Here is a 60,948-nt window from a genome sequence, read left to right as displayed (position 1 = left end):
TTTCAATACTTTGTTGTTGCACACATATTTTTGTTCTAATGAAATGTGTTAAAATATAGGTAGTATTGGAGTGTATTGTGGTACGGAACATCTCAGTAAGGTTTGATTTGTAAAATAAGATAACATCTATCAAAACGACTTCATTCACTGCTGTTTTTTTCCATTTCCCGACCAAAAGCTTTGGATAACGGGGAGTACTTGAAAGTAACATATGAAAAAATTGTGTCTTTATATTCGTCCAGTAGGCGGCGGTAGATAACCGCACACAGACAGCAGGACAGTGCTCAAAAAGAAAACGGGAGGTGATGTGAACCAAACATTAACACACGCCTCGGCTCTTCATATTTCGCCCAGAGGAGCGCATGGATCCGGGTCTAGGCACACTGCCCGTCGCTGTCCTGGATGCTGCACAGATTCAGACAGGAGGCTGCCGCATCCCTCGGTTTCAACATATCGTACTTAACAGTGATAGCTGCCACTGTGACAGCTTGAACTGAGGAGGCAGAGCTGCCGCACAGGAGCTGTTGTTTCGTGCACAGTGCCGGTGTAGAGAGCACGGGGGAGATGGAGCGGTGGAAAGGCAGAGTGGCCCTGGTGACCGGAGCCTCGGTGGGGATTGGAGCGGCGGTTGCCCGGGCACTGGTCCAGCAAGGCATGAGGGTTGTCGGCTGCGCCAGGAATGTCGACAAAATAGAGGTGGGCAATTTAATTTATTGTCATTAACAGCAGCAAAATAAATCGGTCCGACTCGTAGCAGAGGCTACTAGCTACAAACAAACTAGCTAACTAACGTTAACTGCTAGCTAACATTAGCTTTACAACTTCAGCTAGAAACCTTTAGCCTCAACGTTAATGGACACTGAAATGTAGGTAACGTTACCGCAGCATGTGCAGCTTTCTTTCTCGAAACTAACAAATTAGGCATGATGCTACGATAGGTAACCAATTCCACCAAAGAGTAGACACCCCACTAATCGTAGTAGTATTACAAGAATAACGTGTTTTCTAATATTAAATCCAAAACAATTATAGGCTATAAGGAACAGTGGCATCATAAATTGTAAACCACAGCTAAATCTCGACTAGCTATTGTTATCAATTTCCCATATAAATAACGTTAATACATGGATTTGGACTGCCCACTGAGAAAGCATTTCATGGTTTACAGTATCACCCACCATATGAGGCAAATGTGATGCTCCTAAACCAGCATTATTCTGCCACCAGACCCCTAATCTGTAATAATCCCTGTTATTAATCCACTTCACTTTTCTTTGTCTGGCCCTCTGCAGTGAGGTCAGAGGTCAGGGTCAACAGCAGCGGGCGGCATTTACAGAGCTGCCAGGTGTTCAGCATGTCTTTCCAAATCACACCTCAGCAAGGGAGATGCCTGCCAACACCGTTGGCACCATTGTGTGGGACAGTTGTTGTTGGGTCACCCTGTCATCCTTCATCCACTGCCAGTGTTACAGTAATAAACGGTCAGACCAGGACCACGCTTTCCAAAGAGGTGTCACCGGGTGCCCATGGGTGCGTCAGGAGTGCCAGGGTGTCCCCAGTCTCGTGAGACGCTGTACGTGAAGCGTTGTCTGGAGTGTATAAGAAAGTCTTTCTTCATCACAGGTTTCAGGGTCTCTAGTGACTCAACCAGTTGTCTTACCGAAACAAAAAGAGATGACCCGCGTTTCTGGCTTTACACAACCATGAGTTTTTTTTTATTAAAACAACCCAAGTCATCTGAATGAGCATTTCCATTGACAGACTCCCTTATTTCATTTTTCCCGCCCAGTCTTTGCACAGCAGTATTCATTTTGGAAGTAGTTTGGGGCAAACATGATCCAGTACACACATCGCGATTTTTTTAGGTCGACGTTCAATTAGCTGTTTAAACAGAGATCTTAAATCACAACCACTTTGAGACTAAAAGACAAGGCCAACCATGATTTAATTCCTGGTCTCATCATAACTATGAAATTAATTAGTGCCAGTGGTGATTATGCTTGAACTGCATGTGAATCTTATTGAACCGGTGAATCTGTGGCTGTAATTAAAAAAAAGTCATTAATTCTTAAGGTTGATTCAATTTAAATGCCGTGGTCGCAACGTCTGTGACACACATTGTGGCACAGAGACTTTGGCGGAGTGTTGTCTGGAAGGCAGATGCTTCCTTTCAGGGCAGGTGTCAGCGGCCCCTCCCCACTAACTCTCATCTAACCACCAGCCATAAGGCACTGCACCTTGCTTATCTTCTCAGCCAATAATTAAGCCTCACTCTCCTCACCCTACACATGTCCTGGCTCACAGCGCTGGGCTGCAGGAGGCCTACTAGACCTACATTCAGCCACCTTTTTGATAGCTGCTGCAAAGTGTTTTTTTAAAGCAGAGGACTTTAGTTTGGCTGTTAACAACACTGTCATGTTTGAATATTTAGCTGTTGCTCTGGCAGCAGTCACAGAAATTATTACTTTTTCCAAACATTTAGTTGCCCACTAGTATAGTTAGCAAATATTCATTAAATCTATAAGTTCCCATGGTTTTAGGCAATGATCCATTATAGCTAATTCAATAAATATGACATTTATTAAAGCAATATGTAGTGAATTGCAACTCTTTCCTCAAGTTGGGAGAGTGGTTGGTGGATGAGATGATTAAAGGGTCATCCATGCGTAACTTAATGACCAGCGGCGTCCCAGTATCAGGTTGTTTCGTAAAGACACAAGCATGAGATGTGGTTCGGTTAGATAAGTTCCTCATCTCAAGTTGACCTTTTCTCACCGAGCGGCCCTGTAGTGCACCATACAGTGCTGCGTTCATTACATACGTTTGCGCTGCTGCACTGTTTGCAGTAATGTAGTTTGGCAAAGCCCGGCGAGAGCATTGGAGCAACACCAGTTTGAGGAACTCCGCTGCTGAAGGTGTTATGAAAGCGTGGATTACAAGCATGTTTGTCATTTCAGAGTTTAGTTTTCTTTCTGGTGATTTTAAAAAAAACATTCCATAGTTCAGTCAGGTCTTGTTTTTTTACATGCAAACATTTTCCAACTTTTACCACCCACACCCACACCCATGCCCATACATGCATACAGTGAGCGTGAGTTGCGCAATAGATAGCCTCCCTCCATTCATATTCTGGTCACATGGCCTCTCCTGTCAATAGTTAACTGCAGCAGCTTGTTTCAGCCCCTGTCTGTGACTTTTGCAAGACTAAAACAAGGTCACAACATTTAAAGTCTTTGCAGTACTTTTATATAATACAAAGTCCGTCAGCATTAAGACATCACAGCCAGCGCAATCTGAACAATTCTGTATTAAAAATCACAATACATGAAATCCAAAGCTTAGATTCAGCTAACTACATATTTGGCCAGACTAGAGAGAGGTATCAGGTTATGTAGAGGGACGGGTTTCCATCTCTGCCATTCAATGACAGATTTCATCACTTGTACAAGACCGTGGAGAGTTATCTGTGTGAGTTGAGGGACAAAGCCAGTATTGTACCCTCTCTGCTGTGTAAACTGGGTTCTTGCTGTAGTTGTGCCAAACCTGGCATGCTGCTAGTGGGGGATGCAAGTGTCCATCACTAAGCAATTGTTCTTGACTTCCCGTTTGGTGTTTATTTCTTTACTTGGGGGGAAATAAAGCTTTTGTGGTCAGTGCAATATTCCCACTCATGGCAGACCCGATAAAACGATTATTAAAGGGAGAAATGTATTCAGATATGATCGGCTTCTGTTTTTCTACGTAAACAAAGCATGGAGAAAGTGGAGTGGAGAGTTGTGGCTGCAGTATTGTTTTATTGTCTGTGTGGCTTTAGAGTAGTGAGTGGGGGAGCGGCGAGCTGGAGGGAGACGTGTGGTCACCATGGGCTCTTTGCAGGAATGGAGACGGCAGGGCCGCATCCAAGCAGCAGCAACACAGCTTCTCATTAACCCTGTAAGAGCAGTGGAAGAAGCTTTTGTTTCTCTGGAAGAAAAATCTCCTCAGTGCATACAGTGTATTGTTTGAGGTGCCAAAATGTTCAAAAGTGGCCTCTGTGCATAGGACAGTGCAGTCCAAAAGTGTGCCATTGAGAGCCATACGTATTTTCATTTTAAGCAGGCACTGCAGAATTAGATTCCAGTGGCGAGATCACCATTAAACAGTGGGAGGAAACTCTCAGGGAATTAAATAAATCTATATGCACGTTTGTGAGATTGCTGCCCTATTGCAACCCTGATTCCCAAAAAGTTGGGACGTTGTGTAAAACATCAATAAAACAGAATTCAATCATTTGCAATCTAACTGTGTTTACTGACAACAGTTTCACAAAGTGTTCCTGAGTCCATGTAGTAACATCCTTTATCCAATCATGTGTTCACAAAGAGGTGAACCTCCTCCATCCTTGCTTGTGAACCACTGAGTCTTTCCAGGATGCTCCTTTCATACCCAATCATGATACTATCACCTGTTACCAATCAACCTGTTTACCTGTGGAATGATCCAAACAGGTGTTTTTGGAGCGTTCCACACTTTTCCCAGTCTTTAGTTGCTCCTGTCCCAACTTGTCTGAAACATGTTGCTGCATCAGATTCAGAATAAGCAGATATTTACAAAAATCAATGAAGCTGATGAGCTCAAACATGAAATCTATTGTCTTTCTTTTGTTTTCAGTTTTATGTCAAAAAGGATCAGCAAGTTATCACATTCTGTTTGAGTTAGCAGCGTCCCAACTTTTTAGGAATCAGGCTTGTAGAAGGATTTTAAGTCTGAGCTCACATCTGACTCAGAAGAAGACGAGCACACACAGCTGCTGATTGAAAAGGGCTTTTTTTCTTAGATCTCTAAAGCACTCTGGCCCACATAGCCCATATGATACATTATATCTGCTTACCTAGCACAATAAAACACAGTTATGGGAATATGAACCCCAGTTGCTGATCACCACATCTCAAATAATCCTTCATTTAAAACAGACATATTAGATTTAGGACTTCTATTTTTTATTTATTTTTTGTTTAACTCACGCTGAATGGATTGATTTTATGTATTTGCTAAACTTGATTTCACAAATTAAACTTTGTTGAGTTGTAATGAAATGTAGAAAAACATGTACTATCTGAATCTCCCATAACCTGCTTGCTAATATTGGTGTCATGAAGTGTATGCCAACACCTGAAAACATACAGGAACCATAAATCATATTTTTATGTTTTGCACTATCTGCAGGTCAGAGCTGGTGTACAGGAGATCTGTGTCAATGCTGCTGTCGCTTTAGGGGAGGAGAGGCAGGGGTTGGGATGGGGTGGGGTCTGTCACATAATCAATCGAATTGAATGGTTGCCTATGCACCTAATGATCCCTGGAAAGTATAGTATGTGTGTGCATGTCGACAAGAAACACCAAAACCTAATTCTTTGAGCTTGTGTAAAATAAGTCATCACAAATAGATGAAGGACCCAGGAGGAAGAGCCACAATCTCAGTTGTGTCCCTTTCACTGGTCATTAAAATCATATATCTGCCGTCTATATACAGCATCATGTCTCTGAATGATTCAGTGTTATAAACAGGCATTATTTAAAATGAATTTCTTTTCTATCCCTGCAGCATGTAGTCTCATTTCAGCAAAGGCAAAATGAGAAACAACACCTGCTTCTAGATAACAAATCCACTTATTTGTATTGTGACTCTTTTTAAAACTGCTAAAGTGAAACTGACAGTCCCTGGCTGCTTTGAGGCTGCCCAGAAAAGAGACATCTGTCAAAATTCAAAGCTTGGCTGCTGCAATTTTAGATCAGATCATGAATTTAGAAAAGATCATTTGTGGGTTTTTAGCTCTAGGCAGATTTGTAGCCGGCATAACGAGAGCCTGTGTTAGCAGAGATCGGACAGAGATTCTGGATAAAGTGTGTCCAAAGAAGGTAATCTTTGTCAAATTATTGTGCAGAACAACTAGAGAAAAACAGTGTGGGACAGGAAAACTCACACCAGGAGCATAAGTGTCGGTGCTGGTGGCCTTTTGGAATAGACATTTGAATACATTGTTCAGATTGAGCTTCTGGTCTTTGCTGACCAGCACACTTATTTTGTATCAAACAGGCTCCTGATTAGCTGCCTGTTCATGCAGCTCTGCACAAAGCAGTAGCCTCTGCAGTCTTTCAGTTAGCCAAAGCATCTTTTACCTGACTGAGTAAATGCTAAATTCAAACTCAGAGCCCTCGACAGGTGAGCCAGCAGGTTAATTGAAGGCCTTGGCCGGCCAGCTTGGGTTTGGTGCCCGTTCTGAAGGAGGTAAAAGGTGCTCAGTCATGCTTCAAATGCTGAGGTGACACAATAAAAGTCAATCAGTGTCTCTCTGTGTGCAAATCTAAAGCAGCTGTAACCACCTCCTGTAGGTTTAGCGTGGACAGCCCGTCCTGTGATTTCACAGTGAATAGATTTGAAGTGGGTCAGGTCAGACAGCTTTACTCTTCGTCTCACACCCTCTGCCTTCCTTTGTGTTTTCTCTTTCAGTCTGTGCCCTGATTATTCTTTATATGCATTTCTGTCTTGGTCTTCATCTTTTGTAATTTTAGTAATATGTATGATGTTCAAAATGTAGAGTTAGATGGTTGTTGAAACATTTCCCAACCCCACTTTAATATTTTAAAACTTGATTTAGCTTATGGACATTGAACACAGAGCCTATGAATAGACCAATCATTATGCATTAGCGTTGTGCTTTTTCCTGTTTCGCTTGTCATCGGCTGTGAGAGGAATCACAGCGCCGCTGTCTTCACCTGAACAGCTGCTATTTGATTTCCTGTGTCAGATTTCCCCCGAGCTCGTCGAGTTACCTCACGGCTTCTTCGCCTCACAGGCTTTTGCTGCCTTTGCAGAAAGCTTTTCCACTGACTGCACGTTTTCCACTGGCACTGTGAGCTGACACAGACTTTATACCTAACTAATAATCCATCATGTTTCCATGGATTCTGCCCTCAAAGAGAAGCGCTGTTCTCACCAACACAGCTAATAACAGCGTTTGCTCATATATGAATCCTCCCAAAGCAGCGCTCCAGGTTGTTTTGAGGATCCGAATGACGTCTGGGTTTATAGACACAGAGTTATGAAATAAAGGCAGGTGATAAGAAATCATAAGAAATCTATCTCATCTCTATAATGGTCCCTCCCTACTAACTTAGCGTAGAAATAGCCACGGTCACTCACTCATAGCCACGGTCACTTTTCTAAGAACCTGTATTACTGTAATACAAGTAGTATTATGGCATATTAATGAAAAATCAGTTGCATTTCTTCTCAGTGCTCTCTATGAATTATTTAAAGCTCTTATGTCGGGAGTGTTTTTAATGGCTTATTATGCAAGATCACTGGGGTCTCATACACTGAACAGTCTGATTGGTCTAGACAGCTCAGTGACCCCTATGAGCCATTCTCCCCGCACCACCACTGTGCTGTTCTGTCTGTGCTTATCATCTTTCAAGGTGTAAGGTTTACCGGCATTGACGTTCCCTCCCCAGGCCTCCTGCCATGATAGGTGGGGCGCTTCCCATCCTGTCCCGTCCTGTTGGGAGCCTTGCTGGAAAGCTCCTCGCTACGCGCACGGCCTTTAGGATCGCGTGAGGGTTTGTGTGCTTGTTACGAGGACGACGTCATGTGAGCGCTAAGTGCAACTGCAGGAGCAGGCCAGCACTTGTAATTGAATGTATATCCGTAGCAGAGAGAGCAGAGTGTGAAAGAAGGCACTTTGTGGCGAGGGGTTTTCTGAATGTACAACACTAACACAGAGACGACGTGAGTTCACCAAGTTCAGTATGTCCAGAGATGGGGAGGGGTCGACGAGGAAGAATGCAAATTGGATTGTTTTCGCTTCGAAAGCGGCCAAATTGGATTTGTTGCTGGGTGTTTGTTTGATATCAGAAACATTTTATGGCTACTCTAAGCTCAGATGCTGAATAGACCTGGCTCAGCCTGGCTCACTTTGAAAGGTTTTCATTCTGGACGCGTCAGAGCAACGCCGTCTCCATGAGACTCTCCCATGTCTGTGTTTGTTGTGCGCCCTGGGCTCCAGTTATCATAAACTTAGCATGCATAATGTTGTGGCTCGTAGCTGCACATCGGGGCCGCCCTCAGGCCTGTGGTGAGAGCGAAGTCGAGGCACCGATGGCCGGCATCAGGTGCAGGAATAACCCGTGACATGAGATAGAGGAGCAACGTGACGCATGCTGGTTCACTAGAAGGAAGCTTCACCCCTCAGCATGTTTCAACTCCAAACAAGAGAACTGGAGAGCAGTTTATATCATATGATAGCAGTGTGAATAAGCGAATAAAGGCTGCTCTCTGTAGTTAAACTAGGATTGAAGTGTTGCTGACAGAAACACCATACCCTCCTCCTCCACTGTTTTCTTTCTTATGTAGAATAAAGATCTGCTGCTGCCTGTTTTTTTTTTTATTACTTTGTGAAAATAAAATGTCACCACACTGGTTGCACCAGTCTGTTACACAACACCTGGCTGCTTGCTCAGTTTTTAGTCTATCAGGGTTATAAAAGCCTTTTTCATTTACTCATAACAAACAACAGTTGTCGTGCACTTGCAATCAAAGAGATTTTTTGACTCACTCATCAACAGGCACTGTGTTAAGATTTAAAGGTATTTCCACTCAGGACTAATACTGATACTTGTGGCATTGTTTCAGAGGTTGCTAAGTTGCCCCCTGGTTGTTCCTATGCAGGAACTCGTCAGGAAAGCCTGCCTGTCAATGAGTGTAGTCATTAACAAAGAGTGCAATTATTTTTCTTATCTCCTCGCCTTGATGAGAGTGTCCTGAAGGAAGTGCTGTAAAACCACCCTGTTCAACCTTTAGACCTTTTGGTGGCAGTCCTTCAGTCTGCGGAGAAGAGATAATTGCGGAGCCATCTCTTCTACCCTGCTGCAATCCTGTTATACAGCCCACTGTCACCTTTGACCCCACACTCACTACGATTGTGCTCAGGCTTAACTTGAAACAGTCGATTTTTATGTCACACAGTGTTAGTTCAGCTGGATAATAAGTGACAGGGTGTTCCTCAGAGGCCTCGCTTGTTTTCAGTAAAGAAATCAAGAATTCACTCTCATAGCTCCTATTGAAATTTCCTAACATCTCCAAACATGGTTTTGGCTCCTTGGTTCTTGGCTTTAGGGACAAGTGTTGCTTATATTTCAGTGATAAGACTTGTGGATGTAATGGCACTAAATTAGTCCTATGCAAATTCATCTGTCGTGCTCGTGCTGTGCTGCTGCTCTCCTGCCTTCCTATAGAGTAAAACATCCTGGCGTCTGAATGCATCTCGATCAGCTTCAGTGCATCATTTTTCATATTTTGCTCTCTCTCGCTCGCTCTCCTTCTGATTCACTTCCTGGCCGCCAGCCCTCCCTCCTTCTGAGCACGTTTTTGTGACCACTGGACAACAGCCTCAGTAATGAGGATGAAAATGCATGATGACAGGCAAAATTGTTTTGTGTGTCGCAGGTACTTAAGAGACAGGACAGAAAGGATTAAAAGGGGAGGAGTTACCGTCTGAATCACGGCTGCATGACATTGTTTGGTTTTTTAACCGCCTGGCAGTCTTTTCAGAGAATAAGAGGAGGCCCAATGGCCTATAACACAATCCCTCTTTTGTCTGGGAGACCTCCTGAGTCAACCTGAGACAAATCTAATTTTTCAGCTCTCTCTGCTTACGGCTGCTACCTTGTGCTATTGATCTGGCTCCCCACTTAAAGCTTGTCTGCCTTCAGGGCTCTGGCATTTCTATTTTTTGATCTCTTTCCTGTTCTCCAGCTCGCTGTTTTGCTGGTCCATTAACACCAGTTCCACGTGGGTGGGTGAATGATTGATGAACATGACGTGGAAGTGATGTCCCTTGCATTGTAGACTTTATATAACAGCCCCCCGCAGGGGTTACAGGCCTGAATGTGCCTATGTAGCCATGTTCACACACATGTGTCTGAGAGTGCTGCGTGGGTGTATTTGCACTCATGATCTGACATGTAAAGGCTTTATGACCTGTTGTAACATTATTTGTCTTTTGAATTGTGAGAATTTTTATGTGTCAGTGCTGGTCTTATCAAGGCTGTGTGGGTAATAGCAAACAGTGATTTTATTTGAGTTACAGAGCTCTGTGTTTGCATGTGCACTCTTCCATAGCAGCCCAGGAACAAAACCATATGAAAGTAACTGATAATACAGGCGGTATGAAAATACATTTGTACGTGTAAAATGTTTTGAGTATGTAAATATTGCCCAAAGAAAAATCAACAAAACAGACAAATGAAATTAGCTCGCTGGGCAGTTCAGAACATGAGCGCGGCTCTGAGAGAAAAACAACTGCAGAATTTCTGGATCGTTGACATTTTGGTTTACGTGCCTGACTCCTAAAAAGTTGGGACGCTGTAAGACATAAATCAAACAGAATGTGATAACTTGCTAATCCTTTTTGACATATACTCAACTGAAAACAGTACAAAGACGATATATTTAATGTTTGACCTCATCAGCTTCATTGATTTCAGTAAATATCTGCTTATTCTGAATTTGATGCATCAACACGTTTCAAACAAGTTGGGACAGGAGCAACTAAAGACTGGGAAAGGTGTGGAACGCTCCAAAAACACCTGTTTGGATCATTCCACAGGTAAACAGGTTGATTGGTAACAGGTGATAGTATCATGAGTGGGTATGAAAGGAGCATCCTGGAAAGGCTCAGTGGTTCACAAGCATTGATGGAGAGAGTTTCACCACTTTGTGTGAACATGATTGTATAAAGGATGTTACTGCATGGGCTCAGGATCACTGTGTAGAACTGCTGTCGGTAAACACAATTGGTTTGCGAATGATTGCATTCTGTTTTTATTTTTTGGAATCGGGGTTTTATTCTGACCCGGCATTTGATTGATTTGACTGACTCCAGTACACTTTGCCCACAAACATACTCGCTTCCGTTTGAATTTGCGTTTCCCCGAGGCTCATGTGGCAGTGCTGTGTGTGTAAGTCTGTCATTAAAATATTTTTAGTGGCTTTCTCACTCTCCTTTTTTTCGTTCCTGTCTTCTAAGGTGTGATGCCAACCATGCTTAACCTGCAGATATCCAGTTTCAGTTTGGCCTGTGATGAATGAATCATCTGCAGGGTGCATTTGTAGACTATGTGGCTGCTGCATTTTCTCGCCTTGTAGCCTATCTGTGGGGCAGTGTGCTGTAGGTGTGGCCAGTATGAGGGCTGCTACCGGCCATGGCGGTGCAGCTGGTGCCAGAACTCACCCACACAAACATTGAGTTTCACAGCCTGAGACTTCCTGTTGTTGGACCATGATCGCAGCCTATTTGCTCTGCTGCTCCCACTTAAACCTCAGTAACTCAACTAATTCTCCCCGTCTAACAAACGACCGCCACGGCTTCCCCTTTACCTTAACCTCTTTTCTCAATAAAGACGAGCCTCTCTACCAGTCCGCCTGCTGCTTTCTGCCTGAGAGCCCGTCCCTCCAGGAATTCAGGCGAGTTTGATGTGAAGATCTCTGATCTAGTTTCACATTTAAGGCGATGGACAAAAGGTCGCGGTTCACCTGTCTACAGCACAGGCAAAGAGTCGTTTGACAGATGAGACACGTTTTCAGTGTTTTAGCGTTTTGACAGCTTTATTCGGGTAATGCCTTCTCTCTGGATAATCCGAGTTAAACTGCTTAGAGGAAGAGCAGGGGAAGCTGCACACTCCATGTGTGAGATAGGCTGTATTCACTTTATTATGCGTTTTGTTAGTGAAAACCAAAATTATCCCTCAATCCAATTTGATCCTGATTAGAAAAAGCAGGCTTCACAGCTATACTCCTCCAGGAGCGGCTGCTCTGGCTGCCTCGATCAGCAGATATACTGTAGAACGTATGGCCAGGTGTCAGGCTTTCAACAAAAAAGCCCACAGCATTGTCACATTGATCCAAACTATTACATATGGTGATTACCAACATGCTGCTGCTGCTGCTTTCTTCATGTATGTGCTGGCTGTAAGGTGTCAGGAAGTTTCTGCTGCCTATGAAGCATCAGGTCATGCTGCCTCTTCTCTAGGATTAGCTACATCGAATATGTACTTGCATCTTTACTGCTCCGGAACCGGAAAAAACAGAAGTGTTACGTCAGCAGTTTTCTGTTGTGGATGTGAAGGAAATAGTTAGAAAGTTGTGGGGTGTGTGCCACCCTCATCACTGTGTGACTGGCCAGGACCGAGAGGACCAATCAACCCTCTCCTACTCCTGCCCAGGTAGATATCATCAGTGTCGATTTGAGTCAAGCTTTATCTCCTTCAGTTCGTGATTTCCCACATTACTCAGTGCTCTTTTTGGGGTGATTGTGTTGCTTTCATCCACAGATATTCACAGGTACATATAAATCCTGACCTGTTCATATTTAGCTACCTTGAGTACTGTGGTGTTTATACACTCATGGTCACACCCTCAACATGTCACATGGCCGCTCTGTATTCTGCTCTGTTATCATTACACATTGTGCAGGAGTTGGCATCTCTGCCAGTGGTTTGATGGATCAGTGACTCCCAACCAGGAATACTTGTAACCCAAAGGGTACTTTTGCAGTTGCCAGGGGGTTAAGTGGGCAGCTTCACTAATTCACTCGACTAAACTAAACTCAACTACAAAATCTTATAACTGATTTGATTTGAAAAACATATCCACAAATTTGTGCTAAGGAGGAAAATATACAACCAAGTAGGGTTACCAGTTGGAGTGATTGGGTAGATTTACAATGGCCAGTAACATGCCCATCAGTCAGTCAGAGTCAGTATTACACAACGGCACCTTTCATTTTCAAATGTATTTCTTAGGATTGAGATGTACCATCTCATTGTCAAGTTTTTGCACATGAAAGTGCGTGAAAACTAGCCGGCAAGCGAGCAGTCGAAGTGGTTAGCTCGTGTTTAAAGTAATCAATGCTCAGCTGAAATATTGAGCTAAAAGTAATAATTTAAAGAGTTGAAATGAAAACAAAGTGTTATCAGACCCCATTGAAGCTGTGCTGGAAATATCTGAATGCAGCTTACTTTATGTTCATGTATGGAATAAGACAAACCAACCAGAGTATGTCATCACAGCCTGCACTCGTTCTGGCTGGGCACTGTAACTTTTGTCGGGTGTTAAAGGTTCAGTGGGTCAACTTTTCCTTCAGTGCGTCTACTTGGTGGATTTTGTAAACGTTTAATCCTGTTGGCGGCACAGACGCTCACACAGGCAGTACACGGTGGTGTGCATCATCTCTGTCTACCACCAGCCCCACCCTTACCGCCCACGCCCCCCTCCAGTCTGACTGGCACCCAGAGCGAGACATCAGGTGACTGGTGCAGCTGTGCCTGGCTGGAGGATCTGTGTCAGTTTGTATCAAACCCCACAGTGGTGGACAGCCAGCTGACCTGGTTGGAGTGTAGCCTGCTCAGCCTGCAGCAGGCTCGGCCCAGCTGTATCCTGAAGGAAGAGGCATCCCATCGGGGCACAGCTTTCTTTCGCTCATCCAGGGTCATGATTTGGATTTTGGTAGAAAGTGGAATTACGATGAATGTGCTTCGTATTATCAGTAAACAAGCATGGACAGGAGTGCTTTTGGCTAAACTGGTGCTGTCAGGTTGCCTCTGGCCCTCAACTGATGTGGTGTTGATTTTACGGTTGCGCGTTCTCACTGCTTTCTCAGTGTCTGAGTGGGTAGGGTGTTTATCATGGGACGCTACCTTAATTACGGTGCCCCTGCAGGTTAATCATTTCTAGCTCTTTAGTAACAGCGTCTCAGTCCTGATAATCAATTTTGGCCACTTACATGGCGACTTGCCTGTTTAAAATGTGTTTATTATCCTTTAACAAATATGCATGTTTTCAAATGGGTCCGATTTGTGCTTTTCAGAAGCTGGCAGCTGAATGTCAGAGTGCAGGCTACAGCGGCACACTCATCCCTTACAAGTGTGAGCTGTCCAACGAGGAGGAGATCCTGTCCATGTTTTCTGCAATCAAGACGCTGCACAAGGGCGTGGACGTGTGCATCAACAATGCTGGACTGGCCCACAACGAGCCCTTGCTCAGCGGAAAGACGGAGGGCTGGAGGAACATGATCGATGTGGGTGGATCACAGACACACAAATAGAAATGCTTGGGCTGAAACGAGCTGGAGAGAAACTTAGTGTTTGTTTAGAATGGTTGGAATTATCCCCTTACATTCATGTCTTATTGATTTCTATGCTCTACTCAAACAGAAAGCAGTGGGACAAGCTGAAATGTCTCGTGTTTGTAGAGCTTGTGCTGCTCAAAGTATAATAGCTAAAGCAGAAACGTGTGTGTGTGCGCATGGGTCTGCACACACACACACACACACACACACACACACACAGATCCCCTCCCCTCACAGAGGCTGCTTCATTGGCTCTGGGGAGAAGCCCTGGCACAGCAGAGGCCCACTAATGAAAGCCAGCACTATTTCTCTTGTTGGGACATTCTGATTCATTGAGCTCTTGACCACTGAAGACCCCCTGCTCCAAACTCTCTGTCCCCAGACTCCTCCATTCCTAAGGTTCGTCCATCTGTTGTCATGGCAGCTCACGTGAATGTGTACAGCAGTGTATTTTTAGCCTGTGTTTAATCTGTAGGCTGACCTTGTTTGGTCACTTCCCCCTATCTTGCCACCACGTTGGCTTTAACCTGCCGTCTATCAATGTCACTACGGGAGCAGCTTAGAGGCCACAAGCTGGACAGGAACAGCAGGTTCAGATGGTCTAGCACAGTGACCCAGTCATCATTAGTCTGTTGAACCGATAAAGTTTCATCACGTCATTTTAAAATGTTATTTAGCAATAAACCACAAATAAGTTCTGCAAACTATCAACTTCCTAATGATTTTATTTCCACACAACAGGACTTTGGCTTCTTGTCTTATTTGAATACAGTGGATCTATAGTAGACTGACCGACATAAATCGGCTGTTACATAAATGGTTTAATTTGCCGTCTTCACCTCCCCCGCAGGTAAACATCTTAGCCTTGTCTATCTGCACCCGTGAGGCGTACAAATCAATGAAGGAGAGGAATGTGGATGATGGCCACATCATCAATATTAACAGGTAAGCTATGCACACAACCATTGAATGAGCTAAGAACAAATGTATGGATTAATCTGAAAAGACCTCGGCCAGTTTGTTCTAGGTGATTTTAATCTGGCAGGCATTAAGTAAAGCCAGTTGTTAGCCCCACCTCACCCCTGTTGGACTTGGAACAATGCGAAGAACCAACATTAAACTTACATCTTCATTCTGACTTATTTCATTGGTATTGATAGAGTAATCTCATTACAATCCTGTTGTTAAATTTTGTAGCTAAACTGAGCGATTCAAATATCAAATTCATTCAATTTTGGAAGCTGTTCTGGGCCTGCAAATCCTATTGAGACACTGCACATGACATTAGACCATACAAATAGACTTGACTTGTGAGAAATCAGTATAAGTGAGCAAGTAGATTTTGACATTTAAATCAGACTTTTCCTTCGTTTTGGCTTGAATCAAGGTTGAGCTACAAACTGGTTACAGCTCATGCATTTCTGCCTCCTGCTCTGCCTGTTACAGTATGGGTGGGCACAGAGTGGTGCCAAGTGCTGATGAGCATTTCTACTGTGCCACTAAATACGCTGTGACTGCTTTGACCGAGGGGATACGGCAAGAGCTTCGAGAAGCAAACACCCACATCAGAGCCACAGTAAGTCAGTCATCACCATCAGAGTGTGTACAGTACTTTCACGTATTTGATCACATTATTGATTCTGCATACAGCATGCTCCACTTTAAAATGAGTTTGGGAAAGTGTGTTTTGTTTGTGTATGTATGTATGAATACGTGTGTGTGTGTGTGTGTGTGTGTGTGTGTGTGTGTAAACAAGAAGCAGTACGTTTCTAATGGCTCTCCCTCCCCTGCAGTGTATATCTCCTGGAATAGTGGAGACTGAGTTTGCCTTCAGGCACCACAACAGTGATCCAGAGAAAGCAGCTGCAGTGTATGAGAGTATCAAAGTAAGAGTGCACGTTTGACTCAGGCCCCATTTACTCCTGGTTTTAAAAGTGATCTGTGTCCAGACACGTCCACATCTGGAGTTAGTCTTGCTCGCAATGTGTAATCCATACAACGTGCTGGCATCCATACACAACAGAACGTTGACACAGATATTTGTTTTTAGCTATCATCAGCTAACAGTGTTTCATAAAGTTTTTAAAGTTTCCCTCACTCAATAAATCTCAAAAGTGATTTTTTTAGGGAGTCTGAAGCTGGTCTACCACCACCTCAAATTACTCCCGTACATCTGATAAAAATAGAGGGTGTAAATACAAAGGCAAGATTTTGTATGTGAATGCAGATTATCAACCAGGTGTAAATGGGCTTTGAGAGTCAACAGATGTATTTCATGAAGTGAAAATCCCTGAGAGCTGCTGCAGCAATAGTAATATTTTCTTCTACTTTTCAGTGTTTGAAAGCAGAAGACATAGCCAGTGCAGTCACATTTGTCCTCAGTGCCCCTCCTCATGTGCAGGTACATCTCTCCAGCTTTTATACCAGCAAGTGCATCAGCACTGAGCGGTGGTTGGTTTCTGTATTAATCTTCCTCCTCTGTGTCATCAGATTGGAGATGTGCAGATGAGGCCAGTAGAGCAGGTGTCATAGCAGTGCAACAGGAAGCTGCAGGAGGAGCAGACAGACGGCAGCCATGGTGACTCCTTAGCGACCTCTGCTGGGCAAGGGGGGAGGGGGGATAAAACAAATCAACTACAACTGTGTTGGATCCGCAGGACGTTGGTCAAAGAGGGAGCCTTAAGGAGGCTGTGCAAGGAAACGAAGGGCGTGGACGCTGTAAACCACTACAAAAATACTACTGAATGCAGCAACCTGGTATTTGTGAATTGTTGAGCCCAGTCCTCAACTGAGCTGACTCCAAACTACAGTAGGAACAAATAACAATGGAGAGAGTTGCTGCTGTGCTATGTGGTCATATGCACCACCATCACTTCAGAGGGAAGAGTATGCCATTGATTGCACATGTTTTACGTTTCGTTTTTGTAGGTCATATGACATATCCTTTTCAATTTAAATGGAAAAAGTAATTGCTGTTTATAAGAATGACTTTGTTAATTTTTTTTTATAAATATTTTAACTTTTAATCATAGTTAGATGTGGTCTCATACTCACTAACCATAGACAATACTATGTCATACTCACTGTAACTAACCATCAACAGTCTGTCCATCCCGCCACCTTTAGTCACAGTATCTTGTACAAAACACATTCAGTTAGCCCAGTTTGGCTCTATCGCCACATAAGCAATCGGGAAAGGTATAAAAGAGAGATACCCTTGTCTGTTAAACACACAAGTTTCTACAATCCACCGTTTTGCCTGTGTTATTTCAGTTGTTCTGCACTTTGGATTCATTTATGAGGAGTTACGAGAAGGAAACACTGGCAACTTATGTAGGGGAAGAAACTAACTGTGTGCACATGTATACTCTAGAAATGTGTCCCTTTCACTGGAAAGTTCTCCTTATAAAAAATTAATAAAAACAATTGCCCAAAAGTAAGTTATGGTGTGTGTTCTGTTCCCCGGACAGACTGGTTCAATTTGTCAGTGCAGAAGTAAGACACAAACTATGGACTTTGACAGGTTTTCATTACACCTTATATGGTGAGTTGTGTGACCCATGTACTCCTCTGTAAATGTATATCATTTTTATCAGCAGTGCCCTGTTGTATTTAACCTAACAAACGAGTCAGACACAATTGATCAATCCACAGTCATTTATGTGTTTAAGGCCAGTGATTTAATACAAACATTCAGCTGTATGAACTGTAAATGTTAAAGTGCCATTCTTTGTTATTTTAGCTAAAATGTATGAAATCAAAGAACAGCAGCAGATCTCAACAGTCACAATTGCATTAGCAGATGTGGCCAAAAGATGGCATCCTTAGCAAAGTAAAGGCCACAAATGATTGCAGAGAGATGTGCCTGAAGTCTGAGAACTGCTCCTGCGTTCTTTGGTGCTCTGCCACAGCACAAGAGGTGTTAGCCAGATATTACAAATGTACACAGCAACATAAACAGATTCTACACACTGCCTCTCTGCAACATCATATTAAAAATTTGCAAAACTTAGAAGTTTAACAAAATGAAATGATCTTAAATTCAATTCATAGGCTCACAAAAATGGCCAATTTAATATATCTGCATGGCAGATATGCAGCACATTTTCACATCCTGTTCATGATTTTTGAAATAACTTCTGTAAGACTTTCTTACTAGAAGTTTTAGATTTAAAGCTAGTGGTGGACAATCATTTGTGATTAATTTGAGCTTATTGAAAGTCTGCCAATGTAGGTGGCTTGGTGAACATTCTGTTCACATTAGGATGCAAAGTGCTGTATCAGAAGTTTGTCTCCACAGGAGGTTTTTCAGATAGACTGATGCTGGAGCAGATGACAGCCACAGCTGGATCTCCAAGTCTTCCTCCCCTCTCATAATACGGCATTTTTGCTTCATTCGTTTCATTCAGCGCGTATGGTTTGAAGGACTGCTTCAGTTTCTGTAGGAGAAATGTAACAATGACAATAACACAGAGACAACACAGCACATGCACATGGGTACTACCTGTAAAAATACATCACCTGCATGAATGGGCCAGGGAGCACCCACAACGTGTGCAAAGCACCCAAAGGAATCCATATGATGGAGGCCATGGCAATGACCCAGCCGACCCCCTGAGCCCAGGGAGGGAAGACATAGTCCTCATAGCGGGCTGGCTTGAACTGGATGACAGAGAAAATCAGGATAACCTGCAAGAAGAAGAAACGTTCAAAGCTTCGGTTGTGAAACTTTTTGATGGATCTCTGTTTTGCTGTAGGGGAAAAATGTTCAGTCTGAATGATGTTGATGAAAAAAGCCTTACGGTGACCAGCACAGGATCAACTATGAGCCAACACAGTCTGAAGAAGATGTTCGCTCCTTTTCCGGTCATCTCTTCTAGGTTGCTTGACAGTCGAGTCACTCCTGCACAAAGAAAGCTAGCGGTTAACAGCAATGATGTTTCATTTGACTTTCACAGCATTTGGCAACGAGAATGAAAGTCAGATATACCGTACACACATAGCTTTAAAGAATGCAAGCTGTGTCTGCATTTGGGGTAAAGTGCATCGTCACATTAACTGGCCTCTGAATACAGAGACACGACTGAACATCTCACCATAACTCCAACAGATGGCGATAACCTCGAAGAATGCGAGAAACATGATGGACACTATGGCAGTGTAATGGTCCATCAGCTGGAAAACATAGATCCCCACCTGAACAGAGACACACTCTTTAGAGACTAAAGATCTGACACTTTGATCATAATTTGGTTAATTCATTCAGTAAATTACAGTCCGTACCTGCAGGACGCATGGAATCCCTATGAGGAAAGCTGCACCGCAAATAAGAAGAACAAACAGCTCCTTCCGCTTGAAAAACTTCATCAGATGTTGGTAGAATTCATCCATGAAGCTTGTTACCATCACTTCAACCATTGCAAACTGCCAAAAAAGAACAAAAGAAACAAAGGAGTCACACCGTAGCTCTGTGGGACTCGTGCTCAAGTTGTAACGTCTTCCCCATTTACTACCTCACTGTCCAGTCCGAGGCAAAGCAGCATGAAGAAGAACATCACAGCCCAGAGCTGAGCCACTGGCATGTTGGCAAAGGCTTGTGGGTAAACAACATAAACCAGGCCTGGACCTAGAGACACAAACACACAAAGATGCCAGTGTAGGATTGCTGATTGAAAAGTAGATCATGACCTGTCCAAAGAAGGAAAACTTCTGAAACTTCTGATGAAAAGAGGAGAATTCATCAGCGTCTCTGGCACAACCACTCAGTGACACTGCAAACCTATAGGAGCCTTAAAATCAAAATGTATCTTTGGAATGTGAGTCGGTTATAAAATGAAGACGGAAAAGTTCACAGCTAGACTGCATGCATTTGAAAGAAGCTGTAACTAAAATAGCTTTTTCCTTTCTCTTTGTGTGTATCTGTTGACCTGGGTGGCGAGTTGCTGTACACAAATGCCCACAAGTTTTTAAGTTGAATTGAATTGATATTTGGAGTGTGTCACACTGCATTAGGATCTGTACAACGCAGATCTCTACGCTGCAAGGATATGAAGCCTTTTGATTCCCACTGAAACACTTTTTCTAGATGGGGAAGTTGAGTCAGCATTGTTCCTGTAACACAGTGCAGTATGATGAGCTTGTCTACACTGGAAAAGACAGAGGTTGCATTTATTTCAGTCAGCCTGTTTCAACAGAATCTCTCCTTTATCTGATCAGAGTAGTCATCAAGTCACCCAAGAATCATTGTGAACAAGGTGACACCCTCTAAACCAGAGTTCAATCAAAATAATCTGAAGTAAACGCAGTCCCCCTGTAGTGAAAGATATCAGTTGAGATCGTTGTTTTTAATCACTTGTTTTCTTACCATCCACAGCCAGATCCCGGACGTGAATGCCCTGCAGATGAGACATGTATCCAAAGGCAGAGAAAATGACAAAACCTGCCAGGATGCTGGTGAGGGAGTTGACGATGGCTATAGTCAGGGTGTCCCTGTGGGCAGAGGAGATGTTATTTTGCATCACTTTCTGTTGTCACTGCTGAGGGGGGACATTGAGAGGGTGAGGATGTTGGTTTATTACTTCAGAACGTTATTGTTGAAGTTATTGTAGCTCGACATGGCCAAGAGGGAGCCAAAACCAATCCCGATGGAGTTGAAGATCTGAGCTGCGGCATTCACCCACACCTGCAACGCAGAAGGATGTTCGTCCAAAACCACCGATCACTGCTGATCACTGCCAGCACCAATCATCAATGCCCAATCCCATTTGAATGCTAGTTTTTCTCTTGCTAATGCAGCATAAGTTAACTGCTCTCAGGTGGCACACCTACTACCAGGCCCTCGTCTCCGGTCTCTCTTCGTTCTTACCTCCACAGAGAGCAGCATATCCCACTCCGGCACAATGAAGAAGTTTATTCCATTCATCGCTCCAGGAAGTTGCACATTATTGATCAGCAGGGCAATCAGGATAACGTATGGGAACAGGGCCGTGAAGTACACCACCTACAAACAGAGGCAAACAAGCTGTCAGTGTGTCCATCAGTCTCTCTCCCTGTCTCTGTCTCAGTGTCTCTTTCTTTTCCCTTACCTTGCCTGTTGATTTCACCCCCTTGAAGATGCAAAGGTAAATGAGGATCCAGGCCAGGATGAGAATAAGGAAAAGCTCCCAGCGGATCGCCCCTGTTTCTTCGACTCCGCTAGTCTGACCCAACATCTTATATCTTCAAAGAAGCCAAAGAAAAAGAGAAAAAATGGTGATATTTATTGCATGAAGACAACTGCATTCTACATTATTCCTGCAAGTATCCCGAAAAACTGAGCACACTATGGCCATAAACAAACAGGTAGGTCTGTAATGGAGTCCTACTGTATTAGTTATTGCCAGTTGTTACATGTATTTCAATACAACTGCTGAAGATCAAGAACTAAACTTGGACTTTTCTCAAACATATCTAACAGCACTAGGGTAGACTTTCAGTTGGGAAGATGACTTCAGTGTCCAGTGGCGCTAACATTCCATTCTTACAGTTATCCACCAACTGCAGTTACACCAGTTAATGAGTAAACCAATCTGAAAACATGAGGTTTCACACTGTGGTCCAAAAAGTGAGATGCTTTCACACGATGACAAATGCAAATTCTTCATGAAAATCTTCAGCATGGCATCGTCACATGCTGGAAAACTAATTCCAATGCGTCTCTAGTTTATCCACATCAAACCCGAAGAACCAGCTGCACACAAAAGAAAGGTATAAACATTTTACATCAGCAGTTAAACCTGACTTAACAGTTCCCATACTTCCCTTCTGATATTTGACTGTTTGGCAAATGCTTATCACTAACCTTCTCTTTGACCGATAACCAACACATGAGTCTGATAAGATGTTGTTTCAAATAAATCCTATGTTGTGTAATAAAATAATTAGTGCTTTGTCACTCCTGATATAATTGCCAGAGTTGCAGTTGTGTAAGCAGCTCAGCCTTTTGTGAAGATACCAGGAATCTGTAATCCTGCTATAGTCTAATAATGATCTTGTCTGGTTTTTAATTCTGCGGTTTCTCCCGCGCAGTGAAACATACTTGAAGAACTCCTGGCTTGCAGTGGAGGAGTAGCTGCTGTTGGTGGCGTGATTGGTGCAGTTTGCCGTGTTCCAGGTGTTGTTGCAGTTCTGCCAGGGTAACGGTGCCTGGAAGGAGCTGAAGAGATAATAGAGGGCCCAGGTGATGACGATGTTGTAGTAGGTGCACATGATGAAGGAGATAGCCACCGAGGCCATGCCAACTCCTGAAGACAGACAAAAATAATGTAAAAACAGTGTGTTTAGGAGTAGTTTTTGGTTTTTATTGCAGTCAGACAAATGTCTGTTTTTCAGTTTGGACCGAAATATTTCATTCATGCCACAGAGTACCTTTTAACAGTGGGCAGACAATAGCCAGTGCGTGGACAGGCCCTCTCCTTGTGTACTGACCCACAGTCAGCTCCATGTAGAGCAGAGGGATCCCCAACACCACCAGCATCAACAGGTATGGCACTAGAAAGGCACCTGTCAGGAGGTGATGGCAAGCCAACGGTCACATTATATTTTGCTGGCAATGGAGTTTTCGACTGTGCTGGTTTTATGATGTCCTCTAATGTTTAACATTAGACAAAGTCATGTCAGATGATTTATCCCATAAAACTTTACATCTTTTCCTTGCAAATCCCTGTTCTTTCTCTCTGCGGATGCAGGATGTCAGAGCACTGCACAGCCTTGTCACACACACATTAGTCTTACATGCAATGCACATTGAGGTTATTTCAGAACAATCTGAGCAGTATTCAACACAGTCACTATCAGTATAGAACAGTGTTTGAAGTCAGGCTCACTAACAGCAGACTGTTAACCTTTGGACCCAGTTTGAGACCTGTGTATATGTACAGAGGGTGGTCTGTTTTCATTATTCTGTGGAAGAAATGTTAGCTTGGTTTCTCACCTCCTCCGCTCCTGTAGCAGAGATAAGGGAACCTCCAAACGTTTCCCAGACCCACGGCACAGCCGATGCCGGCCAGGGTGAACTCAATCTGCCGGCTCCACGTTGGTCTGTTGAGTTGATCCTCCATGTCTGCTGCGTGTGTCACCACTGTCGCTGCTCTGGGCCAAAACTCAACAAAGTTTGGCTGGAATATAAGTGACTGTGACTGATATAACCTTCCTTTTTATTATCCTTAATGATTAGCTTAGCAGAAACACAGCCTGTGGCGACACAGAGGCTCACAGAGAGGGAAAAGTTTGCCTTAGTTGATGGGTGTCATAAAACCTATGAAGGGGTCAAGCAAATTTGCATTTTGAATTTTAAGCTGATTGTTTAACGCAAGTCTTTTTACCCATTTGTCCAACCAATGGGCACATTTTGCTCATCTTAGTGTGTCTGTTTTATGAACAATATACATTGCAGACAACATCACTTACACTGCTGAAGTACAAATGAATCATTTTTAGTAAGATTTAGCTCCTCAAGCAGGAGGTGAAAGGCTTCTTTTTTTCAATAATAAACGTTTTTCACGTTAATTGTGCAGTAAGAGTGGAAATTCTCTATTTTGTATTGACAATTTTTAGTGTTTCAAATATTTTTGAGAAAGTTGACTTAAATCATTTCTTCATAAATTACTAAAATAAATATTCTATGATAGCTTGTTACATTTCATGGATTTCCCAGACTTTGCCTCTATAACACCAAACCTAAAGCCCCTCAGTAAAGACAAAAAGAGTCAGATGTCTTTTCTGTCCTTCAGTCTTTTATGACCAGTTGTTATGCGTATGCCACATATTAAATGTGTGAAAAACGACACAATCGGTTCTGAGCGACGCATGTTATGACAGATTTCAGGCAGGGTCATCATGGTCAAACAAACCACATTTGTATTGCGATAACCTTTACAAGAAGCCGAGATATGGTGGCCGTTTAAATATGTAACGACTACAAGCAAAACCACACTGCAGCTTTCAAAAGGGCCATTATCTATCAGCCTTCTTTGTTTGCACTGCCTTTGCAATTAGGCTCACGTCCCAGTTGGATATTTATGGATTTCCTTTATTGTCCCATATCTCTCATGGAAGATCAACATATTTATCACATTGGCATTTTTGAGAAAACACGTACATTCTCTGGCTAATGGGGCAATAAACATTATTAGGTGAACACCCTCCAAATAACAATCTTACAATATACAATTCATAACATTGCAAGCTGAATTTTGTTAGGCCCATCTATCAGAAAGGAGTTAACTGATATATTAGGTTATATCAGCTGTATTAGGCATTAGTTCTCCTGACAACAGTCTCCATATACATGGCATGCAAACACTGAGACTTATGGGGTAAGATAGGCAGGCAAGATTCACTTGGTCACATAAAGGCAGCAGGACAGAAACCAATATGAAGCATCCCACAGGGAGCTGGGTTAACGAGGGAACACAGCTAATCAAGAAGAGAAAGGGCAGCAGCAGAGGGATGCAGTCGTGGACATCACAGGTGGACAAACATGGCTACGGTGAGTCAAGATATCCAAAGCATGGAGGAGAGGAAGAGGATGAAAGGAAAGTGGTGGGACTGTGAGATGAGGGAGACATCAGATAGGAGCCTGTAGTGCACTTCCTGTTGTGATGATCGCAAGCTCACGTTCATTGTCAAGCTGAGGAAACCACAAAGCAGATCAGCATCAGCAGAAGAAGTGAGCTACAAGCTCTGAAGAATACAACATTATCGGTTATCCAACAGCAGTTGAAGGTCCTACCATGTACATAACAGTGTACAGGAGAGGGTGCCAATATACTTTGGCTGTTCAGTTGCTGAACATCATAATTCCAGCAGAAAAATAAATCTGTGTTGAAAGATACAGATTGATGTAAGCATGCATCCAAAATGAAGAAAAGCAAGAAATTCATTATATAGATGAGATTCTATTAGCATGCCAGTCACTGTGACGCTGGTGGTTTGTGGGAGTGGGCCACCTTCTGGATGGAGTGGACACATCAGTCTACATCGTCACCTGAGAGTGAATAACAGTCAGTGCACCCTTTTAGCAACTGTCATACCTTGATGCTATACTCCAGTGTAAGGGTAAACTTGTTTTTGCCACCCTTAATGGGCCTTATGTTACCCACAAGCCCCTGCCCTCATGAAAGATCGGGCCTCCAACAATACACATCTGTGTACAGCCCTGTAGACTGCAGCAAGATCTAATGCTATTTCTCCTCTGGAATGTGTTGTGAATGCAGCTTTAAGGTCCTGTGACGGCCTTGGCTGCAGTGTGGGATATTCACATGCTGGCTGGAGAGGACCATTATGGGGTTGTGGTCCAGGGCTCGTCCCAGTCAGTTCCTGCCCTGAGGCATGTTTTGTCCTTTTGTATTGCAGCAGCAGCACTCGCACATCCATCTGCAAGCCATATGGAAAACATGACACCATCACAAGGGCACAGATATGGAGTAAATAAAAAAAAACAATATGTGCCAACAAAGAATGAACTCAATGGAGCTTAAAGAACTGGAAAATAGGATATCATGGCATGGCGATGACATCAGCAACATATTGAATTATGACACATGAAAAAACTACCCCATGTCACCTCACAGAATTGCTTGTGAGAGCATTGGATGATAGTGAGAAAAGTGTTTGCCAAGTTAATAGCAGCTGTAAATGAGCAGTCATTAATCATATTCTGACTGATTAAAGCCAATCCAGTACATTGACTCTGCCAAGGTCCAGGAGTTTAAACATGGTTCAGAGTTTATCTGGTAATGGATTGTGTATACAGAGGCACCTGCTAAGGTGCAATTAGCAGCATTGTCTCAAATTTTTCCCTGGAAAGTATCATGCAGCTCTTATATTGTGATTACAAGTGTTGATGAAGGGCCACCTCTGCATTAGGGCAGGATGTTCCATACCTTTATACATTACTGTAACCCATCAAACCTTACTTTGGCAATGAAGGTCAGAGATTGTGGTTGTGCAGATATGCTACTGTGAGTATATCAGGAGAAAATCATGAAAAATTGCTTTGCATATCTGTGCTTTTACCCAAAGCATGCAAAGCACTCAACCTGCGTGCTGTCATGGAGAATTAGAATCAGAGTTTCACGTTTCAAAACACTATGTGAGTTCTATTTGCACACATTATAGCACGACTTTACAGTGTGAAGCATCCTCCCTGTAGATTAGGCGTGCCCGTGCACGTGCCCCAATACATTGCTCAGATATTAAAACTGCAGATATCACAGCAATCTGTGACCATGTTAGTGATAACAAAGCACATAAATGGCAGGTGAAAAGGTCGCTAAACACAAGGTAGAGTGCCATAAACACATGTCTCTCTGCGGAAAATTACAGTGGTTGTTTAGGTTTCTTGCGTGAGAGGAAATTTAAACAACCACGCCCATTTCATGATTATGATACGGTATCCCTCTGGTGTGGAGGAGGGGCGCAATAGATGGGAGGGGTATCTGATCAGCTCAGTCAAGCGGCAGCAAAACGACAGAATGATGGCAATGTAACCTTCAAAATAAAATAAAAAATGATTGTCTAAAGACGTCCTCTTCGACATCACCTTTATTTTGAAACTCGTATGCGGAAGTCCTACGTATTATTACGCGCGATTTGACGCAGACGTTCCTCGAGTCTCCAGTTAAAATATATCATCGATAATCGAGGGTTGGTGGGAGAAAAAAACGTGTTTATAGGTCAAATTACTTTTGTAGGCGTCGAGTGAGTTTAGATACGCGTTTTTTGTCGGTAAAATGGGAAACTGCCACACCGTTGGACCAAACGAGGCCCTTGTGGTTTCAGGTAACGTAACGCTGTTTGGACGATGTGTCTTTGCTGCTTGAGCCCCTTCCTGGCTCGCCAGGCTCCAAGAAGTGCATATAGAGACGAACCTAGAAAGGAATTAAAACCGTCTCCTAGCCGTTATTCGAAGTGTGGTTCATATATTTATGAGACTATGTCAGAAGCTAACATTAACGTCTAACATGAAGCAAACCGCCTAACCATTGGATGTATCCCGAAAGAAAAAAGGGTCAGATTTCCATGTTGTTTCCCCACCCTCTAGTGTTGATAGCGTTCTATGTAGCGCTAACGGTTAACGTAATTTACAAAAATCAGGCAGATAGTGGCTTTAAATAGCTTCCAGAGCCGAGCCTTTAAAACACCATATTGTAGAATCTCCTCAGGAATATATCAGTAACGTTTTCATAATAAATTCACCTGCTTTCTGTGTTTAATATTCGACTATAAATATATTTAGCCGTTGCTGTAATGCGTAAGTGTTCTCTCTACGTTTTCGTCGGTAGGGATGTGATTGGTCTTGATTCCGCATCTTGTCTTATTTCGGTTTTTGCTCATGGGATACTTGGGCATTTTCTGATGAAAAAGCAGCCATTAAAGGGCGAATTATAGGAACCGAGGTTTTAGGATATGGTGGCTGTCTGCTGCAGGAGGAATACACCTACGTTAATTAAGTTACAGCGGCAGGGGCGGAGCCCCGCTTCAGCCTCCGCAACGAGCCAAATCAAAATGAACGCCATGAATGTTTACGTTTTCTTCACCGACATGTACAATTAAAATATAAGAGTTCAAAATGTCCATTATAGCACCACACCCTTCATCCCAAGGTACTATATTCGACAGTATTCAGCATACCATAATATTAGTACACAATAATAAAAAAATCAATGACATTTTCTCTAAAATAGAAAAGATACCAGTTTAAAGGTGCAGTTCGTAAAATCTGAGCTAATTAGCTAACAGCAGCTAGTAGCTACAGCCAAAGATAGCTTCAGCAAATAGTGGTTACTCTGGAGATTTGCTGCCCCCTGTTTGTTTGGTGCAGCCCTCGACAGGCAACCCTATTCTGCACATTTTAAGTGTAATTATCTTTTTTCATCTAGACAAGATGATAAGAATGAGAACAATTTTTCACAATATGTCAGAAAATACCACCTGTAATACTGCATTAAATATATAGTCATTAGGGCCACAGTTTAAAGGTGGGTGGTCTTCCTCAGTACCCAGTGGAAGTTGGCAAGAACACAGCTTTCACATTACTAAAAGGAATAAACAAAAAAAAATGAATGAAACATCAACAGACTTATCACACTTGATATCATGTAGCCTGTTGCTTAAAAGAAGAATTTGAAAAGGAAATGCCAGTCAGGGCATAAAACCAATTATCTGCTCATCTTTACAAACAAGACTAGCCGTCAGTGATGGAAAAAAAAAGTTTACATTGAAAATTTAATTAATTTGTGGATTTGGAGAATCTTGACACTGTTTGTGTATATCTATGACACTACAACTTGGATAGTCTATTTCCATTTATATTTAGTGACTAAAGTTAGCTGACCCAACACATAACAGCACAAAGTTCCAAGACAAAGTTTGATTTGTTCTTCCTCCCTAATCTGTCATCACTGCCAGCGAGTGACAGACGCCTCATTTCTGAATGCATGCACATACCATACTTCAAATGTTTACTATTCCTGGGCTGACCAAATGTGTATGATTGGCTTGATGGCTATTCAGTCAATCTAACTTGACCAATAGGATTTCATGTATGGAGAACTCATCCTCTGAAGTGCTCTTGATACAGATTTTCATTTTGTTTTACCAGTGACTATCTCAGGAAAAAATGGATGATAGATGTTTGGAGTCTGTGTTTCTGTGAAAGTGGGGTTCACAACAGATGCTGATAAACTCCTCAGCTGATGTCACATGACTACTGCTTTTCTTATTCTCAGGGGCCCCCCATATAAAAACACAGAGGCCAGGGCCCCTTTTGTGTCAAAGTTTGGTCACACAGAATGGTATTGGATTTTCTTTTATTCAGAATTCTCTGAGTTGAGAGTTAAATCTCTGATCACAGCACTCATTCTGTACAGTGTATCAGTCGTTTCTTTGTTGTAATAGTAAAATCAAGATTTGGGAGTGGTTTGTATGAAAAGGTTTCCATTACTCTTCTGTAACTGCTTAGGGCAGTTTTCCTGTTTAATCTACTTGTGATGAACGAAAAAGAGAAACAGCATATGGTTTTTCCTTTCTGAACAAACTTTTAAGAGGGTGTCAGTTACCACATAGTGGAATGTAGATTGGGAGCAGAGGTGAGTGGGCGTGAGCTGAACATCCTGATTCCAAAACAGAGTTATTCCACAAATGTGAACATGAAAGGACTGTATTTTTAGGACGTTAAGTGCAATATCCCAGTTCCCTTTTTTGGCTGAATCTGAAAGGCAAATGGAGAAATGATTCCTCCTTGCCTTACTTTTTAAGAACAAAGTCTTGCATCGAGAAAACTTAAGTTGATGACAGGATATTTTTCGGTTTTAGCTTTTATGTTAGCTTGTAAAGTCTCGTTCATTCATACGTGGCCCCTCCCCCTGCCACTGAAGTGAATGCAGTCAGGAATCTCAGCTATGCCTGTGGAAGACTGGTACTACTGGGGTGGTGTGTGTACTGCCTAGCATGTCTGTAGGTCCTCAGCCTGCTACTGCTTTAGATGGCAATGGCATTTGGCAGGAGTCAGGTGCATTTTAATGGTAAAAGCCTGTCCCACTCACAATTCTCCATTAAAACAGTGCCTCTGGTGTTTCTAAATGCTTCTAAACCTCATGTTTTATTTTTCAAATATTGAATTTTTTGAGGCATGACCAAGGGAAATGTGGCATCATTAAGAGTCATGTGACAGCTCATTGTGCTTTTCTTGGTCTACACATTGTACTGCTACTGTTTCCTGTTGACTCACACCAGGAAAGTGCTTAATGTGAATAATGGGAAACGGAATATGCCACTGTGTCAGAGAGGGTGATTTCTACTTTAGAGTTGAAATTTCAGGATACGTCCCTAAAAAGAGTCTTTTAACAAAAACCCTGTTGATGAAAACATAAAAAAACCATCAGCAGTGTGTGTGTGTGGGAGAGAGATGTGGGTCGACATATGCTGCTGTAATTTTTGGTTGTCAATAAAGATAGCCCAGCTCCTCCCCCTCCTCTGTCTGTCTGTAAACATGTGACAGCTGGGAATGTCACACTAAACACTTGAGATTAAACTATCAGACTGAGGCCAGTGAGTGGAAATAATATGGGGTGCCTAACCTAACTTACATCTTATCTAGAAAGGTCTCACATTCACTTCACAACTGTCCAAAATTTTACAATTTTACAAAAACTTCTACAGTGTTGAGAGGGAAGTTTGAAGAAGCCTTAAAGCGTAGTTGAAGTGAGTGCTCTTAGTGTACCAGTCATCAAAGGAACAAACGCTGTGTGTGCTGTGTTTGGAAGATGTATTGGTGTGTGTTTTTATGGTTTGCTGAACAGCACATGATCATCTTCCCTAAAAAAACACTTGCAGAGTATGATAAGTGGGTCACTGTCTGATCTGGCCTCCATCTTTCTCATCTCTATCTCAACCAAATCTGTTTAACCTAATGTGCCAGATGGTTTGTTTCACAAAACCATTTGGGAAATCATCCATGGAAACTGTTGAGAAGAGGGCAGGCACTTTCAAAAAATACTTGGCACCTTCTATCAACGAAACGTCAACCAGTCAGCTCAACAAACCGTATGACTTAGTAGAGGCAAAACCCTTGCTAAAGCCAGATGGGAGGGGAGTGATAACATCATTTCCATCGAGAAAAGCCTTTAATGCCGCTCTGTGCTCTAGGTATAGCAGCATCTACACTAACCTCTTTAGGAGCCACCATTCAAACAAATGGTTGTGCTGTCGACACACCTCCACCTGTAGCTACCAGCAGGTGCTCATAGGATGCTGATTTGTCCGAGCTGTCACGCAGCCACTCGCACATAACTTGAAGCCTGGCAAGGTTGATTCCCATGTTACATGATCGTGTGTGATCATGTGATCTCGTGAATCCAGCTGCCTCGCAAGGTGATAATCAGCTGCTATAGTTAAATATAGGACTATCTATTATATCTATTAAAAATGTATTCCTTCTAAGCCAGTCAAAATTACATTTGATTATTCCTTCTAGAAAATACAAAGGTTCGAACCATTCACCATTTTGCACATTATGTCCATAAGAGGGCAAACCAGTAGAACAAGAGACATACTATTTATATATTATTTCAAAACAGGCATGTCTTTTAAAAGGTCTACATACCTACACATTACAAGATTAATACAATAAAGTGATGTTGTCTGCAGAGTTTCATATTGGTGCTGATCCACGTGTCCTGGAACATTTCAATGTCCTGGAGAAACAGGAGAAATATTGTCTGATTATGGGATTATGGACCCTGTTTTCCCATGTTTTTGTGAGACAACAATTTTTGTAGTTTTTCCAGTATTTAGTGAGAGCCAGCAGCCATGAAACATGCTGCAGTGTAATCCCTCCAGGCGTGTGCACACACTTCAAGTGTTTTTTCCACTGACAGGCTCATATTGTTAAGTGTCCTACAACATTATGGAAAAGAATGTCTGGGGAGTTTTTGGGATTTTAATAATATTAAACATGCAGTTACTTGAATTAATAATTTTTTCCACTAGGGTCCTGCAGAAACAAATTGTGAACATTGATATGTCATCACCTTGTAAATTAATATGGGGGACTTAGAACTAAGAAAACAGTGTGTTTGTATATGCAATGGTTATGAAGCAATGATGCTAGTACCTAATGGGAATTAGCATTGTTACCACAATGATATTATCTTAACAAATGTTTTACTTCACATGCTTAACACAAAATTACTTAAAAAACATTTATTTTCTGCTTTTAAATACAGTAAGGGTGTTGTTTTTGGAAATATAACTCATGATTTACAGTCTCTAACAGTAACGTTTTCCCACGATCTTGCTTTCTAGAAAAGCAAATAAAAATCGCAATAAATCATAATATCGAATCACATCACATCAAGAATCACAACATATATCGAATCAGCTCCCAAGTGTCATGATAGTATTGAATCGGGAGATGAGCATGTTGTCCCATCCCTAAACATTAGCATTCAGTTTGAGTCACCACCTGCCGAAGTCCAATATTTACTCTCTTTTCACTCTACTTTTGGTTACTGCCAACTCCTGAGGGAAATATCTGGCACCACTATGTTCAGCAGCTAGTCACTATCTCTTTCTGTTGTTTGGTGCTGAGCAGGTAGTGTACAGTGGGTATTAAACTGTTATTTCTGGTAATGGCTGGCTCTTTTGGCTGAAAAAATGCTATGAGAGCTGTGAGAGTGAACCAAAACAGCAAAGTTGCAGCTGGACAGCTGAACAGTATGCTTCCTATAAAGCTCCATAAAACTGAGGACAGTACATATTCAGTCAATAATTTTCTGTATGTTCACCACAGGTGACTGCATGAGTGATGCATTTCACATTATCATTTAATACATTGTTGTGTAAAATATTGGTTATAGCTGCTTTAAAGGTTTAAACAATTCAAATGAAATTGTTGCAATAAGTGGCTACTGTTGCCTTTGTGCTGGTCACTTCTATATTTTTTTCTGGCTGATGCTTAACTGATTAACTGATGCTTACTGTGGTTTTTGTCTGTGTTGATTGAAACCATGTGATGTTGATTTTATTTGTGTCGTTCCAAAGGTGGCTGCTGTGGCTCAGATCAGAAGACGTATATTGTGGGAGGCTGGGCTTGGGCTTGGTGGCTCATCTCTGACATCCAGAGGTAAGATCTGTCTGCTCTGGCTCCAGACCAAAGAAAATGCAACTAGTATTATTAGTAGTAAGTATTCTTCAAAGCCATGCAGTCTTAGGTGGCACAGTGCTCATAGACTCACTCAGGAAGCTTTAAGAACAGGGTATCTGCCGGTCTTGACAAAAACAAACAACAAAAAACTTCTTCATTGAGATATTAGAAGTCCTATCCTGTACACATCTTAAGCACAGAATAGACTTCACAGTCTCTTCCGCATAATATGTTAGAGAAACTGGTAACTGGGAAGGAATTGATCCCACTAGTATGTATTGCCTGTGTAGCCAAAGCCTGATATACATTAGGGTTGTCAACAAATATTCTGAATATGAATATATAATTGTAAAAAATGTTACAACAAAGTGTTAGAAAAAATTAATACTTGATTGTTAGATGGAAAAACAGCCCTAGTGGCTGTTCTCACATGAGATGCCTGTGAATATTCTCATTCATCCAGGTCATTGTAAGCTTTAGGGCAGTCAGTCGACCTGGACCTGGACCTCGTCAGTTTGTCTTAGAAGACATTTCGCCTCTCATCCGAGCAGGCTTCATCAGTTCATGCGCAACCAGACTAGATACCTAGGTATTTAGTCTGGTTGTGCATGAACTGATGAAGCCTGCTCGGATAAGAGGCGAAATGTCTTCTAAGACAAACTGACGAGGTCCAGTTGCGAACGATTGAATGCCCTAAAGCTCACATGAGATATTTGAATGGTTTAAGCCTATGTGCTTTCTAGAAGGAATTATATAATTATTGTGATGGAATTTGTTTACAGTGAGACAAATTAAGGATAATGCCCAAATTATACTTCATATACTATGAATAATAACTTTTTTTTTTCCAGTTTCAAAATAGTGGATTTTTTATAGTTTGATATTAAGAATGTTGATATTTTGAAATTAGCTTTGTGAAACAGCAGATACCCTGAAAGTGATTTTTCATTAAGACAAGATAAACATTTTTTTCTTTCCTACCCTTAAACATTTCAGTTATGAATAAGCAAACAAACAAACACAGTATTATTGATCAATTAAGGCAAAAGACACTGATATTAAACAACTAATGTTTAAGTGTGTAAACACTTTGAATCATCACCACTGTCAGCTGTTTTTAAATGTGGCTCCAACCAACCAGGTTCTGAGTAAAAGGCTGGAAAGATAAACAAATGGTACATAATGGAAAGGTCAGGGAATGTTACAAAAATAATATTTACAAAATGATACAAAAAATAACCCTGTATGTTGAACTCTTCTTCTGAACCACTGACAGTGAAGCAAAAAAGTTACAAGAAACAAAAAAAATTACATATGTTTTTTATTTGATATAAACAAACTAAGGTCATTTGGATTTTGTTTATCTACCAGAGCTTAAAACCACAAAACAAAATCCTTAGTCTGATCTTAATCAAGTCTAGTCCTAGTCAAGAGGCCAAAACCTGCAGCTGAAACACTGACTCTCAAAGGGAGATAGAGCTTAAGTGAGTTAAAGCTGAGTCTAAGCTGTAATGGGGACAGTTTTCTGTGAGAATTTGTCGTGTCTGAGTGATGATAAATTAATTTGTATTTTCATTTAAATTCCTCAATTGTAAGAGATGTTTTTGTTCAAAACATCTCTTACAACGCCGATTCCAAAAAGTTGGGACACTGTGACAAACCTAAATATAAACAAACTACAATGATTTGCAAATCCTTTTCAACCGATATTCAATTGAACACAGTACAAGACAAGATATTTAATCGTCAAACTGATACTTCATTAATTGTTGTAAATATATACTCACACGTTTCAGATGAGTTTGGACAGGAACAACAAAAGACTGGGAAAGTCATTGAATGCTTAAAAAACACAAGTTTGTCACATTCCACAGGTAAACAGGTTAATTAGTAACAGATAATAAGTGTAATGATTGGGTATGGAAGGGGCTTTTCTGTCATGTCTCAAGTCATTCACAAGAAAGGATGAGGCAAGGCTGTAAGAAGCTTTGTGGGAAAATTTAGGGAATTCACCATCTACAGTCCGTAATATCATCAAAAGATTCAGAGAATCTGGACGTAAGGGGCAAGGCCAAAAAACTTAAGGGTATGGACACATCAGTCGTCATTTAAAACAAGCTCACTTCTTCCTTGCTTCCCTTGCAAGGTGGGTGGTCTGGTTAGACCCTCTTACTAAACAGAGAACCAGAGTTATATCGATAACCTTAAGTTCTCTTTCACAGGAATAATTTCTTGTCTCACTGTGGGGAAAAATACTGACTCCCAGACATGCCTGTAAATAAGAGAACTGTCCTCAGTGGTACTTCACAAGGATGGAGCCCTGTTCTGAGAAGAGCCCCCGGTGAGAACTGAATGTGCCAGAGTTGGTGCTGTGACATCCAGCCTATGAAAGTTAGCATTTAAACATGTGTGGCAAGGTCCAGCAAGCTGCCGCCCACACCTCCTGAAAAGACACTTCCCTAAGGAGCATCCACATGGTTGCTAGATCTCTGGTGGTATGTGTACGTAGGCCAGAAGGAGGCTGGAGACTATAAGCCAGGGCAATAGCCCCTACAAGCCAGTGGGCTCTCCCACTGTTTGGACACAGGCTTTCCCACATGGTTTTGCCGAAGACACAAATAGCTGGTCACCCTGTCTAAAACTATGGGTCCTGTCCAAATATATCTGCAGTGCATGAATTGACAAATGCCGGTGCTCCTCAGAGGAGAAAGGTAAAGGATAGAAAGCGGTCAGTTCTGTTGGAGAGCACAAGCCTATAACCGTCGTATTAAAGGCTAGGTTAGGCTGCAGATGGAATTTAGTAGTCCCCGGTAAAACTGTATACATGCCTGATGCACGATAAGTGCATGGCTCTCACCTACGTGGTTAGCTGAGGCCAAAGTAATCAATAAGGGTGTCTTCAAGGACAACATATTCAACTGTATTTGTTCCAAAGGTTCAAAAGGGGGTGCAGAGAGAGCATTTAGCCCAGTGGGAAGATCCCACGATTTGGAATATTGTCTTTGTTTCCCTTTGGTGGGCACCACACTCTGTGTGGATCACGTCCCATGGAACTTGCTCTGGAACGGAGCTGGGAGGGGATAGAGCTGCCGGTGAAGGGGGCAGACTGGGCTTACTCTCTCCCAGAGGAGAGGCTATCAGGCCAGCTGCTTCTTCTTCTTCACAATTAGTAGCAGTAGCTAGGGGAGGGGGCAGGGCCATTTGAGGTCTGACCTGGGGAGTTTGCTTCCTAGAGTGTTTTAGGCACTTTGGGGATCCTGAAAGCTGGAGCCAGGTGAGAGAAAGCCGGCGCGTAAGACTGGCATAGCGCCTCAGGAGCAGTGGGTTGGGCCCTCCTCGGCAGGCAAAGCCTCAGAACCTCATTATTCCTTTTTTTTCTCCTCACTGGTCAGTTGGTGATCCCAAATCACCTCCTGAAGAATCATGAGGCCCGTGGCACCCCCTTGTTTGGCCACTTTGTGGAGATGGAGGACGTGATCCGTTATAACACAGATTTATTCTGACGAGGTAGAATCTAATTTAACAGTCAGGTCCTGTTCCAGCTCAGCCTGGTAAGACATGAAAATAGAAAAGGTGTTGAGGGCTCTTCCTGACAGAGGTGCTGCTTGTGCAGTTACTAGATGAGAATAGAGGGGGAAATATCAGTATTTCCTCTGCTAGTGTAGCGGAGAGAAGTAGTGCTGCTGTGTAGTTATTGCTACTGCTGCTGTGAGGTATCTTTATTACTACCTGTAATGAGATATTGCTACCTGCTGGTATTGCTAACATTACCTTTAATATCAACAAGCATAGCTACCTTATGTCAAAACTACGTGTAGAAGAGTGTTGCTGCTGTTCGTGAGCAAAGGGCCCAGTGACCAGTGAAGTTGGTGGATAGTTAAGCTTATCACCCAAAAGCTCAGTTTTTGATAGGCTTCTGTAAGAAAGGGAGAAGAGGTTTTTTTAATGACAACTGATGCTATGTATGCCTAATATTTAGGAGGGCCCCATTCGCTCCTGACTTTGGGATCACTGGTGCCAGCCAATAAGGACTGGCCTAATGTAATTCGAGCAGGAGGCATTCCCATATTGGGACACAAAACAGACTGAAAGAGAACCAGCCATCGAATGCCTGTGACCATCAATCCGCCAGGCAGCACTGCATTAAAAACTGACATGACTGTATAAAGGATATAACAACATGGGCTCAGGAACACTTCATAAACCATTGTCAATAAACACAGTTCATTGCTGCATCTACAAATGCAAAGCAAAAACCACACACAGTATCAACAACATCCAGAAATGCATCAGACTTCTCTGGGCCGGATCTCATCTGAGATTGACACAAAGTGGAAAAGTGTGCTGTGGTCTGACGAGTCCACATTTCAGAAGTCACGGACATCAAGTCCTCCTGGCTAAAGAGAAAAAGGACCTTCCATTGTTACCAGTGAAAAGTTCAAAAGCCAGCATCTGTGAAGGTATGGAGTGTATTAGTGCTCGCAAGTGAGCTTGTGAGCCGTCATCCAGATGACATCTTTTTCAGGGACGTCCCTGCTTATTACAACAAGACAATACCAAGCCACATTCTGCACGAGTTACAACAGTGTGCCTTCATAGTAAAAGAGTGTGGGTACTAGACTGACCTGCCTGCAGTCCAGACCTGTCTGTAATTGCAAATGTGTGGCACATTAGAAGTGCAAAATACGGTAAAGGAGACCCGAACTGTTGAGCCACTGAAGTTGCATGTCAAGCAAGAATGGTAAACAGATTCACTTTCAGATTTTCAACAATTATTGTCCTCTCAACCCAAATGCTTACTGGGTGTTTTTAAAAGAAAAGGTAATGTAACAAAGTGGTAAACATGACCCTGTCCCAACTGTTCTCCAATGTGTTGCAGACATCAAATTCAGAATGAGTGATGTATTTACAAAAAGCAGTTAAGTTTATCAGTTTGAACGTTATAGATCTTTGTACTGTATTCAATCGAATACATGTCGAAAAGGATATGCAAAGCGATGTATTTCATTCTGTTTCTGTTTTACACAACTTCCCAACTTATTTGGAATCGGGGTGGTACAAATGTTTTCGTAAAAGTGAATCCTATGAACATGAACTAGCTTGTGATGATATTCTTGTCTCCAGTGCTCCTGGTTTTAATTGATGTATCGTTTGGTGTTTGCCTGCCTCTTTTTTTCTACTTCGCTAACCTGCTTTGCTTTGTCTGGTGTCGATCTTTTACTGTCTCAGCCATAGTGTGTCTCCTTCAGGTTACCCATTACCCATTAAGTGCTGCTCTTTGTCTTTAGTTGCTAGGAAACGCAATGGCAGAGCTGGATAATAAAATAAGGTTGATGCATGCCTGGATTTATAAATCCCCATTTAGAGACACGCTGTCGCAGGAATCCTTTCTTGTCTATTTTAGCTCCACATGTTGGTCATGTGCAGTTCGGTCAACGTTTCAGACGCTTTCTTGGATAATAACAACAGGAGAGACGATGTTGCTCCTCTCAAGAGTAGCAACCACTTCAGCTGAAAGCCCTGTGTGTATAAGCCAGTAGCTTGACAGCATTATAAAAAACAAGGGGAGGCAGTGTGGCTTCCCGCTCATGCAGTAATCATGTTAATGCCTGTGACTCATTGATCTAATCCTTCTGGAAAGAAGTGGGAGGTGGAGCTGTTAACCAGAGAGTCTTCTCTTCCAAGTGTTGCTGCAATCAGCATCCCATATCTTTGCCTCAGACAACAATAAATCCAAGTCAGTATTCATTGTAAAAGGACAGCTTCAGCTGTTTTTATCAGCTCTGAAACATAATCTCATGTGAACATTCTATCCGAACTAGTTCTGAAGTGGAGTACAATGGTTGTTTGTAGAGGACATTCCTTTATAATCTCCACACAAATGTAATCTTAAAGAAGTGCTGGGATCAAGAATCCTTTCAACACTGACTCGGGATTTCATCTATGGATCTTGCTCTTTGTTCCAAGAGAAGTCGTGTAGTAGCTGTGACCTTTCTGGTTTTTTAAGTTTTGTCATATCAGACATGAAAACAGCCTTTGGGGCTAAAACCAGCAAAACAGGAGGTCAAGGTTGTGTCTTTTGCCCCCTCCCCCTTCCCTCTTCCTCTTGACCCTGGTTACTGACATTCCTAACAGCTGTTGTCCAACTTACTGTTTTGCCTCTGCTATTCCCGCCTGCCTGTCTGCCTGCGTAGAATGTCTCTGGAGGTTATGACCATCCTCTGTCGCTGTGAGAATATCGAAACTTCGGAGGGTGTTCCCCTGGATGTAACAGGGGTGGCTCAGGTAATGCATTTCAAAAAGCCCAAAAGAAAAAAGCAGTGGCTGGTGCTCGAGACCAAAGGAAGACCCAGGAAAATGGTTCAACTAACAAGCTAACGTCTATGTGTATTTGTTTTTCTCATCTTCATGGCTTTTTTTCCTTTGGCAGTGGAAGAGAGACAATCAGCTGTCACTAACGTGCTGAACTCTGAGTCACCTTTGGCAACGGGGTCAATAAATGGAGGCTATAGAAGTGGCTAAAAAGATGATCTGAAGAACCCAATGCGAAATTTAAAATTGAGTTATTTGAATAAAGCTGCATTTGAAAATAATTCAGACAGAAACCTTAATTGTACAAGGTTTGTGCTCTCGATAGCATCTCATTTTGCTCCGTTGTTCGTGATCTGGAGTCCTTGGGTGAATGGTTTCACTTTGTCCTGTTTCTTTCCTTGTGTTCTGGCCCTTCCCTTCATTTGCTTTCCCTCCGAACATGTCAATTTTTATTTTATATTTTTCCACATTCTTCACAGGATAACGCTTGAGATTATGACCCTGCAGCCCAAGTGTGAGGATGTAGAGACAGCGGAGGGTGTAGCTATTACTGTCACTGGGGTGGCTCAGGTAAATCACCACACTTTTCTGGGAATGCCAGTTCAGACTCCACTCCCCCTCCCCACCCCACTCCTTTCTCTGGCATCACCCCATAATCACAGCAGAGGTGGTATATCATACAGAGGGCTCAAGTGAAGATGCACACCTGTATTTTTGATTAAGACACTAAGCTAGATGTACATACAGATGTTGGGTCAAATTGTTGTCTGCATGATTTTCCCTCATATCTGGGCAGAATACACCTAGTTAGAGTCATGTGACCTGGCCTGGAATCAGACTGACAGTACCACTGTGTCAAAAAGGCAGCCTCATTTTTCATTTCAATGACATCTCAGAAATTGCACAATTCAGATGGCATTCTGTGTCTGACAAGCCTTCAGACTGGACTTCCTGGTTCGTATTTCATCATCTCACTGGCACCTGTAGCAGCATATGCATCAGTGTAGGCCCTTGCATCTTGTTGATACAGTGTTATTGTCAGTCTGAACTCGGTTGTAGTGTGTCAAGAGAAGGGGTCTGTGTAGAGCCTGATGTGTATTGTAGTGTCAATCTCAGTGTGTTTTTTGTTTTCTTTTATTGTGTCTGCTATTTGGTTGTTTGATCCTGTTCAGTGACAAAATGAAGTTTTTTTTCTTTTGGTTTACAGCTTTGAGATGTTAAGAGAAAATCCACCTTAAAATAAAAATCACTATATAGCCACTCCACAGTCTGAAATTGCAGATACATAATAATAGGTAAAAGCATAAAGACAAGGACACTAATTATATAATATATAAATATATATAATGATATTCTTTACAATTCTTTACCTATATAACACTTCTTTGAATTTTTTAAGAGTATAAAACAAACATAACAGTGGCATATAATATCAAGCAAACTAAAATACAGTAGTGAAAAAACTATTTCAAACATTCGTTGGTATGCATGAGTATGACCATGCAAAAAAACTGACAGCTAGTTAGCTAAGTGCAGCAAGGATTATAGTAATATGATCTTTTCTTTCAGTCAGCAGACTTTTGCACTTCTGAAATACTTTATATTTCTCTGAAGATAGTAGTAGTAGTAGTAGTAGTAGTAGTAATAGTAGTAGTAGTGAACAACAGCATTAGACAAAGTGAAGAAAGGCTCAGTAATGTGCTGTTTTGCTGTAACTCATCAAATCTGTCTCCACTGCTAACTATCTGCTTTCTGTAATTGTCACTATCAGTAAATGAAACAAGGTAAACACCTCCTCTTCATCCAGTCATGGGACCAAGCAAATATTTTCACCACTCACCACTATAACAAAGTGACTGAAAGAAAGTGAACATAATACTGTGGGGAACATAATTGAGGCATGATATAGCCTGATCATGTGCAATACATCTATCTAGTGTCTATCAGTGCCAAAGTCGCTGAAGCACAAATCAAAACCTACGTTTTTGACTGTTGTCAACCCCTTGCTTCAATGAAAATCAATGAAAAAGTGTATGTGAGTAGCCTGAATCCCTACCTCTGTCCTTGACCCTGCACCTTCTGTGCAAATGACTAACTACAGGTCACAACAGTCTTGCCTTGCCTGGCCTTGAAAACGTGTTCTTGTAAATAAGTGTTTAAGACTAAGTCTAGTAAAAAGTGAAGTATTTTTTGGTGGTGGAACTTTTCTTTAAGAACTTGTAATATACCACCATTTTCTGCAGTTCCATGTGAATGATAATCTGTTCTTATTCATTTTCCTTTGCATGCCTGTATTACTTTGTGTGTTTGAAAGAAGATGCCTCATTATCAGCTCTGTATTAGCCACAGTCATGCCAGTGTTCCTCTCCTCTGTGTTTTTGTACATGCATGCTGACAATGAGCCCACTGTTTGGAGCTGAACAGCCCCTCACTCTCACACAGTTCACTTCACAGAGGAGCTCATCATGCCACTGTTTGATTGGTCCAACCTAAGCCAAAGCCATTGTGGAGCATGTGTCTCATGGCAACAGGAGTTGTGTGTCCTTAAATAAAAGAGACGTATGTTTAGGCTGAGGGAGGGGGGTGAGCTATTAATTTAAAGAAAGCCACAGCAGAATGTTAATCTAGTATATTATTTTAACTCCAGTATACCAATTAGATATAAACCACACTCTCCCATTTTAATCACATTTGGTCATGTGACTTTAAGTGGGAGTATTTTTGTCTACTTTGACAGCCTACTGGCCAGTTGGCAGTCCACATCAACTGAAGGACCTGACAGATCTATCACCTTTTTAAAAAATGTTTTCTGGCCTTGAACAACATGAGTTGAGGAAATTATCAGGAAAAATTTGGACCCCATTCTTTTCCAATTACATGTCTCGTACTTCCTGTATGTTAAAGGAGCTGTGGGTTTGGAGGAGTTGGGAGGAAGGGTGGCGTCACGGATGGCATGGGGGTTGGGGTAGGAGGTCAGGGGTTAAGGGCAAGATACTACTGCAACCAAGTCTTTATTCCAGTCTCGGCCACGGCACGGCTCCCCCTGCTGTCTGTTTGATCTGGCCTGTGTGTGTTTGTGTGGCTGGCTTGCAGCCTTGAGTGTTTTCTGACATGTGTTTCCTTGGAATGAAGTCCATCTTCCCTGACTTTGTGTTGCCCTCATTCTTGTTATGAGTGCATGTTGCAAAACAAAACCATGTGCAGACCTCTCGCCTAAGGACCCAGCTCACTCTCTCTTTTTTCACAGCTCCAGTGGAGTAGAACATCACCGTAAACCTTGTGTCTTACACCTTTTTTAATTTCTTGACTGTTTAAGTGATCTCTTTTTCTGTCAGTGACTCCCTTGTGTGGATCTTGTAAACTTCAGGTCATTGTCATTGTTTTCCTGTTAAGCTTTATTGAAAATGATCTCATTAATGATTTTTTTTCCATAATTAATTCTCTCAAATTGAAAATTTTCTGGTAACAGTACGGAACAAACAGTAGAATGCTGAATTGTGATTGGCTTTGCACATGAGTCTAGCTAAAATGTTGGGATTTTCTTTAGTGGAATTACCACTTGGAAGTAGAACTTCGTTATTATTAACAGGGGATATATCCTTGTGAATCAAGAAGTGTTAGAATAGCACTTTCATGACAAGTGCATGTTTTTCTTGCCATCATATGCCAAAAAGGAATGGGTTTGAGGTCAAATTTATGTCTGCATCTTCTGATGTTGATCACAGATGTAAAGCATCTAATAGTTGATTAGTGACCATGGTTTGACATGAAGGCCACAGATTAGATACAAGGATGCAGCTGTTTGCACTGTTATGATTTATATAAATAAGGACAAAAAAGTAGCCAAAGCTAATCCTGAAATCATCCTCTGTTCTTGCACAGCTAGTATGGTGTGTTGAAAATCTAAAAAAAATGAAGCAATGGGATAGAATTTTGCACATGAAGCTTTGGTTCTTGAGAGACATAAACTTGGCAGGAACATTAACTGTTGATTACTAATGATCTGGCCATATATGTAAAATTTGTTCCAGGTCAAGGTGACTGTATACAAGATTACATTTATAGTGATCAGCCCTGAGTTGATGCACCCGCTGTGCTGCCCCAGTCTGTTGATGTAGAATGTGTTTACAGTCCTTTTTCCTGTATAAATAAGAACTGAAGCTGCTCACCACAGTACGAGGTGTTTTTGCCAAATCAGTAGCAGCGTTGCATGAACCATAGGGTTGATGTACTTCAGAGCAACCCAGCCTTTATGCATCCATGTCACTAATGCATTGCAGACTTTGTAAGATTTTTCTTTTTATTTTATTTGTCTGTTGAGTTCCCATTCTAAATGTTATGATGTCTTTTTATTTTCAGCTGTTCTATACATTACTAAAAGTGCCAAAGTCAAAAGATGATGTATTGTAACTGATCAGATAGAAAGCTATGATACCACAAAGACTAGTATCTGTCATGTGTGCCACACCCATGTGTTCCTGTATCTGTATTTGTGCCTGTGTTTGTGGATGTGTGCTCAGCTGACGATCTTTGTCCACGTTGGCACCAGGTGAAGGTGATGACAGAAAATGAACTGCTGGGTTATGCCTGTGAACAGTTCCTGGGGAAATCAGTCATGGAGATCAAAAGTGTCATCCTGCAGACCCTCGAGGGTCATCTGCGAGCCATCCTTGGTGGGTAGTCTCTCAAAACTGCATTGTCATTGCTTGAGTTCTTGTTTTGTTTTGCTTTTTTTTTTTCAAACAAATGTGCATAGTCCATGTAGTTTTTACATGTTTGCTTACATTCTAGGAAAGTAGAGCATGAGCGGTATTCAGGGGAAACGGATACGATGGTCCCACCAGATCTTTTCTGCCTTTTTTTCTTTTTAAAACATCTAGCAAGATAAGCCACCAGTGAATGAATGACAGGATGATGATATAATAATATCATAGAGCAGAGATCAGCATGCGCAACAACAATAATCTGGTTCACTCATCTGGCAAACAAGAACAAGGAAAGGTCAGTTTGGTCAAAGTGAGCACATGGAGGCAGAATGACAGAGAAGACATACAATATATTGAAAGAAATGGCTGGTGCTGCTTCTTTTCCCTCAAACAAATACATATAACTTCCACTGCATCAGACGAGGTGTTAAAACATCACATGTAGAAACTGTCATGAACTGTAGTTTGAATTGAATTCTTACTTTGTTATATCAGTTGATGATAGAGGGTGACAGCAAGGATGTATAAACTGTCTCTGAGAGTCGCACTAATAATTTGGCCATTGTGCTCTTTCTTGACATATTGTCCATCTTTGTCAGTGTGCTCAATTGTAGTTAAATAATGGCTGTGGAAGTAATAATTGAATTGTGAAGGAACTAACCACAGTTTTCATCATTTCAGGCACCCTGACTGTTGAGCAGATTTACCAGGACAGAGACAAATTTGCCAGTCTGGTGCGTGAGGTGGCTGCACCTGATGTCGGCCGCATGGGCATCGAGATCCTCAGCTTCACCATCAAGGTGTGAGCCATGCAGATGTCAAGCTCACTTCATTCTGCGTTTATCTTTCCAACACCTTTCCTGTTCTTAATTTGAATTAGATCATTTGATTACTCACCATAGTGCACCTGCATATTTATTTCTCCTCCTGCCAGGATGTATATGATAAAGTGGAGTACCTGAGCTCACTGGGCAAAACTCAGACAGCTGCTGTACAGAGAGATGCTGACATCGGAGTGGCCGAGGCAGAGAGAGACGCTGGCATCAGGGTAAGAGGATCCTTTAGAGGAAATTAAAACTGCAAACAAGGTATTAGAAAACATCCAATCTCAGCTAATAGGTACCACATTAGGAAACCATCAGACTACTCTTAAACCATCTCCCTGTCATTGTCTTTTGCACACTGTCCTTTACAGGAAGCTGAGTGTAAGAAAGAAATGATGGACGTGAAGTTCTTAGCTGACACAAAAATGGCTGACTCCAAACGAGAGCTGGAAATGCAGAAAGCTTCCTTCAATCAGGAAGTGAACACAAAGGTATTGGGTTGTAAAGCTTTGACTGTATGTATTGTCAGCAATCAAACATGAGAATTAAGTGGGAATAAAACTTCCCGCTTCTCCAGAAAGCAGAGGCTCAGCTGGCGTATGAGCTGCAGGCGGCCAAAGAGCAGCAGAAGATCCGTCTGGAAGAGATCGAAATCGAGGTGGTCCAGAGGAAGAAGCAGATCACTATTGAGGAAAAGGAGATTGAACGTACTGACAAGGAGCTAATCGCCACTGTGAAGAGACCTGCAGAGGCTGAAGCCTACAAGATGCAGCAGCTGGCTGAGGGACAGAAGTGAGTCGCTCCCACACAGATCACCTTTAGTGCACAGAGCATCATCATTCAAGTCTGAATACTTACTAACACTGGGGAATCATTTCATTTGTTTCCACTGCAAATGCTTTATTTTTCATGATTCAAGTGTCAGTGTCCTTGGTTGCTGACATTTTTTTAACCTCACTTCCTGAAACAACGGAAACTATGCAGAAGGGAAACCAGAAACAAATGGAAAAAAAACGGTTTCTTGTTCTTTGTTTTTGGGAAAACATGCCTTTATAGACACAGTGCTTAAACCAAGCCCCACTACCAGCATAAATACATGATATAAACATGCTTTCTGCATCCATGAACAAGTCTTTCTTACACAAGACAACAACTACATTTTTCAATTCATGTGTTCTAATGCTGTCAAAGTTTGTTTACATCAGCAGGAAACACAACAGTAAAACTGGGCTGAGCTATATTTTCCAAGTACAGTTGGTTGTTTTCAAAATTATATATATGAACATATGATTTTTATGGTCAAATAATTGATATCCGACCAATGACTTTGAAGTTGCACATTTCACACATGACAGAACAGTGCATGACTGACTGCAACTGAAAGTAAAGTCCTTGCACTGCTTCTCTAACCCAAACTCCAGGACAAAGAAGGTGCTGACAGCACAGGCAGAGGCTGAGAAGATCCGATTTATCGGTGAGGCAGAGGCTGCCTCCATTGAAGCAGTGGGAAAGGCAGAGGCTGAGAAGATGAGACTGAAAGCTGAAGCCTACCAGCAGTACGGCGATGCTGCCAAGACAGCTTTGGTCCTGGAGGCTCTGCCCAAGGTCGGTAGTACATTTACACCCACTGGTTTTAGAAGAAATCCCCAACATTTGGGGAGTTTGCTTTATTGGTCTGATTGTGGGGACCATGAAGCTTCGGCATAGTCAGAGCTATCTGTCAGATGCAGATGACTTTAGTACCAATATTTCTGTTCCGTGTTTATAAAGAGAACTTAGGCACACAACGCCCAAGAAGTTTTATTTGTTCCTCAGAGGAAACAATGAATGGCAGTACATGTATGCCATTTCCTGTAAATCCCCAGGTGTATAGATGGCATGAGGTGAGTTTTGTCAGTGAAATAACAGATACTCAATGTTTTTTATCAGATTGCCGGCAAGGTGGCCGCACCCCTGTCCAGGACCAGTGAGATTGTCATCCTGAGTGGAGACGGCAACCGCGTCACCGGAGAGGTGAACCGTCTATTAGCTGAACTGCCCGTGTCCGTCAACGCCCTCACTGGAGTGGATCTGACAAAGGTGAGAGTGGCGCTGTTCTCCACAGGAGTTCATTTATTTCATCAGACTACTCTTGTGAATGTTTTAGCTCATTCTTCTGTCATCTTCAGGGTCAGCTGTATGCCTGGCTTATGATTGCTGGAAAATTTTAGTGATTGAACCCCTTGAACAAAAGATAGAATACAAAGCTGCCTCACAGGACTGTTGTTGATCCATATATTTGCTGAAAAATACATTTTCAGAAGAATATAACATTACAAGAGCTGACCTGAGGGCAGATCGTGGAGCACAAACACCCACCAACACTCAACAGCTCTTCATTTTGCCAGGCTGCAGCCTCCATGCTGTTGGCTTATCATTCACGTCTTCAGGGGCTTTCCAGCACAATAGCACCAGAACGCAGTGCAGTTTGGGAGCAGCCTGAGAGGCCACATGGAGAATTTTACCACCTGCATATGAACAAAGTATAATAGTTTTTATTGAGTGAATAGGCAACTGTATAAGATAAGATAAGATAAGATAGACTTTATTAATCTCCAGCCGGGGAGATTTACTAACACAGTCACCATAACAACTTCAGAAGGTGACAATATGTCAGTGTTTTATTTTCAGCTTGTTCAGCTGCTTGCGGGTGGTTAAAAATGGAATAAATGCAACTCAGCATAAGTAAGCGGGAACATTGTACTGTAGTTACCTCCATCGCTATTTTAGTTTTTACAATTTTCTCCAAATGTCATCAAATCTGGATGAGCTTCACGTTAATATTTTGTTGTTTGATGCACAGGGGAAGCTATCATTGATAGTTATAATGTTCTAATGCGCTGGGCAATTGCAGCCTAATGTTGTCACTGCACACACGTTCTGGCTAATTCTGCAAAATGTGATGACGTTGAGTCTACAGTTGGCATTACAGTTACTAGTGAATGGTTATCATAACTCAGTACCCAGAATGCCATCAGCCTTTCATCATCCCCTTGTTAGCCATGACCGACCATCAGGGGTTGTGGAAGCTCAGTCTGTCCCTAACACAAAGCAAAACAAAAAACATGTATATATCAGCATGCATGCTCAGCAGCAGTCACCTGTATTATCTTCAGAAAATGTCTCGTCATATTTCATTCCAAAGTGGGAAATTGCTCAGGTGGAGTTATCTAACATACAGCTATAGTCTGTGAATGTGTCTGAACTAGGCCCTTAAGTTTATAACTCGTTAAAACCAGCTAATCCTTCTGTCCTTTGATCCCACAGATGCCTCTGCTCCAGAAGATGATCAGCCCACAGTGCCAAACAACCATGTGATGAATCAGGCCACAGACTTACTCTCAATCCTTCGACATATATCTGCCTCAAGCATGACAATAGTTTTTTCAGCCTCTAACCCCTTATGCAACTGCCTTTGACCAGAAACACTTGACACCAACCAAGAGGTTTTTTATATTTTTAAGAGGTTTTTAATTTTCTAAAGGAAAAAAGCTGGGGCCATGCGGACCAGACTGTATGTATCTTCTGTTGTTTTTAGTTTTTGTTTTAGACACATTGATTCTTATCACACTGCACTAATTATCCAGGATTATATGCTGCAGTTCTGCTCAGTCCTACAAATCATCCGAAGCACGGTTGTTGTTGTTTTTTGAGAGAGAGACAAAAGTCAGAGTTGGCCCACTTTAAATCTGGTTGTGAAAAGGAAAAACACCACAATCTTCAGTAGGTAGGCACTGAGAGTCTAAAACATGAAAGACGAATCTGAATATTGCTCTCTTCTTCAGAGTGGTTTAGGTTTCTGCCTGAAATTTGGAGGGCGCCACTTCCCTGACAGGTGTTCTGACTTTTATTCACCTTGGGAGCAGAGAGCTCCTGCCTCTGAGTCAAACAGCCATTAGTCTAATTCTCAGAGCCCTGCTAGTGAGTTTGTGTTCAGCAGACTGAACATAGAGTGCAATGGGCAGCTTTTATTTCCTCTTTGCTTTTAAGACTCGATTTTATTTAGTTTAGTTTGATTTATCTCTATCTCAGAGAACTTGGATTACGAAACCGCTGTTACATTCAAGGCTCACCAGATCTTCACCCACTGTGATTTGAAAATTTACAGTACATTACAATATCGGTGATGTTTGAATCACTTGTATGATAATTCTTACCTCGCGGTATGTTGTCATGTTGCCTGTCTTCTCAGTTCTGATGTGCAGTGACTGTTCACCACTCAAGTGCCCAAACCTTAGGACCGTGGTTTGGCTTTAGTAAGATTTCTGTCCGAGTATATCACTGTGTTATAGATGGATGATGTTTAGATATTGTTCCCTGTTCTCATAACATCTGCTTATACTAACAATAGTTTACTTCTCACTTTTAGCACGTGTTTGGACACATCGGCAGATATAAATGCTGGGCAAATGCATAACACAAAGCCATACTTAGAAAAGATTAGTCTTAAAGGGATAGTTCAGATTATTTGAAGTTGGATAGCAGTCGGCACGCCCTCAGTTTTCAAGCGGTAGGAGGACTGGTGTAGGAAGCTAAGCAGTGTGCTGCTGTGAACGGGGTCAGCTGCAAAATGTATTTTAGCCACTAAAAAAAGGCCCAGCTGAAAAAAAATCAATATCCGTTTAAGTGTATGCTGTATTTAAGATATTTTCACTGCAAAGCTTGCTGTCAGACAGCCCTCTGCCAGGGAACTGAAGTCTTTGATATTGCTCTCTCCAAAGGCACCAGACTCCTTTTCCAAAAACAGTAATTCTACCTTGAAGAACATGAGAGTTGCAGCTTTAGCCCTGCCTCAATAGTTAGTGTTATTGTGTGACTTAGGTGAATCCGAACTAACCCTTTAAAACACAGAGGTCACCCAATAACACAAACAAACTAACTATCGAGGCAGCGGTAGACCAACATCTCCTTGTTCTGTGACATAAAATTGCTGTTTTTTGTCAATGGAGTCTGGTTCGAACTGTGGCTTTTTTGGAGAGAGTGATATTAACAGCTGTTCACATTGGAAAGGGCTGTCTGATGACAAGGTAAAGCGGTGAAATATTTGAAATGTAACATACTGTCAGATAATTATCTCATACAACCCCACTTCAAATGCTCCGTGCTATCCCTTTAAATGATTCTCTGGCCGCCTGCTCGGCTTACTCAACATTTCTTGCTCATGTTGCACATTGTAGACGTTCAGGGTCTGAGCTTTAACACGTTTTGTTGCTCCTTTCTCTCTTTCCTCTCCCTGAGATGATTGTTAGTCCTTCTCAGATGTAATACCGTGTTTCTCAGATGTTGTTTCAGATGTTCACTTTTGCAGACTCTACATATTTTCTAACTCCACATCTTGCCAGGCTGAAAGTTGCCACTGTGTTGCACATCTGACCACACCCGTGAGGGGATGACAAAGCAGGAATTGAATGCTACATTCAATCGGTCCGTGACTCATGAAGTTGGAAGATAAGCATGTGATAAGGTCGTAAACACCGTACGTGGTGTTTGTGCTTGGATGGTCTTCAGTTGGGTAAATGTCAAAGTCGAGCAGTTGGACCAGTTTTCGTTTCCCTGCTGCCACATGTCCAGTGACCAGGTCAATCTAATTACCACGTTGTCTGTTACAGTCATTTAGCTATCGAAAGCCTGATGACAGCCTGTGTCCAAAGTTGTGGTTCAGTGTTAAAGCAACACTTGTGACGTGACAACACAGTGTGCAACAAGTTGGGTGTTTGAATAATCTAGATGGCAGGATCCTAGCAGGATTTGAACCCATACTGATTACTCTTTAAACTAAATATGCTTTCTGTTGCTGCCTGTTTATACATTTAAACTTAAACCTCTGATTTGTTTTGCCACATTAGCCAGCCTATGTAGTCAGGACAGGCTGCCCTTTTTTAATCACATCGTGAATGATAATTAACCACTTTCAGAATCTGTGACCATAAATGTTTTGTTTTATTTTGCCGCACCAGTTTCTTTATTGTCTGTGAATAAACATGAGGCTTGTGGCTTGTTTGATCTGAGCAAATTTCATGTAATTTTTATTTTTGACATGAATGTTACAGTTCCCTCCAAGTTCTACTGCAACTATTTTCTCTTCAGTAAATGTTGGTGAAAACACTGCCTGGCTTGGTTCAAATACATGAATATTATTAACCTGTCTTTATCATACCTTGAAATGGCCAGTATTTTTTAACGAGTCTCTAATATCAATCAGTAGTCATTCACACCTGACAAAAATCACCTGATCATGCAAACACTGTCCCATTCTCAAACTGATGGCTCACTGCAGCCTGGCAGAGCCCTCCAGCAATTTACACTTCTGTGTGCTCTGGCAGGGCCATGGATGTCTCTTTTTAAGTCAGGTATAGAAATCTTCACTCAGACAGCAGCATGGAACCTTTTATACAACTGGCAGAAATGCTGCACCAGTCCTTGGCAGTCATTAGGCTAGAGAAACAAAACTAACCCACCCAGTTTAGTCTCTGAATGTGTTTCAGGTGAGAAATGTAGAACAGTTGTAGAATAATTTTAACACCTCATCATGTTCTTTACATATCTGACCCAGACTGATTGAGTGGTTGTTTCCAGACACAGTGCCTTTGTCAAACAATGAAGCGGTCATTCATACTTCATGTGCAGTTTGTTGACTGTAATGATCATACATTTGGAAGTCGCCAGGGGATAGTCTATCATGAATCTAGACTGACTTGTAGAATATGTGTACGTATGTAGTGTTCAGCTGTGAGTTTCCTCTTTCTACTCTCTGTTTTATGTACTTTCTAACATTCTGCACTACAAATGTACGTGGGAACACAGTTATATGTAGATAGACGATCAATATAAATGTAGCATTTTAGAGCTTTTGTTTTGGAATCTGGACCTCTTAAAGAATCGTCATTCATTATTTGGCCATTCTATTGTGTGCCAAAAACTACAATTTCTTGATTTGCATTGACTAATCAAAATAGAGGCAACTTTCTGATATTGTAAGTGGCATTTTAGAGGAGAATGTGACTAAAGACCAAACTCTATAGACCTACGCCTTAACTCTCATCTTCATCTTAACCGTGTCCATCTGTTGTCTATCTTGGAAATAATCTATACTCACTATTAAAAATTATATTGTGGATTTATCTTGTGGCTTCTCACGTAACACTGGCCTTTGGGAGACTGATCCAGCATGGCATTTTAAGCATGTGTTCATGTTATTCTGTGTTGTGTGCCACCCTATAATAAATGTAATACCACTTCCTGTTGGCCTCGCTGTGTGTCTGTTACAGAGTGTTAAAGGAGGAAGGCTTGGCTTGACATCTCTCACACAGCGCTTGAAAAGATTTCATTACCTGCACACGAGGAGAAAAATCATGTTCACTCAAACCTCACGTGAAGGCAGAGATAAGAAGCTTTGGGTCAGCGGGGGCAGATGTGTCCTCTGGACACCAAAGCGACACCTTCACAGTGTTTGTTTTGTCCAATGAACAAATAGTTGGCAATTAATCAACTGACTGTTTGATTAATCAACTAATTGTTCCAGCTGTACTTGTATGAATTGTTGGTTAGTTTCATTTAGGACAAAACATTATTTTGTAAGCTCTTGCGTGTTTGTTGCCATCTTGTCCAGTGTCTCATTCCTGCTGCCAGATGGTCTGCTTTGCACGGCTTGGGTATGCATAGTATTACTCAGGCATGGCTTAGGTAATGCTAGTAAACAGGGCCATATTTACTAGTATATCATTAACAGTGTGGTTTTGTTTTGTGCTACTATTAGCATTTTACAACCCTGATTCCAATGAAAGTTGGGATGCTGTGTAAAATAAAATGATAAAAAAACAGATCATTTCCTAATTATTTTTGACGTATACTCAGCTGAAAACAGCACATAGACAATATATTTAATGTTTGACCTCATCAGCTTCATTGATTTTTGTAAATATCTGCTTATTCTGAATTTGATGCATCAACATGTGTCAAACAAGTCGGGACAGGAGCAACTAAAGACTGGGAAAGATGTGGAACACTCCAAAAACACCTGTTTGGATCATTCCACAGGTAAACAGGTTGATTGATAACAGGTGACAGTATCATGATTGGATATGAAAGGAGTGTCACAACGTTTGCTTCATGCTGCTCTGCAGTGGCTAACATGCTAAACGTGGTTTATTTGTGCTCTGTTGCTTTGTATTAGTTTGCATGTCTTATCTGCTGAATAGAGGATGTTGTCCTGATGTTATTCTAGTAGCGTCTGGCTGCTTCCTGTTCTTCTGCATGCTTTGTCTTGAGAAGACTGACTTTGTTACTGATTTTGTAATTTGGCATCTTAATGTGTATGTTTGTATTTGTTAACCTCCCACTTCATTGCTTGAGGAACATCTTGCCAAAGGACTGCAGTTGAAAATTAGCTGACTGGCTAACACTGGCATAAACACAGGAATGCTGATTAATGCATATTGTCCTTATACATAAACATTATGAAATTAAATGAAAGGCTTGCCAGTCCTTTGTTATTCAGGGTCAGTATGTCTCTGTGGACTTCCATGTCCCCCAGCAGCTGATCAGGACAGGTGATGGAGAACATGACCCAGAGACAGTTCACATTCAACCTGAAGAGGGCAGTCACATCATCTCACAAAGACTACCAGAGGACACAGATACTGCAGCAACAAACTCCAATACTGCTGCTGTTAATAAATTGTATGAGTGAAAATCCACTTTGCCACTATTGCTTTGATGAATAATAACCGCAATAACACGTTTTTATATATAACTGATTAGAGGCTAATTATGTAGCGCTGTTTTTAGATGTTTCAGCCAGTTTACTTCACAATACTGCAAAGCCTTTTCTAAAATTACACCATGTGTTTCAGAAGGTTGTTTTTGATTTTCTTGCTACTTGTTCAATTCAAATAATTTGCAGAAAAAATAAAGCTGAAGTGACTGGAAACCTGGAAATCTGTCACAGTGATCATCATATATCAGCTTAAATGTGTTCAGAGTTATATGCTGTGCCACACTGACTCTCTGACTACAATAGAGGCAGACATGATCTTCACTGTGATGGAGTTTCTAGTCTTTTGCTGTAAAAATGAATGGAAGCCAATGGATGTCTGGATGGAAAGTGGGGAACCACTGATGAATAGAAAGGGTCTAATCAATTAATAGATCTGTGCTTTAATGTCTGACTGTATTATTTCAAATTCACATTCATTTTAGTGATAAGAGCGTGTGGCCCAGCGTTCAGCATGCAGCTGCCTAGTACGCAAACAATAATTCACTCTGCATTTCCTTGTGCAGAACTTACTCAATAGGATTTATGGATTTATATTTTTTTTTGTAATTTTTTTCTCATTTATTTTTTAACTCTAACTTTTCAGTCCCTACACACTAAAAACTTTATTTTACTTTGGCCTCTTCACAGATGCTTCACTTGTGCACTTGTTCCCTCTGTCATGAACTGTTCTTTTGGCCTGGAAAACTCACCCTCAGTGCTGGAAGAAGTCCTCAGACTCTCTACTTAAGTCAAAGTACCCATACTTACCCACAATGTAAACATATTCTGTTACAAGTACTGCATGTGAAATCCTGCTGAAGTAAAAGTACAGGAGTATTATCAGCTAAATGTGGAGAAATGGCCCCTGTAACTGATAAATCATTATACATATAACAGACATTATTTGAAATTTTTAGATTGTTATTGATGAGCTGATGTACAAGCAGCATTAACTCTTGTAGCTGGTCGAGGTGAAGCCAGTTACTTTACTTCCGAACTTTATAAACAGTTCGAAAGTTTAGTGCAGAGGTTCCCAACCTGGGGTTTGGAGGAGGGGTCATGAGATGAGTTTTCAGCACAAATTAAAATTAAATGTTTAGGACTTTTCGATAATTTTCTTCTTTTTAACAAGCGGTCACAAGCCACATAGGCTGGGAAGCGTAACGTAAAAGTAAAGTAAAAAATAGAAAGTAATTAAAGTACCTCAAAATTGCACCCAAATACAAGACTTGAGTAAATTATAGTTATATTCCAGCACTGCTCTTCACTATTTGCATGCATAGTTTGGTACAATTTAATGCATAAATGCCAATGAGTTTTTTCCATAAATAAGAAATATGTGCAAGCATTTATCTGCCACTCCGGTCATGTCCCACAGTCATATACTTAACGGTAATTGTGTTCAATGCCTTTAAGGGTGTAGCTGTTGCGCCAGTTAACTCACATTCATGTAGCGCTCTGTTAGGGGCTTTCCTACAGGACACAGTCTGCTCTCATTTAAACAAGACGATACGGCTCACATGACCTCTGGCCAGATGTTTCATACCTCTGAAATGGAAACGTGAGCTAACCTCAGATAATGACAGCGGTCCAAATAGGGTAGAAAAAATGGAAAGTAAAAAAAAAAAAAAAAACCGCCAGACAGTTGTGTTGCCCAGGAGGACGATCAAAATCAAACTTTCATAGTGTGTATTTTTCTTCCCTGACTCTTAATCAAGCTGCTCATATAAAAACTCATTTCCACAGTGTTTTTTGCTCTGATCTGAGCCAGCAGAGTGAGGGTGAGGAGGGAGGGGGAGGGCGGGGTGAGACTGGACAAAGCAAGACACATGTGGTAGAGAACGTGGGCCAGTACATGATGTAATGACATATGAATTGTATTTAGTTTACTGTATTACCAGGATTCCCATGACTACCTTGGATAAAGCTGGTGTGCTGCACAACGAGAGTTCCCTTTTTGTCTGTACGTGTAGTGAAGAAAAAACAACTTATCTATGCAGGCAAATGGAAATTTGCAGAAAAAGTGGAGCATTTCTGCTGCAGATAAAGAGTTGGCGTGAAACCAAACCACCCAGATAGTCCTACCTCCATCTTTATCTGTGCCAACAGGAGGACCTCTCACACCCGAACCAGCATCCACACCCTAACTAGGCTGGCCTTCATCAACCCTTAAAGAACATGTCGCAGTTCATATGCAGCAGCCATAAGCCTAGACCTTACTGACTTGAATTATTGGATAAAATATGAAGAATTGTAGTCCTTGTCCCTCTGTAGGTTTACACTAGCTGTGATAAATGAACCTGACCTTAGAATAGTGGTGTAGAAGTAGCTGAAGATGTGAGTACACTGTGAATATTTCTGTGTTAATGATTTGGGGTTGGAGCAGGTACATTCATCAGCTGAAAAATCACTTTACTCAATACCTGAACAAGAGGTGGCTATATTGTGTATTCTCACGGCTCTCCTGCACTACACGACTCTGATCTGGTTCAATTACTACTTAACAAGACTATGCAGCAATTTTGGGATTTGAATTCAATGAGTCCAGTAGGTAGGAGGGCAGAGTCCCCCTCCAAGACTTATTTTCTATCCAAAGACAGCCTATTTTTAAAGGATGCAGACAAACTGTCGGGGATTAAAGACAAACTGCAGCAAACTACTACCTGCTCTATCACAGCTCAGGCATAATTTGATGCTGTGAGCTTGATATGCGGTGTCTGCATGACACATCTAATAAAAAACACATCTCAGCTCTCCATATCCTGGAATCTCGCTGAGCATATGAAAAAAAAAAGAGTTTAATAAGTCAGATAACATGACATCAGCTGACATATTGTAGTATTAAATTCCAACCCATGAAACCATCGCGCATAAATCCGAAGGCTGTGAGATTTGGAGATGGTGAACATTCGATGTACAGCATAAGCTCCAAGCGTTTTAATAGATAATGAAGAAATTCTGTTTTGGCTGACTGCTGGGATCTTTTAATCAGACGTGCATGACCGAGAAAGGTCAAAACTCCCCGCTAAATTCTGCACAGTGGTTTGGACATGAAGAATATTTAGAGAAACATGAGTGTGAAGTGTGAATTTGTATCATTCATGTTTAAAAAATTAACTCTTGTACAAAATAATCATCATTAACTACTGAAAATGGTGAGTTAATGAACTTTTTTCTGTCATATTAATGAATGAACGAAAGACTCAAAACAGCAGCTTCTGTTTTCATTTTAAATAACAGTCTACATGCAGTAAAAATAAAAATGGGATTCGTGTGTGTTTTTTCTGCCAATAAGGGTGTGGGCAATCATTGGACAGAGGCAACCAGGTTAGGACCCGATAAGAAAAAGTTCACCCCGTGCCGTGTGGTCCACCCAGATGCCATCACAGTATGCTAATGAGCCTGGGGTCTTTAAGTGCCGGAGCCCAGCAGGCAGAGCAGTTAGGAGCCCCTGAACCAGACGTGGATGCATAGAAGCCATAAAACATGAGCACATGAAGGAAAGTGTCGGCGAGCCATAAAAGACGTCCCCACGACGCTGCATACAGGGAGGGTGAGTATGTCACACACAGAGGAGGGGGCTGAGGCCTCGCTGGGCTTTGTGGCTCTGCAGCAGGTGACAGTTGATGGCGCAGCGTTAACAATGCTTTTTTTTTTTAAATAAATCTTGTTCAGTATACTTTTTAGTGAGAGGGAATGTTCTTCTGGGATCTGAATACATGGCATTTAAAAAAAATCTCACGTACGATTCAGATTTTCATTGGCTGACATTCACTGCGTGCATCACTAATGAGTCGTCTACCTTTGCCTTGCAGATTACAAACACAGTGGGAACTGTGCTAGCACGTATGTCTTGTGCCCTGGACAGGATATCATCTTATACTGTAAGTTTATTAAAGAGACACTACAGTATAGATGATGTACTATCCAGGGTTTCATTCCCCCTCCGGCACTATCAGCGCACACTCCGACCTAACTGACTCTGGTAACCCGCACGCACTGCAGAGGAGGGCCGTCAAACCGTTACCATTACTGAGTTTTAGTAATGGTAAGGGTTCTTTGGCCCTCACTCAAAGTCATCAGGAGTGGGAGGATGAAAAAAGGTGGTGACTGACGTGTTCTTCATGATCTTTTCATTCCATTATTGAGATATACGAGTGGATGTAAAATAAAGCTCATGGCTCCCAAACAAATGTGTACCTCATTATTTTTGGTAAAAGCGGGGTATCTGCACTCTAAATATCTTGTGTTTGAAAGTTTACTTTAATCTGCCGGCAGACGTACATCAGCTATAATATTTTCAAGCAGCAGTTGGCTTGTCTAAGTGGTGATCTCTGCTGCACAGCCGGCTTGTCTAATCACTGGGAAGCAGCCGTTGCACAGAGCAGGGAGAGCTTGAGGGGCTGACACAGCTTCTGTGAGACATTCAAGGCCTCTCCCCTCCCCCCCGCCCAGTCACCCTTCCTTAAGGCCACTAGCTGGTTATTCATCAAGATGCCCTGGATAGAGTAACCGTCAAGTTAACTCACAGGCAGGAGGAATGAATCCAATCACCATTATCTGACCCATTTTAGCATCAGGTTAGTGCTCCATTTTGCCATCCATTAGGGAGACAATTCAGCGCTCGGGGCCAGAGCTGGGCTTTATAAGAGCCAAAAAAGCAGAGGGAGAGTGAGGGGGGAGCAGGAAGGAGGAGGAGGAGGAAGAGAGGAAAAAAGGAAGAAAGCAGCAGAACAAAAAGTGATAGTCGCAGGGATGGATGGCCACACTTCAAAGGCGGTGGAGAAGGCTAAAGTGATGTGGGAGTGGAGGGAACAGGGGTGGATGGTACATCAGGGACGTTTGAGTGAACATGACTGTGCAGGTTCCGCTAGGCGTGAAGCGAGTGCCAAGTAAAAAGCTCTGAGAGCCAAAGATAAACCATCGGCCTTTTCACAGCTCGCCAAACCTGCTCAGCCATGAGCGCACTGTCAAACTTGTGTCAAAGCGTGCGTTTGATGAGAGCCGGTGTCATGTTGGCTGCCTAAAATACATCATTGCTAAATAAATGCCAATAATTCATTGCGGTCTATTCTTCAGCTTGTGTAAGCTGCTTTTATTTGACAGAATTTCTCCACTTTACTGGTTTAGAAATGTCAAAATTCTTCAACGTTGGGGCAGTTTTCCAACACTATAATAACAGCAGCTTATTGGTAACATCTGTCCATCTTTAATATCGCCTTATGAGACGGACATGAAAGGATGCTGCTGAAGCATGAAGGCAGAGGATGCAAGTCGAACTTCACAGTACAGCAATTTCTTTCCAATCTCAGTGGGAGCTCCAGGACTGTGGATATATGCCACCTCGCAGCTCCACGTCTGACTCATCATGAGATCTTATCTCGCCAACGACTCTTCAGGTCTGTCCTTTGCAGAGAAAAATACAAGAGTCATTTCAAATCCCGCAGGATCCTCTTCCACCTCTTCACCTCTTCAGGATTTCACCACTGAAGTCCTTCCATCCTCTTCACTTCCTCAGCTTGACTGAGAGCTTCAGCTTTACTTCCCTCAAGAAGACCCGGCTCAGGTCCTCACCCGCCTCCCGGGCCATCCGCACTACAGTCTGGCCGGCCGGGCCGATCAGCATCCTCTGTAGACGCAAGAATGACATCAACATCAGGCACCAGTGAGTAGACAGCAACACAGCATCTGCACAGCATTGCAGCATCTCTTCTGAGTCATGCAGGTTTGAAGAACATAATCTTGAAAGGTCCCTGTGGAAAAAAGTCATGGAAGTTATGGTATCTGTAGCAAACAGCAAAGGGCATTAGAAGGTTTTATGAAGTCAAGTTCATGGTGGTGAAATGCATCTTTATTAAAGTGCGACACCCACTGCTCCTGTCACCACAAACTATTTGGTGAAATACCTTTGACTGTGAAACACTTCTTCACTGTGTTCATCCAAACAGCATTTATTTTCAAACGGTGTGATTACAGGTGCATTTGAGCAGATATACAAAATATCACAACCTAAAACAGAACTTGGCAAGTATTAAAACATTTTTGATAAACGATTTTTAGTCCATTATGCATTTCCTTATATTGATTTCATGTGAATACCAATAAACTTAATGTTTATTGGTATTGGCTTAATTGTATATATATTCTACCCGTCACTGAGGCTTGATTTTTATCAAAAAGACTACATTGAGCTCTGAAACTGAAGCTTTGTATCAGGAAACAATCATGAAACTGGATTTCTTTGGTCAATCATCACTGTGTTCCACCTGATCATCACCTCTGCAGTCATTCCTGTGTTGAATGTAAAAGCTAAAAAATGGTGCTGGTCTGTGTCTCTCTTCTTGGATGAAGGTCACTGGCCTTGAAACATTTCAGCACCACAGATGTAGCTTCAAATATTCTTTGCCATCAAATATGCATGGCTCAGAAAGGCTGCTCAAATATTTACAAGTTAAAAACACAAGGAAAAGGGAATGTGGAGGTATGGGGGAATGGCAAAGAAATATCAGGAGCCATTAGAGGCCACAGGTGTCAGTAACGGAGGGAAAGATTTCACTTCCTCCAGTCACGTGCCTCCCACGGGCTCAGCATCTAGAATAAGTCAGTTACATTTCATACTGTGGTATTTCTACAAGTGCAAGTAGTTTGTTTGTTCTACATTCACATTATATCTAATTACTGAAAAACACAACTGCTGAACTGGAGAAAACATTCATTTGATTGTCCTGATTGTGATAACAAACAGCTGCGTGAAACACAAGTCAAGTCAGATAAAACATCAAAATATATGAGGTGGTTATGAAACAAAATAGAGGAAAAGGCCAAATAAAATAAAACGTTTGCTAAAGTAACTAAGTCTTTAAATAAGCAGCTCGACTTACAGATGTCTACTGATGAGTCAAAGCTCAGAGGCCCAACAGAAAGTGTAGGGAGCACTTACCATGTGAGAGTCTTTCTTGGCGTAGACTTTCACAGAAATATCGAGCTCATCATTTTCTCCATCTTGCCAAAGTTCAATACACTGAAAACAGAGAAAATTAAATATTACCAATGTGCTCACTTCTAGAAACGTCAATAAAGAGGAACTCAACATAGAGCAGGAGTCAGTGTCAGCCGTTGGCTTTGAGCAGGAGTCATTACTACATATCCCAGAATCCTCTGCATGTGTATTAAATGTGTCCTACGGATGAGCCTGAGTGGGAAATCCAAGTGTCAAAGTTTTGTATGTGTTTTTGCATATGATGCACAAGTGGATGCAGGAATACAACAAAAACAGTGAACATGGACCAACATGATAAATGACATGCAGAGAACACAAAATGATCCCCTGGGTGCAAACAAAAAGCTGCATCAAAGCACACGTCAGCATGGAGAGCGAACATGAGTATGGAGGGTTAATGTACAGATGCAGTGAGATGTGAAGGGTTTAGTCAGTCAGAAGTCATCTCATCATCATTAG

General features: G+C 41.9%; 4 protein-coding genes across 4 annotated transcripts in view; 2 read left to right on the top strand and 2 right to left on the bottom strand.

Moving 5' to 3' along the window:
* The first annotated feature begins 358 nt into the window (after positions 1-358).
* On the top strand, positions 359-17,619 carry dhrs11a (dehydrogenase/reductase 11a). The gene is made up of 7 exons (XM_041951865.1): positions 359-696; positions 13,905-14,114; positions 15,016-15,110; positions 15,612-15,741; positions 15,959-16,051; positions 16,501-16,566; positions 16,656-17,619. Exons 1-7 carry the CDS (start codon positions 565-567, stop codon positions 16,695-16,697), a joined length of 768 nt encoding a protein of 255 aa, XP_041807799.1. The 5' UTR covers positions 359-564; the 3' UTR covers positions 16,698-17,619.
* Positions 17,620-18,445: 826 nt separating this feature from the next.
* Positions 18,446-23,263, bottom strand: si:ch211-283g2.1 (sodium- and chloride-dependent GABA transporter ine). The gene is made up of 13 exons (XM_041952709.1): positions 23,137-23,263; positions 22,572-22,706; positions 22,243-22,447; positions 21,251-21,383; positions 21,031-21,165; positions 20,744-20,847; positions 20,530-20,654; positions 19,679-19,791; positions 19,449-19,589; positions 19,262-19,361; positions 18,968-19,068; positions 18,687-18,854; positions 18,446-18,604 (listed from the first exon to the last, which is right to left on the bottom strand). The coding sequence occupies exons 1-13, from the start codon at positions 23,261-23,263 to the stop codon at positions 18,446-18,448; spliced, it is 1,746 nt and encodes a 581-aa protein (XP_041808643.1).
* Positions 23,264-26,791: 3,528 nt separating this feature from the next.
* On the top strand, positions 26,792-51,974 carry LOC121616896 (flotillin-2a). The gene is made up of 11 exons (XM_041951756.1): positions 26,792-26,987; positions 32,751-32,832; positions 39,645-39,735; positions 43,715-43,838; positions 44,553-44,671; positions 44,806-44,919; positions 45,067-45,186; positions 45,273-45,487; positions 46,117-46,300; positions 46,625-46,774; positions 48,002-51,974. Exons 1-11 carry the CDS (start codon positions 26,939-26,941, stop codon positions 48,050-48,052), a joined length of 1,299 nt encoding a protein of 432 aa, XP_041807690.1. The 5' UTR covers positions 26,792-26,938; the 3' UTR covers positions 48,053-51,974.
* Positions 51,975-58,558: 6,584 nt separating this feature from the next.
* The window catches only part of eral1 (Era-like 12S mitochondrial rRNA chaperone 1), a 6,515-nt gene continuing 4,125 nt past the window's right edge, over positions 58,559-60,948 (bottom strand). Inside the window, exons 10-11 of the mRNA XM_041952409.1 lie at positions 60,430-60,510; positions 58,559-59,118 (exon numbers count right to left, since the gene is read on the bottom strand). Coding sequence (XP_041808343.1) covers positions 58,996-59,118; positions 60,430-60,510 — 204 coding nt within the window. The 3' untranslated portion in view covers positions 58,559-58,995. The remainder of the gene's footprint in view (positions 59,119-60,429; positions 60,511-60,948) is intronic.

Source organism: Chelmon rostratus, chromosome 14, assembly GCF_017976325.1.
Source record: "Chelmon rostratus isolate fCheRos1 chromosome 14, fCheRos1.pri, whole genome shotgun sequence".
NCBI lineage: Eukaryota > Metazoa > Chordata > Actinopteri > Chaetodontiformes > Chaetodontidae > Chelmon > Chelmon rostratus.
This window is presented reverse-complemented; position numbering and strand designations above follow the sequence as displayed.

Coding starts and splice junctions, on each gene's coding strand:
- dhrs11a (XM_041951865.1), top strand. CDS start 565: ATGGAGCGGTGGAAAGGCAGAGTGGCCCTGGTGACCGGAGCCTCGGTG. Junction 15,111..15,611: donor CACATCATCAATATTAACAG/GTAAGCTATGCA, acceptor TGCCTGTTACAG/TATGGGTGGGCACAGAGTGG. Junction 15,742..15,958: donor ACACCCACATCAGAGCCACA/GTAAGTCAGTCA, acceptor CCTCCCCTGCAG/TGTATATCTCCTGGAATAGT.
- si:ch211-283g2.1 (XM_041952709.1), bottom strand. CDS start 23,263: ATGGAGGATCAACTCAACAGACCAACGTGGAGCCGGCAGATTGAGTTC. Junction 20,655..20,743: donor TTCAACAATAACGTTCTGAA/GTAATAAACCAA, acceptor CTCTGCCCACAG/GGACACCCTGACTATAGCCA. Junction 19,792..20,529: donor CCGGGATCTGGCTGTGGATG/GTAAGAAAACAA, acceptor TTGTGTCTCTAG/GTCCAGGCCTGGTTTATGTT.
- LOC121616896 (XM_041951756.1), top strand. CDS start 26,939: ATGGGAAACTGCCACACCGTTGGACCAAACGAGGCCCTTGTGGTTTCA. Junction 39,736..43,714: donor CTGTCACTGGGGTGGCTCAG/GTAAATCACCAC, acceptor CGTTGGCACCAG/GTGAAGGTGATGACAGAAAA. Junction 45,488..46,116: donor CAGCTGGCTGAGGGACAGAA/GTGAGTCGCTCC, acceptor CCCAAACTCCAG/GACAAAGAAGGTGCTGACAG.